Source organism: Fringilla coelebs (assembly GCF_963513975.1).
Source record: "Fringilla coelebs genome assembly, chromosome: 6".
NCBI lineage: Eukaryota > Metazoa > Chordata > Aves > Passeriformes > Fringillidae > Fringilla > Fringilla coelebs.
In genome coordinates this window covers 31161949-31234037 of record NC_140034.1, presented here as the reverse complement: position 1 = coordinate 31234037, position 72089 = coordinate 31161949, and the positions used below count along the sequence as shown (strand labels likewise).

Below are 72089 nucleotides of genomic sequence, written 5' to 3'. Positions count from 1 at the left end.
AGAAGCACCATGGTCTCCAAGTTTTTCTGAAAGGAGCTACGTGGTAGCAAGACAAACAGGTGAAGGAGTAAGTCTCTGAGGGACCCTCCCCATGGAAGCGTGGAAGAAGGCACCAGGAATGAGCAACTAATTGAAAAAAACCACTGTAAAACACTAAAATTGTGAAGAAGCACAGGCATTAAAAAGGAAAAGGACTGTGAAAAAAAATGCTGAGGAAGTAATTGTTTTCTACCTGCTTGGAGTGCTGCAGTTGTATCCCTCGTTTGACTTGCTTTATCAGTATGGAAAAAATGAGCATTTGAATTGAAGAGTCCTTCTTGTGTTACTACCCGAGGAACATGTGAAACCATGGGCACTGTCCTGGACGGCTCCATCCGCTCTGCCTGAGACCACACAACTAGGCAGGAAAGCAGCCAAATGCCAGCGCTGTGAGGGCCACCTAGAGACTCAGCAGAGGCTCAGGGTAAGTACTGTCTGCTGTAAAAAACAACTGCTAATTTCTCAGCTATTAGGCCTTTCCAATTACACTGAGAAAATAAATGTTACACTGTTCAAACAGCCTTTCTCATCAACTGGATCGGGAGAGGAATTCCTGAAGTGGGAAAGTGTCATAAGGGGGTTCTACTGCATTCAAGGAGTTGCTTGTGGATCTAATATTTTTTGTGTTTGTCAGCAGATTTTTAAAGCACCTGGAGTTCCTGATATATCATAGATGTATACATTCATTTCAGTAATCTGCCTACCAGCATGTCCTGTGTTTGGCAGTCAAGGAAGGGGTGTAAGAATGATACAACTGATGACTCCAACAGACAATTTGGAAGGACTGCTGTGAGTATCTAAATGAAAAATGGTATGGAACAGACAATTTTAATAACCTTAAGGCTTTGACATAGACAAAAATAAGTTGGGAATTCCAATTAAGGAATAATGCAGCATAATTTCAAGTATCAGCCTGGACTTCATATTTGCTGGTTTTTCCTCATCTCTATTACAACCTGAATATTATTTAAACATGTTTCATTTTAATTTTTTCTTAAAAATTAAGTTTTCAAAGAATTATTAACTATTGCTTATTCCCTCAAGAGATCAGAATGATTTCTTCCAAAACTATTCTTATTTCTCTGGTGACTGACTAGTCACCACTATTTTAACACTATTTTAATATGCACTTTATTTACTCAACATGGTGCCAGAGTCTTAAAAGTAAAAAAAAAAAAAGTGATTTCATGAAGTTGAAAATAAATTGCTAGGTTGTAAGCAGTGCCAGAAAACTTCAAGTGTTTATTTTATTTAGTGTCCCACAACTTGGATGAGGTTCCACCAACGTGAATATTCCTGGACTTTAATTTTTAAAACTGATTAGCTACACATGGTTTTCTTTCTCTTTTTTTCCACCATAGATGACATAGCAAGGTCTAGTCCTACAAAAATGAGGTGTATTCTGGGATGGGAATCTGGGGGAAGTTTCATAGTAATATATACTATTGTAAGGTCTGTGGCCCAGATTCACGCAACTTTATTAAGCACATGCTTATCCCTAAGGAAATGCAAGCATGTGTTTCAGTGTAATCCTAAACTGGGAGGAAGGTAATTTTTCACTGGGTTGGTTTCCAGCCTTAAAGGTGGAAGCTGCATTACATGATCATAAAAGAAATTGTAACTCAAATGAAAATTAGCCACTCAGCAGAAACTTTTATTATGGTCACTTCCAAAACACACATCTAAAAGTAATCCAGAAATTTAGGGATAAATACAGGTTAAAGTCAGAAGGGGCTGTGTGAACTTCAAGATCCCCACAGCAGGATCTTTTTTTTTTTTTTTGATAACTGATGAAAAATTTATTTTAAAATTAAGATCTTAATTTTTAAAATGAAAAATACAAAGGAAAATGAGGTGGTATGCCTCAGGAAGGAAAGCAGCCAGGGTGCAGTATGGGCACCCTGCAGCACCTCTGGTGCCAGGGCAATCAATGCTTTTGCTTATGAGAGAAGATGACACCTTGGCTTACATTAGAAAGTGAAGGGGTTCATCTATCTGAGTTAGCAGTTGTGAATGTTTCTTTAACAGGGTTTTTAATTACTGAAAGAAGTAGAACACAGGAGAGGACAGTAGAAGTAACTAAAATCAGCGCTACCATACCAAAAGTTTTACTGAGGAGAAATGTCTCCTGAAGAAAATGCTTTTTCTCCTCATTACAGTCATAATTCTGCAGAAGTTATAGCTCTGCAGCTGTGAGAATCAGGCTGTAAAACCTTATATTCCATGTTTCTGCAAAATTTTCATTACTTGATACCAACTGACTGTTACACTGGCATAACCAGAAATCCTTTGGACAATTCATTTGAGAATCCTTTGAACAAACAGATGACCATAACCAAAATTATCACTTCCCTCATTTCATTCAGATCCAGAGAGATATGACAGAATTAATATTTATTTTTTAAAAGTAACACAATACTCCAAAACTCTATTCTTTCCACATTTCACTGCTGAGTTCCACTTTTCATCATCTGTAAGCTCTTAGTCCTAAAGCCAAAAGAAGTTTTATTGCTGACTTCAAACAGGAGCAGAATTGGGCCCTAACATTCATATCACTTCATATGTGGTTTATCTAGAGCCTGAGATCTCATCATCTAAAACAGATTAAGAAATGTGTGGATTAATACTAGCAACTATTGAGAGATAAATGTAAATGCTTTCAGGTTTACTATTTCATACAATTAGGCTGTAATTTTTTTCATTTATACATTTTCTGCTATGAATTAAGGATCTCCACATGTCAGGTCATAGACAGAATTTCCCTATGAGTTCCTAGGCAGAGTCAGAAAGTTACTACTGACATGTTTAGCTCAACACAACTTGTTTAAAAGAGCTGGATGGAAACCTGGTTGAAATACCCAGCAAAACTGTCACAGATCTTAACAGGCCTGCAACTTCATCTATAAACCCCTTTTACTAGGAAAATATTATGAAGAGCCATGGACTCCTGTGCTTCACAAGAAACATGAAAAATAGTCTGATGAAGAACTAAAAAAAAACCTAACCAACAATTATTTGGTGGACTTCAAATACAAGCCAAAGAAAGACACAAAACACAATCCCTCTGACTACTGTGAAAATAGAAGTGGTTTTGTCCCGAAGGATCAGAATAATTTTATGCCTTGCATATTACATCTGAATTACAGAAACACTCTTATGTAATGTTTTCATAGTTCATAGATCTGTATTTTTAAATATTAAAAAAGCATAGTAATGGCAGTTCCCAGAAAACTGCATTTTTTTTTCCTGAAATCAAGACAGCAAAACTAACATCTGTGTTTCATAGAATTTGGATATATTTACATTTCAGAAAATTTCTTCTTGAGAGTCATAGAGATGGGGGGTTTTGAGACATATAAGGAGTGTAGGCAGCAATTTTAAAACAAACAAACCAACCAACCAACCCTTGAAACCTTGAGAATTCCCCGTCTAAGAAACTATTTTTCTGCAGGACATCCTATGGGACTCCCGGGAAGCAGAACATCATGGTGGCCATGGCTGGTACCAAACCCGAGTTTGCCTTGCCTGAAGACGCCCACGCAGCCTGACAGCTCCCAGCTTCCTAGCGCCGAACTCCCTCCAGACACATTTCCTCATGGAGCCCTAAAGCAACCGCGATAGCTTCGCTCCTCTCTCTGCACTGCCATGCGTGCTGAAAAGGAGAGTCTTCAGCAGAAGCCACGCATTTCTGGGTAGCACTGCCGAGACAAAAAGAATAAATGCTTTAGCACAGCTTGGCGCTGCACGCTGAAGAGGAGCGGAGGGCCACGGCCATCGGTGCCTTTTGTCACTTACACACGGAGCCAGCGCACGCTGGTTGGTTATTCTGGTTATTCCCGGTTTGCCGGGCTCAGAGGGGAATGGGGCAGGAGCAAAGCAAAGCTTCTGCAGCTCACGGGTCGCCGGGCTGGGCTCAGAGGCAGCTGAGGCTGGGGGGCCACCGGCACTGCACCCAGAAGTCGCCGCTCACAAAACGCCTGACGAAACCCGGCGTCCTGTCAGCAGCACGGAGAGCCAAAGGCGCGCCGGTGCCCCAGAGCCCCGTCTATGCAAAAGGAGGTTGCGTCTCAGCCCTGGTGACCGAAACGGGCTTCGCTTGCCATGCTTTCGCCGAGAGGAGCCACGAATGGGACACCAGGAGCGAGGCTGCAGCTGATGGCCGGGGAGGGACGCTGCGGCTCAGCGGGCCGGAGGGCCCCGCACGGCCGGAGGGCCCCGCCGCACCGCCCGAGCCGACGAGGTAACACGGGGGAGCCTGGCTGCCGTCAGGGCGGGGGGCAGACCGCAGGCTTGGTTTGGCTTGGCATGGCCGGGAGCGACTCGGCCCGGCTCCCCGAGGGCGGGGACGCTCCTGGCGGCGGCTGGCGACACCGACCGGCTCTTCCCACGGGGCACGGCCGCCGTCTAGGTTAACCCAACGGAGGACGAACTCGCTGAAGGGACTGCCAAGCCCCCGGGCGATCGTATTGAAACAGACGGGGCAAGCAAGCAGGCGTCCTCCAGAAGGGAAAAGCCCTGCTCCAAGCCGCGCCGCTGGCCCCGGGCCGGGAGGAGCGTGCTCCGTCCGCCCCCGCGGAGCCGCACGGGCGGCGCTCCTGCGGCCGGGCCGAGGGGCCCGTCACCGCGGTAAGGGGAGCCGACGCACGGAGCCGTCGGCTCGACAAAACTCCCGCGGCTGCGAGTCAGGTGGGAGGGCTAGGCGGAGAGGCGGCGGAGGAGCCGCGTTCCGTCCGCTGCGGTCCCGCCCGCCCCGGGAAGGACGCGCGGTGCTGCCTAGGGGCGCAGCCCACGGGCGTGCTGCCGGTGCGGAGCCTCCCTCCGCAGCACCCGACGCCGCTGGCACACACCGAGTCTCCCGGACGGCACGCACCCCGCCCCGGGAGCTCCGGAGGTACCAGGAGCACGCTCCTCCGAGGAGCGGAGGTTTGCAAAGGCGGGCCAGGACAGAGCCGGGGGCTTAGCGGCCTCGTAGAGGGCAGCTCGGCGGGACGAGATGGGATGGGGCTGGCACCTGGAGATCTGCCCCCGCCCCGCTCCGTGCAGAGGCCGGGCCGGGATTTTTCCGTGTCTCGGGTGGGCGCCGAATCCAATTTGTCGGGAGTGATGCTGTAGGCGGAGATGAGAGGCAGAGCTAACAGGGCTTTTGCGTCCCCGTGCTTGTGAGGGGAAAGAGATGTAACGGTGCCCTAATCGCCGGCGCTGCGGCGGAAAGGTCGGCGCACCTCACTCCCGCGGACGGGAGGGACGGGCGTCACCCCCTGCAAAACCGAGACGCTCCGGAGTTTTGCTAGACACCGGTGAACGCCTCCTTCCCTTGCCCCTCTCTGAAGGTAGGATAGAGAGCTTAAAATTTTGCCTCCCACAGACACTGGCCGAACTCGCGGCTGCCGGACCCGTTCGCGCCCCCGCTGTAAGTGCACGTCCCAGCTCACCTGCGCGGCGGCGGCTCCGCGGCGGGGCTCGGCTCGGTGGCGGTGGCTCCTCGGCGCAGCCTGGGGCTCTGCGGGGCTCTGAGCAGTGGGTCACTCGGTGGAGCGGGTGGCGTGGGAGCCCGAAGCTGCCCGGGAGTCCATAGAGAGAGAGAATGTCGGGTCCTGCCTACAAATTGCAGCAGCGCCGAGCTGTCTCCCATTTAAATGTCTGCCAGCTGAGATCTGCTCTCCAAGCCCCTCCAGATCATTGGACAAGCGCCTCCAAAGCCCGTGTTATCCGCCCCTTTTAACACTTCCATAAACTTCCACCAGGGAAAGCTTTCAGTCATCCAGATAAACACTCGACTACTTTCCTGTCTTCAGAGAATCGGTGCTAAAGGTCACCACCCCAAGGAATTGTTCCTGGAATGCACAGAAAATTCACATTTTCCATCCCCATTAAAGTATGACAGTTAAGAAGAATTAAATCCTACCCCCCCTCCCACCGCCTCCGCCGCTCTTCCGCGCACGCTGGGCGCTTCCCTGCCCATGAGCCGGCCGGGCGAGTGAGCCCGCTGCGGGGAGCCCCAGACCGGCCTGCCTTGGCCGGGGGGAGGCAGCCACCTTTGCGGCCCTCCCGCTAGCAAACTGGCTTTCTGAGGTTCTGCAGTATGCCGGGAATTTCGCAGCTTTGGAGGAAAAAGCCTCTGTGGCAATGTCTGTGTGCAGAGGGTGTTAAGCCGTGGCTCCTGATCCGCAGCCCCGCGCCCATGGCTGTATCATGAGGGTTTGGTTTTTTTGGGGGGAAGGGGGTTTGTCTTTTTTTTTTTCTTTTTTTTTTTTCTTTTTTTTTTTAATTTTGTCCCGTTACTGTGTCTCTCGGGGGGCTCCTCAAGCCTGCTGACAGGGGCAAGGACGGCGAAGGAGCGGCACGTCCCGCCGAGGCTGAGCGCGGAGCCGGCCGGAGCGGCCCCGCCGTCGGACCGGCCGCGGGGGCAGCGCAACCGCGCCGAGGCAGCCCCCGCGGGCTCCCGGGGGTCCCCCGAAAGTAGGCAGAAACCGGCGGGGGCTGAGCGTTTTGCGGACCCAGCCCGTCCCAGGCTGGGAACATCTCTCTGCGCTGCAGCTGCCCTTAGGCGTACCCCGAATCTGCAGCGTCGGGCCGGGGACATCGAGGGGCAGAGCTCTGGAGGGCGGACGGACCCCGCAGCGAAGCCTGCACTTCCTCCAGTGCTACCCGGACCCTGTCCTCCAAAAGCTCCAGTGCCGGCGCTCGTCTCTTGCGGGGCTACCCTACGGGCAGGAGCAGCCTGTGAACCACGGGCTGACTTTTGGGCTTGCTGGTTAGACAGAGACGTTTGTCAGCTGCCGCCTCCAGCTGCGGGCATCTCGCAGCAGAAAGCAGCGCTGGGAAAAGCTCTGCCACGGACACGAGCGCTGCAGGTGGTGCCGATAGGTCTGTGCTCTCCTGGCTGTTGGGCACAAGTTACTGCCCCTGAATCAAACCAGCCCTACTTCTCGGTCACCAGCAGTCAGCACCCAGCTTGGACCTCAGACAGGCCCGGATCTCACCTAAGAGGTAGTTTACTTGCAGAAGGGGAAGATGAATTAGAATGAAAGGATTTGCTACATTAGGGGTGCCAGAGATAGGTAAGATGCCAAGTTTCTGACTTTCACAGTACTTAGCGGTGGCTTGCTCTTTGCTGAGACCGATACTTGGCTTCTCTTAGAGCCTGAGTGCTTAGTAAGGTAGTGAAATAGGCCCATTACAATAATTCACACGCATAGAGCGACAACTTGTTAAAAAAACTTCAGTCACAGGGCAAGTCACCATAGCGCAGTGGTAGGTGGCAGCATGAGAGAGAAAATGAGTTGGTGTGCAGGATACACTGAAATTCAAAGACAATTAACGGGGAAGCATTACTGGCAAGGAATTACAGCAAATGACATCTATATGGGTAGAAGGAGAGGCCTAGGGAATTTGTATTATTTTGTTTGTTTTGGGTTTTTACTCATAAAAGTGCTATTGTTTGTATTTTATTTGTTTTGTTTTTAAGTAATTGGTGTCCTTCCTTCGCGATTCCAAAGGTCATGATTCCCACCTCTCAGTATGTTGGGACTTTGTGCTCTTTTCCATTTCCTTCTGTGAAGCAGTTGTATTGAATTGAAAGGGTCTATTCGCTCTCTTCTGCTCTGTCTCTCACGCTGCCCAGGGCCGCAGCCCAAGCACAGGAGTGCCTGCAGGAAGAGCTTCCTGCGCTTTGATCTGAGCTCCTCTTGGTGCCCACCATGGCACTGCCACTGCAGGCGCTTCCAGCCAGCCCCTGCTGCCTCTCTGCTCTCTTTTTCTGGTTTGTCATTTACATGCCACTCTGGCGTTGCCTTTCCTAGATGATATTTCTGGGCAGCAATTGCAGAGTAGGTATATCCACTTAATGCCTTATTGCATTCAGGGATCTAGCCAGAGTTGGTGATCTGGTGTAGCTCTCACTCTGACTTAAAGCACACTAGGAAACACTTTAGGAAGCAGGTCCTGGTATAGAAGTTGTGTTCCCTCCTCAAGATTCATCTTCCTTTTCTTGCAGCTGAATATCCTATATCATATCTTCTCATCTGGTTTCTTTCTTTTAGCTTAATCTGCAGTGTTCCAAGTGTGCACTAGCACCTTGGGCCAAGCAAGACAAGTGTTCAGATTTCTTTGAACACTTGGAAAGTAGAATTATTTCTGAGCAGTTGGAAAGTAGAATTATTTCTGCAAGCATATCCATGCTCATTCACAAAAATGCAAAAATTAAATTTGGATACCAACAAGATAAGTAATTGCAGTTGCATCTGGACTGAAGGAAGGTAGAAAATTTTTAAAAATATTTTTTAAAAGGATGTTAAAAAATGTTATGTCTCTTTTTATTTGTTTGAGATTGAGGGAGGCAGGGGGAAAGATGTCTTTTCCCCTCATCATTCTTTCAGGTATCCGGAATAACTTCCAGCTTGGAAGAATTCTTTATTTCTGCTGGAATCCTTAACATTCCATGGGTTTGCTCCAGAGCTTCAGCTGTGCTGGTTAGATCCCAAGCAAAGACTGGTTAAAAAAGTGCCCACTGCTGAAAGGGAAATACTTCTTCCTCCTACCATACCTAGACTTGAATTCTGTCAATTCTCATCAGGGCTTCTAATTGGAGCTGGAATACTTATGGGGAAATGTTGTTTAATTATTTAGTATTAAAGAGGCCTATGGAAATGTGCATGGTTTTGTGGTATAGGTATAGGTTTGAGATGAAGAGCTTTAATGTCATTGGATGGTAGTGGTGTGTACTGTGAACCTGACAACTACAACTACCTGCTTGCTCTTATTTTGCTTGGCTTTTTTTTTTAAATTTTTTATTTCCTCTCTCATTTCTTGCTGGTATTCACTGTGTGAGTTGTTCTTTGTTTCAATGGAACAGTAAGAATTATGTAAGCTTAAAAGAAGTGCTGTACTTAATTCTTGCCGAGAAAAATGTTATTGGGCTGAGCTCCTGTGTGCTACTGCTAGCTTTGAGTGCTGCTCAAAGTATCCTCACTGCCAGGACAGTTGGCACCTTATTAAAAGCCTTTGCAGAGAAGCCAAAACTCACGGGGGGCCAGAGCCTCTTCTTGAATAAATTGGAATAGCTTTTAATGACTCAGGGAGATGTAAGTGATCTATGACAGCTGAGAACCTGGCCCTAATACATCTAGAAAGCCAGTATCTCTCACTCCTAGACGTGTTCCTCCAGGTCAGAAGTAAGGCATGCTGTCCAACAGGGACAGGGCACATCTGAACTGCTTTGCTTGGTATTTTGAACTCCTCTGTTAAGGAGAGAAAGGACCTTGGTTTGTCTCACCAACACAGCAGTAACTTTTCTAGCTGAGCTGTAGCGAGTCTAGAACAAGCACTGACTCAACTCTTGCTGAGTTTCTGGTGGTGTACACTGCTGTCTTCCTGACTTGATGAATGAGATCAGCAGTGTCTCAGAAGGAACTCATGACTTGGGGCCAGAGCGAGATGCTGATAGTGTGCGTTGTGTGGGCCACGTGTGGAAGTGGCCATCATTCCATTCCTGCTGAGGTGTGCGAGCTTCTGTGCTATGTATGGGAAGAACACTCCTTGTTTTGTCTTAGAAAAGAACTGACACTCCAAGAATCCAGTTTCCTGTGGATTTTAGACGTATCTAAAAGTAATGGATAAAAACCTTCGTTGTAAACCAGCAAGTAAAATGGGGTTTTTTGCTTGTTATTTCAAACCTAAGTAGGCAAACAATAATAGCTGCTGAGGGAGAGAGGTGTGCATGTTGGTTTCAGGACAGTATACTGGCATACCAGGCCTGTTACTCTTGTGCAGGTACTCTCCTGTTTATTCTATTGCAGATGATTATATGAAAAAAACCCTCTAATTTAAGTAGCCTTGTAGCTTCATATTAAGCCTGAAAAAGTAGTTCCAGAAAAAAGCTGAGGTTATTCTGAGTTGAGTTAAATTTCTCTTAAAATGTCCTGGAAAATCAGCTTTAAGACTATGCTTCATGTTGGCAAATTCTGTTTAATTAAGGAATTTTAATCTCTCTCTTATCTGAGTTTTAGAATTAAGGTATATATGGTGGAGGTTGGAAAATATTGTACTTACTGAAAAAGCAATATTTTATATTTATGTTGACAGAACATCAGCTTTTTAACCTACAGATTTCCATCAGCTGAATGAGAGAAAATTAATTAGGGAAAAGTGCTTATTTTGGGGCTGGTTTTTTTTTTTAAATGAAGTATTTTAGGGGTTTTTACCTTCAAAATATTGCTTGATCTAGAAATAATTTGAAAATCCTCATAAATAGGACATTAGAAATCAAATTAATAAATGAGTTCAATAGAAAATCTTTAAGCATCTAAATAATTTATCTTGGGTTCTGCTCTGAAAAGTATGATGCCCTGTTGTGCTTGAAAAGCTTTCTTGTTTCGCATATACTGCCAGGTTGTGGGCTTGTAATGATGTCCACACCTAGGAGCCAGGTCACCCACCAGCATTCCACTTAGCTATGTGATGCAGACAGAGAACAAAAAATATATTTTCTGTCCCTAAAACACCTACATACATAATTCAATCCATATGTGACTATTTTTCAAAAGCTATTTAGAAAAGCTTATTTTATTAGGATGAAGTTTTGATTGCTGAACAAATACAAAATTTTATACCAAATGAAGAGATATCATATCTCAAGCTAAACTTTTTAAACTCTTTTTCACAATTTTTTGATGCATCTTATGTACTTGATGACTATAAAATAATTTGCCAAGAAAATGAAAGTCATGAAATTCCTCTGCCCTCGTGCATTTGCTCTTCTTTTTCTTTTGTCTCCTGAATCTGTAGGAGGTGTTTGCTGACATGCTTTGCTTTCAGGGCACTTCTGGAGCAACGTGATGTGAGAAGTGACTCAGCTAACCAAGCTGAGTTTGTATGAACATCAGAAGCCCTTACAGTATGAAGCTGCGACCGGGAAATATGAAAAGAGGCATCTAAGGAGCTCACTGTGTTACTTACATACATATTTCACTATATGACAGCTCTGAAATACAATTTCCAGTTATGCTGCAAAACTGAAAAACTCCTTTCCCGAACCTTGCTGCATCCCAACATCTTAGAGTTCATACACTTCTAACCCATGAGCAGTTATCTCGTGCACAGTTCTGCCAAAATAGCCCCTTTTACTTTTTTCTTGCTGTGTTGCAGGGCAGCTTGTCGTGTGACCACCTGTGTTTCAGGGTGTTACATGGGGGGGTTCTGTGCAACACCCGTGGAGCACGCAGTGTCAGTCTGCAGGGGGAGGTGGGTAGTGGGGAGGCAAGAGATCTATCTAGGCTTTTTTCCTGACTCTAGTCTGTAGTGAAACAAAAAAAGAGTAAGAGAGACAGGAAAGCTATTTTATTATGTAAGGAGATTTGCAAGGCGTTTATTTTGGTTTGTTTTGTTGTGGGTTGGTTCGGTTTTGGTTTTTTATTCCATTGCTCTCTTTTCAAAATTGAAATCATATCTGTTCTTTTTGCTTTTCCTGGCAATACACATGTAAAAACAGAATACCAGGAAAAAATGAAAATGTAGCTTTGCAGGAATGAAACAGCTGAAGCTTTTTTTTTTTTGTCTGATTTTTGTTTGAGACAACAACTTAGAATTTCTGCATTTTGTAGCTGAAATCCAGTGTCACAGAAAAAGGCTGCTCTATTACAGGAAGGAAAGAACTGTGTTAAACAGTTTACTGCTGCAGCATCAGTTGCTCCACTTCTCAGAGAGAATACTAATGGAGGTGGGAAGAAACAAAACTCTTCCTCACTGCCTTTTTTATTTAGATGCTCTCTCTGTCAAGAACAGGTAGGAGGGACAAGTTTACCTCCCATCTTCATTCTTTACTTTGTTTAAATCACACTAATTTTCTCTTGACTCCATTTCCCCACCTGTAAAACTGCAGTGGGGAACAGAGTTTTCAAAGGAATAATTTTGGCCTAAGTCCTTGAAGCTGATTGGGTACCAAACTTGTGAAATAAGCTATTTATAAGAGGAGTTGAGAGCTCAAAACAATCTGGAGAGATGAAACACACCTTTTTTAACTTTCACATACTTCGTGTCTATATGCTTGAATACCTCCATTTTGAAATTTCTAAATGCTTTTAATAGGAAAAAAGGCCTTTTAACTTCTGTAATTCTCTCCAATAAAAAAAAAAAAAGGATATTTCCAGTGAATATGCCAAGTTTTCACTGTCGTGGACATAAAAAAGTTTAAAGGCAGACAAAGAATTGTTTAACCAGTTGCCTTTTCCTAAAAGAATTTCTGGTTGACTTATATCATGTTTTTCCTATATACATAAATGCAAACTGATAGTCAAGTGTTTTGGTAAGAAAGGTGGATTTGTGCGCATAGTTCATTTTTCTTCTGAAATTAGATTCGGACCTGAATCCTGCAGGGGCTTGCCAGATGCTTGACTTTGTTTTCAGTGGAACTATTCAGAGTGTATTATGTGAAGCACATGCAACAATCCAAGAGACTGCAGTCAGGTGAGCCTTGCTTAAAGAAATAATTTATATATAGCTCTTTCCCCTCTTAAAGAACTTTCTAGTTAGGGTGCTTATTAAAATGCTAAACTTTATGGACTTCAGGATTAGAAATACAATAATAATAACACACAAAGATAGTCTATTTTTTCTAATCTGAATGGTTACCAAAAATTTACTCTTTCAAAAATTGCCAGAAAAAAAAAATCACTTCTGGGAAACTACACATACAAACCTAAGGCCAATTCTTTTTTTTTTTTCATATTTCCAACAACTGTTCTGTTTTGCTTCTTTTGTTTCCTTGTCAGAATGATCCTGTTTAGCTTGTTTGGCCAAGGCCAGTTGGATATTTATTAATTGATCTCTCATTTCTTGCATTATCTTGAATTCTAATTAGAGTATTTTTGAGTCCTATTACTTAACTCTCCAAACATAGCTCCAGCAGACATCTCTCTTCCTTTCTGTAGAGCTGTTCAGAACCATGAAAGATCTGTCATCTTACATTCTGGGACAAACCACACTGCCCAGCAGTTCTCCACTAGCTGCTTTCATTGGCAGTTTGATTGAATGATTTTTTCTCTCCCTCACAACATGTGATTCAAAGTGCCTGAAAAAGTGTTAAGTCACTTGATGTTAGGAGAGATTCTGTAAATAGGACTGGGAGCAGTCCTCTAGGTGTTTGTAATTAATCAGGCTCCAAACACTTGGAGCTTTTGGATGCACTTATAAAAATTCTAAAAATGTAAACAGTTTTCTTTCCCCTCCCCAGGAAGTCTTGATGCACTAAAGACGTAAGCAGAGAAGTTAAATTGCCAGTGATCAAATCAATTACACTTCAGATCAGACTGTGGCAGGGCTTTTTGGTCCTCAACCAGATGGAACTAGACCTCTTGTGAAGGAGGTATTATTTTTGCTTGTCAGGGTTTCAAAATGAACATAGGAATTCACTGTAAAAAAAAAAAAAAAAAAGACTTTTTTTTTTTTTAAATATACTGGAACACTGAGAGGAAAGACTCCTTGGGAGCTGATGTCACTAAAAGCTATCAGACACACTAAAAAAAAATCATCTTAGCCATTTCTTATTCTTCTGATCTGACAAAAGAGAGAACACAAATGAACAGGATATTCTCCTGTGCTGCAAGGCAAAGAAGAAACCCTCATTTTTAATACAGTAATTTATTGGATTCAGAGTTTATGGGTTCTTTTGCCTGTGCCTTTCTTATCGGCTGAAGTTTTTACATTACGAAAGCTATGATGTAAAAACTCACAAGAGACAAAGCAGGGTGGTTTTTATCTTGATGCAGTTAGCAATTGAGATAAATCCAGATGAGTGCACAGGCTGTCTGGAGGCAGAAAGCATATTTTTATCCTGTGGAGATCAGACAGCTTGTTTAGAAAGCCTCTGTGCATTCGGAGGGGAGATGACAGGTGTAACAAAACCACCTTCCCAGGTAAAAAAAAACCCACCATAACCAAATGTGATTTGTTTATTTCCAATTTAGAGAAGTACTTTGTAAAACCAAGTACTTCTATGGCTTAGTCTTTGCAATCAAATGATTTGTTTGATTTGGAGTCCAGATCCCTCTTGCTTTGAGTACACTGCCACCAGCATATGTAAAAGCTTTGAAAAACCCTTCAGTACTTGGACATGGGTACTTTAATAGGGCAAATTCCACCTGAAACCACCTTGAAGAGAATTATTAATGCTGGTGTGGATAAAAAGATTGTGCCTTAACTTCAGTGCTGAAAATGCTTCTAATAGGGCATGTCTTGCTGTAAGGAGATGTCATGTTAGGAACACTAACAGGATCCTCTGGGCTCACTGGAGCTCTTGGTCAGCAAATCCCACACATTACAATGATTGCAAGATGAAATTTGTCACTGGACTGCTAATAGTGAGTAAGGAAGTGGAGTTTTTAAATGTGTCCTTTTCAACAGATGCAAAATGATCTAAAGATATCTCTAAAGTTACTAGAATAAAGAATGCGCAGTCCAGCAAATGAACTCTTGCTAGTTTCCAAGTAAATGTAACATTCTTCCAAGAATTTGGGTAGCAGCTAAATACATCTTTCCCAAAGGAAAAAACCCAATACATAAAAAGTGAGTGAAAGGAGGCTGGTGGTGTTTCAGGAATCAGAAAAGAGAAGGTGTCTGTCTGCTCACTGGAGGTTTCCAAACCAGCACCTCCAGAGGTGCAGCCTCTTAGCCTGTTTGTGTGAGACCTGCACCTCCCCTGCTGAAGCTGTTCAACAATTCAGAAAACAATTAAATCAAGACAAGGAGCCAGAAATTAGCCATCTACTCAGGAGGGTGGGAGTGGGTGGTTGGCTCGGTTTTGTCATCTCTCAGACTACTCTTGTATTTTTGTCAGGTGTCTGCCTAGCTGCCCAAACACTCCTTGAGGACTAGGTAGAGCCCAGTTACCCTGTCCTTCCTTGTGTTCAGCCTGTGTCATATGAACCACTAGGGTGACAAATCTGTGTTCATTCTCAATTGCCTTCTCTGGTGTCATTAGAGCTTTGATTCTTCTGCCATAACTTTTACAGACACTTCTCAGTTTTTTTTTAATTAAACTGTCTATGTCTGCTGTGGTATTTTGTGCAATGCCTGGTCCTGTAGACATGTGTGAGATGAGCAGTTGCCAGGCTTGCTCCCTCAGGGAATATAGGGGAAGAATTGCCAAGTCTGTGGATTCAGGCTGGGTTTAGGACTGAGATAGGTGTAGAGCTGTGCAGGTTCACCGAGTCTCAAACAGTCCTAGGCATGTATACAAGTAGGAATTCAGGCACCTGAGGTACATGGTTACAGGAAAGCATAGCTGTGCATAGCCTTTAGCTGCCTGAGGAATCAGGAAAGAGAGGCAAGGTTTGAGCAGCATGTGCTTGGGCTTTGGTATTTGCATTGGACACAAGTCCAGCTGCGGGTACTTAGGCCTTTACTGGAGCCAGCGCTTAACTTCTTTGCAACTGTTCACCTGTCTTTTAATTGGAAATTATTCCCAGTTTGTAAACCTCCAGATCAAGAACCTCCAGATGCACAACAAAATAGACACAAATACAAGCAGCTGATACTTTAGGATAGGTTTATGAAGGCCTTACCTTCAACTTTGTGGATAGTTCTTGTTCTTTTAAAGGCTTAAAGGTTGCTGCCGAGAATATAAAAACACAGCAGAAAACAGTCAGTGTGGTTAGAAATTAGAAAAATAGCCTCAGCTAATAATTAATGTATTTTTAACTGAAAGAAATGTATATCATTATGGCACATATTGCTTGCCTGCTGGATAACTTTATACTCAAGACAGTCCCTGAAAAGAAGTCTTCCAAGACACCATAACTTCAGAGCAGTAGCCACCAGAAAGGTTGCAGCAAAGCTGAAGGCACTGTGAGATTAGCAGGATGAAGCTATAAACAATCAGAAGCAGGACATACATACTTTTCTCCTTTTTTAGTATGCACACATACATTACCCAGGCATGCACAGAGTCCTGTGTCAGCTCAGTCATGGGGTTTGGTGAAAAAGTCCCACAGTTTGGGAATTCAACCAATGGCCAGGGTCCGTGCATGAACTACAACAGCCGTGCTTATCTGTTATAACATTGACTTTTAAAGAATTTACTTAAATTCTTCTTTTTTTTTTTTTTAAATTTGATCAATGGTTTATGCAGCATTAAAAATAGGTTTCTTCAAGTACCATAACACAGCTTTCAAGTCCATAAATCTTATAGCCAGTGCATTACTCGTTAGAGTCAGTTTTGCAGTTCTCTTAGTCACTGTTTGCAGCGTTAAGAAAGGGAAAAATTAACCAATGGTGAATTATGAGTGCTTCTCTGGATGGCCTAACCTGCTCTTTCATGAGCCTGTTTTGTCCATTTAGAAATATAAAATGTCACAGTGTGGTATTTTATATTTCCAGTGTAGAAAGGTGTTCTCTATTGAGTTGAGGAATCAGAACTGCATTTCCCCATACAGGCTATCCCACTTCAACTTCAGCCACCTAGAGAACTTCGGGGCATTAGAATATAGATATTGCACTGAAATAGCTGCTAGGGTTTGGGGTTTTTTGTGTTTCTAAGAATAAAGAATTAGTTAAAAGGTGTCTGAATTCAGCATCAAAGCCATATGTGCCTTTTGTGATCTAGCAAAAATGCCCAGACCCAAAAATCACTGTCACCTGTAATGGAGATCTTCAGTTGTTCCCAGGAAAGTAACGCTGTCATTTGGTGGTTAGGCTCAGAACAAAGATCTGGCATAAAAGGAGTCAGTGTTTATACATTTAATGGTCTCTAGCTGTATGACACTGCTTAGGGAAGGAGGGAAAGTTTGAGACCAGTAACAAGTAGCACATTACTTTTTTTCTGTGCTTCCTCCTCTGCCTCACTCAGTTTACCATGAAATTGAGCCACTGACTCACACCACTGTTTTTCTTGGAAAACAGAGTAGGATGAAGAAACAGTGATTAAATGTAAAAGACAACCATGTATTGCATTAGGAGCTGCACTCTGTGTGTTTTGGTAACAGGAACTACAGAGGAAAATAAAAGAGGTGATTCAGGTCTACCTAATCTTTAAAGTCTGAAACTATTCTCAATTCCTACCATGTCTGCCTCTGCCCCACATACAAATTCAGACCTCATTCATAAAATGGGATTTTTTAAAGCTCTTTAAGTTCCATTTGATAATGCTACTGCTATGACACTCATATTTAATGTTTGTTATGCTCCCATGTGTTGAACACATGGTTAGCAGCTCTCCCAACCATCAGGACTCATGTAATCAGAGCAAAGCAGTCATCATCATAAATAAAGCAAACATGACAACTGAAACTACATAGTTACTTCTCATGGTAAACTAGGATGGTAAGCTGGAGCTCAATGCCATTCTTCACCTAACAGCAAAAGGCTTGAGCATGGTAGACCTAGACCATGAGTGTACTTGGAAAATGGCTCATTTGACCTTTTTATTTTCTTATATTTGAAAATCTTGGCTTAGTTCCCAATCCTATAGTAGTCAGCCGCATTCGTGAGTGAAAGGGATCTTCATGTTGGCAATTCCACATCCTTTGCCTACAATTATTTTTAGTTTTTATTTAGTTTGCATGTAAGCACATCGCTGTCAATGGCTGAGCCCTTCAAGGGAACTTGTTCTTTGCTTGGGGTTGGAATGTGCCATTGACCCCAGGCATGACAAACTGACAGACATTTTAAGTGATACAGAAATGTCTTTATTTAAAAAGTACACTTCTTCTTTGAGATAATTCCTGAATATTATTATTTTTAAAGAGTATTGAAGGTAATTGCATGCCTTTAAATAAAACTGAATTTTTAAGTGTATGTATATGTATTCGTATGGCAGTGGAGTCAGCGTTTTCTGTTGGGTTTTTGTTGTTGCTGTCTTCTCTTCAGGGCATATCGCATAGACATCCTAATTGTATCAAGCATGGCAGAAATATAATTCAGTCTAATTGTCAGTTCTGTTAGCCTGAAATGTTGGATTCAGGTGTCTCAAAATTGGAGATAATGTTCTCTTCCTGACAGCCTTGATAGCTTCTGGCTTAGATGGAGCGGTGCCTTAAATCCTACAGATAGTGACACTGGGCTAATAAAATAGGGAACATCCTCATCTTCTTTGTGGATCATGTGGAACTGTCCTTTCCTTGGACATCTTAAATTTTCATGGGATTGTGGTAGGATCCTCTGAACCTCTCTACCTTGCCCTTCTCTTTCTATAAATCTGAGTGTGTGATTTCAGAAAACTGAAAAGTTGTCTTGAAGTCTCTGTCCTACGGATCCAGGCATTGTCTATTTGCGTCAAAAAAGTAATTGTATAAAATTGTATAAAAATTGTATCACATTACAAGTTGAGGTGAGAACTGGTTTAGTGCGCTTACCAGCAAACAGGCCAGAAGATTCCAAGTTTTGGGTTAATGTTGTTATGGGCCTTCTCCAAAAAATTAGGGATTTTTTGTTAAAAAATTAGTTTTTTCAACAAAAAACCCATGAAAATAGAGCTACTGTTTAGAGGCCTGATTTGAAGGCAGGTCTCCTCTTCAAAAGCTACTGTCTGCTTCCCCAGCTACAGACATTTGGAAACAAAGGGGCTTGAGTGTTTCTCTGTTGACACCAAAGCCAACAACCTAAAGGACTTGGTAGTCATCTTTCTGCCTGTGCCCTTCCTCAGTTTAACAAATAAGATAGGCTTCATCACATTTTGATAAAATAAACTTTAGGTCAGCTTTACATGCCCTCCTGGAAGTGACTCTCAGAGCTCTGACATCAGAGAAGTAGTACCCAGCTTCTTTGGATTTCTCCTGAGCTGCTGCATTGATAGCAGAATGGTTTTATTGCATTTGGTGAATGCAAATATGCCAGTAATTAGAAGTATATCAGTATTTTCCCTCCTTAGCAATTCACTAAGCATATTTATATTACTTTCTTCTGTGGGTTAACATGATTATGTTCTTTACTAATGAATTTATTATCAGACTGTATTGTTTTGAAAAGTGTATAAATGTGTGTGTGTGTGTGTGTGTATGCACATACAACCCCAGTCTAAGTTTTGTGTCACAAATCAAATACTCTCATCAGTTAGGCAGTGTTTTTTTTTAAACTAGAGTAATAAATATTTCTTTACCAGACAAAGCCAAGGTTTCAGGGCAATACACTTTATTTTGTATAGCTTCCTTCAAGCACATTGTGTCTCTAATGCGTTAGAGGTAATTACCACACTTTCAAATTTTAAAATACTCTAAAAGGTTTTAATTTGATGAAAATTCTAAACAACAGTATCAATATACATGCTCTTTAATTCACATGCATCATAAAGGTAAAAGGGCAATTACACCTGTGCAGCTATTTAAATTCTTGTAGATATTGGTTTGGTGAAGTCTGAGTGAGGCGGGAGAGTTGGTATCTTTGTTCATTGATTCTGAAAGACAAGCAGTGTGATTATTCTGTTTAAAAAACTACATACATATGTTTGGGCTGTTGTTGGAACAGTAAAAGGGACAAGGATTTTTGCTTGTTTTTTCTTTGTTTTTTTTTTTTTAACCAATATGGGACTGGCCAGTCCCAGTACCAAAAGACGGCTCTGCCATGAAACTGAAATTAGAATAATGAAATTCATTATCATGGTGCAATAGCTATATTTTAATAAAATTTCACAATAGTACTTCTGAGTCTTCCTGGTGAAACACTCAAGCTGCCTGATGAACTCAGCAGACAGCTGCTCACCACCATGCACTTGACTTGCTCCAGCAGACAGTTCCTGTAAGACACATCATTGTTTTGTGCAGTGTAAAGATTTTTTTTTCTTTGCTTCCGTTTAAGGACAAAAGCAGGTCTGAATTGTGATATTTTTCCTTTGCCTGCACTGTGCAGAACTCTCATACACAGGAGGGCAGCTTCTCTTGGTGGCATGCAGGGAGCCTGCCAGGTATCCCTGTTCTGGGCCAGTTTGCAGGACTTCACATCCCCACACAGGGTTGGAGTGACCTCGAGTGCATCACAAAATTACATGTGGGATTACTGATACTATTAAGCAAGCAATGCTTCTTTGCCCTTCCCTTTTCAAGCCCCCTGTTTACTGTACACACTTCCTTTTATTATGCACTTGTCCTTAAAAAGAGCTTAAAACATGAAATAAATTGCCACCATGGTTGTTTCATTTTTGTGATTCAAATGGGTTTTACTGGAGCTGTAAGGACAGAATGTAACTCAGATTACTTCAGAAGTATCAACTGAACAGCCAAGGATGTGAAGAAACACCAATTTCTTAGGAAGGGCAGTCTGGCCTCCAAATGCCTGGAAGCCCTGTATCTCCAGCAGTGGCTGGCAGCAGGTTTAGATGGAATGACCATTTCACACACTCTGCTCCACTGGGCATCAATAAGTTTTAATGTCAGATTTATGCCATCATATATATAGACTCTTTGTTGGTTTTGGAGCAATCTTTGTAGCTTTGCAGTTTTCAACACCTGTGTGAAGACTAGGAGTGCAGGTAAAAAGAGTAAGCTTAAGACACAGAAAATACAAGTACTGTCACATGGACAGCTAGATTGCTCCCACCCTGTTCCAGACACTGGAAGCCAAAGGAGCTCTGTGACTCATCGAAATTCCTCATTCTTGTGTCTTGTGTGAGTATAAACCCCACTTTATGACATACTATTCATTTTTCTCTTCAAGAGTTTTTTTAAAAAGGAAATATGATGAAAGACATGATAGTCCGTTCCAAAATGTTAGAATTTTGCAATCTACCCATATATGGCGTGAAAGGCCCAATTCTCTACATACATAATTTATTACAAATAACTAAGTGGTGGGACAAAAAAAGCAAATGCCAACAACAGTCATACTTGAGCCATCCTGTTAACTTTAATTTTATATAGCTAGGAACATTAATTTCTTATTTGTTTTCTTTTTTCTAAGAGGTCATCATTATTTCCCTGTTATCTTTCTATAGGATGGGAAAGGAAACTACTTTTTTTTTCCTCACCATTTCCCTCATATTATTTGTAATATCAGCTGAAAGCTAATGCTGTTTTCCCTAATTCCAGTGCTCCATTCACATGGCTTGAAATAGTCAGGTGTGTTCTCATCTTTCAGAAAGGGAGAACTCTGGAATATAGAGTTCTTCAATCTCCTAGGGGCAAGAAGGCAATTTAAGCTTCCCAGAACAACTTCAAGAGAAATGATAGCTACAAGTGGTATCAGAGTAGCATATTTTTTCAGAAGATCAACTGTAATGACCTTCATATCCTGGATTTAGATTCAGAGGTTGTTGACACAACCTTATTAACACAGACAAATGTCTCCATCTTTACTTATAATTTAAGAACACTATAATGCACAAATGCTGCAGTTACTGAGACAAAAAACAGCAGGGGAGATCAATTTTCACATAACAGTTCCTTTGATAAGGAATGAAGATGTTCAAGTGTTCAGGAAAGCTGCGGGCATGGAATGATTAAAACAGAAAAATATTTCAGTGAATACAGTCAAAAAGCAGTTCTTTAATTCTTAAATTTGCACAGCAGTAACAGAGACAAACGAGCCTCTGAAATATTTTGGAAAATGTCACTTTGCAAACCTTGTAGATTGCTTAAATGTTTATTAAAATGGACCAAAAGCCAAAATTCCCTGCGTAAAATAAATACTTTGTCTTTGCTAAGTAACAATATTTGTGAACAAAACATAAAACTATAATTTTCATGTGTCAAACATAGTAACATTTAAGATTAAATGTTGGAGTCAGACTTGGCATTTTTTTTCATCTTCCTATTTACAAGTTTCTCATTAAGACCATTTACCTCACATTAGCTATCAAAAATGACTAACATTTTTAAAGTTTGCTCCATGACTAAAGTAAAAACAACAGAAATATCCTTTTACCATAACTTAACAAAAAGCAGAACCATACTTTTATCATCTAGGAGAACATGCTGTTATAAATACAGCTGGTTTTCATCTACAATTATATAAATAATAAGCATGCTGCCATTCACAAGGATTTTAATAGATGATTATATATAAGCAATATCATGATCTAGAGGAGGATGGCATGAGTTTTTATCTTTCATTTTTATTGTACTTATTTAGGACTTTTGTCTTCATCTGAGAATTGTGGAACAGACTTCTTTGCTACAACATTGTCCAGTCGCTGTCCTTGCAGATAGGGGTTCACACTCTGAAAAAGTTTAAAATTATTTAAACTTATTAGAAACAGGGAAACAGATAAAAGGTAACTAGAATTAGTGAACATATTTATGTATTTCTTATCTGTCAGACATTTATTGACTTGGGAAAAATGTGCTTCCATGGATTAAATCTAAAATCAACCAGTGTTTTGTTTCTGGGGTGGTTTTTTTTGGTTTTTGTTGTTGTTGTTGTTGTTTGTTTGGGTTTGTTTGTTTGGGGTTTTTTTGTGCAATAATTTAATTTGACCCACTGAAAGGAATACAAGTGAAGGAGGCCTTTCAGGAATATGGAACAATCTCAATTAAACACTGCCTTTTTGCTCCACTCCTCCTCTCCTCAGTTCAGCAGAGAAGCAGCAGCAGCTCTAACTCCCTGATTCTTGAGGCAGGACAGAACTTGTTGGAGAATACAGGTAAGCTTTAGCTTAAATCACTAGCCCCTGATGGCCATTGTGCTGGGATACAAATTAGAGACCACAATTCCAGTTTGACCAAAGCCTCTTGTTCAGCCTGCCTCCTCTGCAGGAAACCCCTCCTTGCTTCCTCTCTTGATGCAGAGATAAAAAACTGCTGGCAAAGAAGCAGAGCCAAACAAGGTTTTGGCATAGAAAATGGCTCTCGTAGCACTGCCAGAAGAAGGGAATGCTGGAAAGAAGATTCCTGGAGAGGGTTGAACTTCGCTTTGCACCATGCAAGCAGCACAACGTGAGGCTGAAGATGAACAGATCCTGTCTCAAAACTGCTTGGAGATATAGATGGAGTAACATAGAGAGCTTATGACTGAATTTTATCTATACCAGCGGAGTAGAATGTATTTACTGTATGTGCAAAGTAGCAAGCAGTTCAGTGGAGCTTTAGTATTATCATTTACACCTGCTTTCTGGCCTGTTACAGTGTCAGTGTAAGCAAAATTCAAGTGTGTATTGTCTTCTTCACACAGATACAGTCAAAAATTCTAGCATGAAGGCTTTTTGATGGTAATAAAAACTGTTTGCCTGAGGACAAATTTTAGAGGAATGCAAATTTTCCAGTATCTCCTGATTCTTGTCAGACTGCCTGTGTCACAGAAATTACTTTTCTTGAGACATTTCTGTGCTTCTTTCACCAAAATTTAAGAATTAAAAAAAAAAAGGAAAAAAAAGGCATTCATAATGGGCATGAAATATTTATTTTCAGCTATCTGAAGTATTTGTCAAATCTCTGGAAAATATTTGGGGTTTATCTACAGGTTTAAGCTCTTGGGTTTCTCCAGATTTGTGGATGCTATCATTAATACTTAGTCATAGCACAGAGTAGCCCTTTTGCTTACTTCTGTTAGGTTTTGGGTGGTTTGCCTGCTGCAAGTGAAAACATAAAAATATTAAGAACCAGAAATGAATGTGGAAAAATCTTTGAAAATAAACTTACTCCGATGCTTTAAATTGTTAGAAATAAGACATATGTAAACGATTTGTTTGTGTTTGTTTAAAGAAGTTCTGTTTAATGTTGATTTAGTGAAATTCAACTGTTGCATAAACTTCTAGGAATTATTTGAAGATTCCTAGGAAGATTAATTGGTCTTTTTTTTGGAATGGTACTTGCTTGCTACTTTTTGAAATAAAGTTGAAGAGAATGAGACTACATAAAATTTTGAATCCTTCTTAAACAACAAAAGAAAACACATAATATAATGCAAAATACTTTGGCTGATTTGACTAAAATATGTTTAATCCCATGCAGCTGTGCAGAATTCAAAGTAATGCAAGTTCCTAAGCACCTTTGTACACAGCTCTGAGCCCGCAGCGACTCAGTGATCACAGAAGTGGTCCTGACACTTCTGGACAGGGCTGTCTGCAGAAGTGTCATTTAAACTGACACTTAAAAAAGGGGAGACATTTAAAAATGGGGACATTTAGAAAAGGGGAGAGCTGCTGGTTAAAATGAGATGTCACTGTAAAGCTCCTTGTCTTGCAGTGGAAGTGCTGCAGAGGATGAGCACAGCAGCACGTGGTGAACACTGCTCTGTGTGCATGCTTGCACATGTGCCTGCAGAGGCACACAGAAATACATGAATGTACACACGTGCTCAGATGTGCTTTTCCAGACTGCAGTAGTGCCTCTGTGGCTGTTTCACTGCAGCCCTGGATAGACACAGCAGGGTCACTACACACACTGTTACACAGGACTTGTTTTAACCTCACATGGGGACATTCAGATGCAAAAAAATCAATCCGTTGCCAGATCCCAAAACTATGTCTGTGCAGAAAGGCATGGAGGAGTGGCAGGGAACACAAAAGGCAGGAGGGAAATCCAGTGGACTTCTTGATTTTTAGAAAAACACTCTGCTGCTGACAGTTCTAGGTTACTCTTCTGCTGGTGAAGTGGAGATTCTGAATTGTTCATTAAATCATTAGTAATCATTACAGTGTTACCCTAAAATAATTTAAATTCTATTGATTCTATTAAATTCTAATGAATTTAGCATTAAGTGACATGTTGATGCTAGGAAAACAAGTCTGCTTATTTTATAAGTCTGTAAAGCAATTCACTTTCAAGATTCTGGGCTACCCCTGGCCACGTAGCTGTCAAGTGTCTCCAGCTAGTATTTCTTTTCTATCCACTTATGTCAGTCTGCTCGCAAAAAGAAAATGTTCTTTTTTGTTTTCTTTGTTTTCCCTCCTGTATATGTTGCATGAATTCCACTTTAACATGCTGTTCTAGCTATTAATAAATACTCTGCTGAACTATTTCCAGAGTAAATTCTACTTACTTAAAAATTAAAGTCAGGTGACTATCTATTTTTACTTTTCAACTAACAAACTCAAACACCAAATGTAAGCATGAAGTAAGTACTAAGCTCAGGTCAGATCATTAACTTATGGTTGAAGTATACCAACTGCCAGTGATCTCTGAATCAGGAAAAAATCAACTCATCTTCTCTCTTTCTAGCAAAGACTTAAAGTTGGAGAGTTAATAAATAAATAAATGGTCTTTGCTTATGCTCGTTATTTTAAATTATATTTACTTAATTTACAATATAAACTGTGCTGTCATATTTTGAAAAGCTACCTTCTAGCAGAAAGCTTTTTCTTTTTGTAAAAGAGAGACTTTTTTCCTTTTTGTAAAAATAATACACAGCAGCAAAGCTGAATATGTCGACTCTTACTGAAAGTGATTTTTTTTTAATTAAAGAAAGGCTGACACTACCAAAAAAGAGAGGGTATGAGGCAGACTGTGCAGAATCTGTCTGTGTGGGTTGCCTTCCTTGTTACAGGAGCAGAACAGTGATAACCTTTTCATCTTTGTCTTTCAAGCAAGTGGGAAACAGAGATAGGAGTTTCATCTGAGGTAGCTCAGATAAATAACCACCTCTAGTGATATTTACACCCAAAAATATATTCACACACATAAATAGTGGTAATTAAATTTACTAATATTTTTAGTAGGAAATTTCAAATTCTGTTTTAGAGATATTTAAATAATTTAAATGGTTTTAAGCAAATAGGATCAATTTTAAAAGACAAACAATATGAGGTTTTATAATGTTCTACACTTAAGTGTATCTTCTGTCCTTGACACATAATCTAAAGTAAAATACAAATACATTGAACTATCTCTTCATTTCAACAATATGGTTTTAATTTTTATTAGATCTCTAGATTATATAGGGGCTATGAAATATTCCAATAGTTACCCTCTTTCTTCTTTTTGGACCACCATTGATTTTCTCAAAGAGTAAATTCTTGCTCTGGAAAGAAGAAAAAATGCAACACAGCCATCAAATCCATTACACTCTTCTTTTAAAATACTACTTCTGCTATTAAATATTATCAAGTCTAGAGGAGTGTGTAGTTTTATGGGAGAAATAAACCACAAATAAATATTTGTGTATTCTTACTAAGATTTGCAGTTCTTCAGGAACAGTCACAGCCTTATCAACAATTTAAAAGCCAGTAATTTTCCACTATTTTATGCCTCACGTTCAGGCAATAAGTATGTACTGTATAGTCTGGATGTTCCCCTGTTCCCCATCATGTGATACATCATGGTATATTTTTTTTTTAAAGAAAAGACAGAAAAAGAAAAATAAGAATGTGAGAGAGAAGAAACAGGAGTCCTGCCTCTGGTATATCTTTCTATACATTTGAGGTGGCACAGGAACAGGAGCAAAAAAAAAATTTCTTTACAAGGGATTTTCTAATTCCTTTTAAAAGCAGAACTAGGCGTCATTCCTACTGTTTTGTTGTCTTTGCTTATTCCCTTCCAGATATCAACACTTCCCAGTGCAGAGTTCTGCTGAAAGGAGTTCAGCGCCAACTCTTCCTTTGTTTAAGTAGTGCCCTCAATAAAGCTTCTAAAAACCATTTGGTCTATAACATTTTAATGGCAAACCTTTTAAAAACTGCCAGAAACATCTTGGCAGAAGAGAAAGTTATGATGATGAGAAAAGAAAATGAAAAAAAAAAACCAACACAAAAAACCCCCTCTGACCATAGTTTACATAAGTGCATCCACATATTGTTGTATTTCTTATAAGTAGTGAATTCTAATAAAATCTGGAATAACACACACATGTTCAACACATTTTGTTTCAATTCTGTGTTATGAAGAAAACCAAAACCAAACCCTAACCTGAAAATGGAAGGAGAGAAGAATTACATGTATAAAAGCAGAAGACTATATAAACAAGGCCATTAATTCTGCTATAAACAACTGACCTAACATTGATTATATAAATAGAAAGTGTAATTCTAGCACGAGACAAATTCACCAAACACGTCTAACTCTCTCTGCAGCCTTGATATGAGAAAAAACAAACATTTTCAAGTGTTACGATGAAATCTGCCAAAATTGTCTGTTTTGTACTTCTTGCGTTCATTAAACCTCAAATTCACATGGCCTATCTCTTCTCCAACCTCAGTTATTTTGTCTGAGCTGTTCCAAAAGGGAACAGAGATGAAGTTGGCCAAGGGGGACATTCTTGGCTAGTCATTTATGCGAGCTCACTTCAGGAAAACTTAAATTTAACATTTTAAAGAAACTCAAGGATGCATGAATTATTCTCCTTAGGAAACAAAGCACCATCAAAGCTTCTCTTTCTAAAGTATTTGACCTTGTACTTTCATGAGAGGAAAAAGGGTGTTTCTGAAACAAAAATAATTTCATGGACTACTGGAGCTAGCATTTCTGTCATCCTGAAAAATTTCTTACAATTGAACTATCCCTGCTCAAGGAAACCGTATTTTGTTTAGTCTGTTTCAGAAAATGTTTTAAGACCCTAACTACTGCTGTAGCATTATGTGGAGTACAAAGCAAATATGGTTGTGGAGCATGAGCTAAGAACATATTTGTATGATAATAGCAATCCTGAAAATATGTTCCACTGCGTAACATCCTGACCTCATCAGCCACTAAAATCCACCCATGAAGTGTTCATCCTTCACTGAGAGGTTGTTAAGGATGAAGGCACAGAGTTTCCTTCAGTTAAAGATACACCTCATGTAGAGACATACTGAATGTGATTTTCTACTTTTCCCTCACTCCTGGAGCTTTCTTTGCATCCTCTTGGTTACTTGGATTAGAGTACTACAGGCTGGGATTTGGATGGAAAAAAAATCAGAAGTTAAAATGCTTTAAACCAACAAAATATGTAAGAAGTTTTTATATTTGGTTGTAAATCATATATTGTAAATTATTTTTGTACAAGTGTTTCTGGATGCCAACAATACTTTTACAAACCATCCTTAGAGCCAATCTTTTGTGCAAGTGTTTCTGGATGCCAACAATACTTTTACAAACCATCCTTAGAGCCAATCTGCAAGATGCAAGAAAGGCACACTCAGAAAGTGTCTGTGTCCTATAAGGAAAAGTCTGAACTAGGGGAAAAAAACCTCAGAAATCTTAGAAACTATAGTTGTACACAGGGATAGAAAACTCCAAAAGTCACTCATCCTGCTATTTCCACTGTCCCCTCTATGTTTTCCCCATATGAGGAGAGGGGAGGAGAGTATAAGCCGTGGATCTCACTCTATAAACAGTCTGTTCCTGAGACTTCTCACAGGCCAGCATATTGATATATGGGGAGTTGTCCCAAAGACAGAAAAATTCTTTCCCTTTCTTCCCACTCCTAACCCAGTATATATTAATTATGATTTATATATTTGTGTCTGCAGATGTATTAGCAGTGTTTACACATAATATTTAGCATCTACATAACCATGTACTTTGCTGCATGAGACAGCTTGTAGACTTGCCTGACCCTTATGAAATGTGTGTTATTCACAGGATGCTGCAGAGGTCCCACAGCTTTGCAAGGATGACAGTCTGTCACCAGAACAAGCCAACCAACCTGTTTCTGTCCATTTTTTCTGACCTGCTAATGGAATCTGGGTTTTTCTGTGGTTGCACTAAGGAATGCATGCTGGCTTACTGGGAGCTGTAACACTTCCTCAATCACACAGTGGTGGGAAAAGGCTGGGGAGAAGCTCCCCCAAGAGCTGGGAGCACATGCCAACCTCCATGGGTCCAGCAGACACTGGCTGCAGGAGCTGCAGCTGGTGATGACAGCCTGGTGCCCACTCAGCTGGCAAGAGCTGGTGGAAACAGTCTGTGAGCACACAACCATCACTGCCCCTGGGCATCTGGTCCTAGGCTCTTCAACAGGAGAAGCAGGAACAAGCTGTTGTGGGCAGAGGGAATTTTAGGCGCTGGGGACAGTGGGAGGGTGAGGATGCACAGCTACCCACTAGGCAGCTCACAGCCAGCTGTGTTGGTCATTTACAACTTAATGCAGACAACAGTGAGTGCCCTAAAAGATCTGATCTACTTCAGCTCTGCTTTATAAGCAAACAGCTAATTCTTAGAGTGCTCACCTGATTTTTCCAGAGAATTAAAAATAAAAATTCCAGCCACAAAAAGATACCACTGTATTTATATTTTTACCATTTGGTAATATCTAATTAGGAGATGATCAGGCTTGTTCTTCTGGATCTCAGCAGAATACTTGCTCATGTACTTGACCAGCTGTTTCATCGCTAATTAAAAAGATCTGGACTTGGCTAAGCTGCAGCTAGATATGATTACTGTTTCGTACCCAGAAGTGTTTTAATCCATACATGAGCAGCTTTTTTTCCTGCATTAGTAGTGATGGATGAAGATACAAGAAAGCCCAGGATTCACTAATGATTTACTACCATTTATTAAGTATATATGTTGCTGATGACAATACAGTATGTATGTTTGATTCTGAAATATTGCTATAGGCCAAAGATTTACAGAAGTGCTTTTGTAGTCTTCAGAATGGTATTATGAAAGTAAAGTACTCATGAATAATGAGAAAACTAACAGCCTTATCTGGCATAAATAAGAACGTTCACCATCTGGTGTTTTTTAAATGAAAGCCTTTGATGGTAATTACTTAGAATGCAACAAGTTTCCAAAATTTGGATTTTTGGCATGATTCTCTCCAGAAATTTAGCACTCACATAAGTAATTAAGACTATAAATCTTACCCTGGTTTGATTATGAAAATGAATCATTGTCTCAAAATTACAGCAGGAGAAGAGACTGCCAAACATGTCCATTTATCGATATATGCTTACAGAGCGCTGGTTTAGTGCAATCTTAAGTGAAGTGTTATAACAATGTAAAATGAGATTTCATTATTTGCTCTACAAGCATAAATTATGATCATTGTTATTGTTTTCCTGGCGCCTGAAAATGGATTTGGGATTGGACATTTTAACTGATGTAATCCAAGATTAAGTGGCAGAGCTTTCTTTGGAGCCTCTAGCCTGCAGAAATAGTCTAGCTGCAGTTATTAAAGTCCTTGTATGCTCAGAGCAAGATTCTTGCCCTTAGTGTAGCTCACTGTGTTTATTACATGTGATGTGTCAAATAGGTTTTCAATATAGTACAGTGCATAACCTGACCAGAGGAAGAAGAGGCATCAAGTCCTCCAAAATCCTTAAGGCAAGGAGGATTCCTTAAGGCAAATTGTCATCCTAGATTTTTTAAGCTGTTTTAAGCTGCTGAACTCCATCTATCTGTATTTTCTTTATATTTTTATATATGTAGCTGAACAGTGAATGCTCACTGAACCTGGATATTCTTTCAGATGAGGGCCATTTTATGGTTTGAAATCTTAACATCTGCACTAATTTTGGCTACATGTTCACTGTGGTTTGAAATGTGCTTTTTTGCACTTATCAAGCTGTCATGCTTTGGGACAGGTAATAGAACAAGGATTCCTACTTTCTGTTTTTCTGGGATGTTTATCAATCACAAGCACTATTCTGTTTTTCAGGGCAAGTTCACCTCTTTTGAGAAGTTTCCCTAAGGGTGATAACTTCTCCAGCATTAAGGACGATATTCTCCTCATGGTTTCATAGTGTCCCACACAGCAGACAAGACCCAGTTTCACATGGAACAAAAAAAAGCAAGAAGCATGTACTCACCCACTTGCCCCTGTTGGGATAGTCATGCTCTGGATCAAAAAGGTGTTGGTGCAGCTGGTACTCCCTGCTGAACTCTGCTGTGTCTGGGGTGTTTTCTAGACACCCATCATCAACTGCAAAAGAAAGCACTGAGTGCTCAGTAGCTTTGAAACACACAATATGTGCCACATTAGTCAGCAAACATCTTAAATGCAATCATGCAATTAAAAAAACATAAAGAACTGGATGGCTAGAAAATACCAGTTTTTTTTTTTTCTTTTGAAACAAATTTTTCAGAATGCATTTATTTAAAAAAAACCTAAATCCTCACAATTTAATGAAAACTGAAGGAGTTTCTTTTCCAAGCTCTTTCCCTCCTTTATGTTTTTCTTTTTATTATTGCACTTGATTTTACCTAGAATTGCATCCTGTTCTGATTCAGAAGAGATATTCTTTTCTCTTTTAAACATTTTAGAAATTGGTAATGCAATACTTTTGAAGGTCGTGGTAAAACAGTGCTGTGAGAAAAGACAGAATTTCTTTCACTGAATAGCTATCTCTTCCTGGAGCTCCATTTCTGGTTTGCTACTTTGTTCAAACTCGCTGAAAATCATTTCTGCATCATAAGACCTCATAAAAGTGCTATGTAGGAGAAGTTTTATGATGAAAACATTTCTGTAGGTTGGTAACTAATCTGATTGGTCCAGAAACAACCTATAACCATAATGGATGGTTTTGTAGGCAGTGTCACATCAAGATAATATCCTTTTAAAAATCAACTTGGGGTCTTTTTACCAAAGTAAGTCATCTTTAGCTGACACAAAGGTTCAGTAACTTGAGGCCAGAGTAGCTTTTTGGATAGAGTCTGCTCCTGGAGCTCCCACTGCTTAGGTAGCATGGGGAGCTGGCAGTCCAAGTTCCTCTCAGACATACCCAAGGAGATCCTACCAGCCAGGGCATGATGCTGGGCATTCAAACAGCTGCATCTGCCAGAACTCCACTCCAGAGCACACACCTGTGGACTTTCCCTTCTGTCCCTGTGTGTCATCATGTAAAAAGATTTACAGATGGATTGTCTCTTTCCCTCAGATGTGGGTAAAGACTTGACTTAAGACTGAGTGGATTCAATGACCTGAGGAGGTTATTCTGAGTTCAACAGATCCAGCTTTCTCTCTTTTCTCGTTGGGACTGGTAAAAAATAAAATTGCCAATAGAAAACAGGGGAATACTCTTTATACTGGCTAAGTAACTCAGAAGCTATTAAAACATTTAGAAATCATTTCAGTCTCATCAGGAGCAAGGTTATATCAAGAGAGAAACAGGTGACAACAGAATTGTGGTAGACCTCAGAGCATTTGTGACTTCTGGTAGAAAACACAAAGGGCAGCTGGACACATGGGTGTCCTCTATGGCTGCTAATCCAAAAGTCTTCCACTCAGCTGCTCCAGGCTCTATGTATTCCTGCTGTGGAATGTGCATATGTAGACAGTGACTGGAAAAATTGTTTTCCATTAAGCAAATCCACAGACCTGATTGAGGAAAGCCTCTGGTAATTTGTATGCATAATACAGTCACCACTTGAATTTCCATTTAAGGCTCTGAAAAACATTTTACTCTAATCCTAGCAGATACTATCTTCACTCACAGCATACCTATCACAGAGCCATTTATCTGAGCAGGCAGCACTTCCCTGCAAATCCCCCTCGTTCAGATCTGACTGTATTAGCTTAGCTAACAACTTTTATTTCACCTAAGACAGAAAAATGGAAGGGATTTTCAAAAGCATTTCCCTGGACGCCATGGTTTTAATTTATTTATCTAATCATGAACAGAAGTCTAATGGGCAAACACGGAAGACAGAAAGTCCATGTGTGTGCTTGTGTGTGTGAGAAAATCTAAAATCATCATTTGCAACTTGTCAGACAACAGCTATAGTGAACAACTTGGAAGATGATGTATTATTCCAGAAGAGATGGCATCATCACAAAACGGGCTGTAATAGAAAACAGTAAGGGAGGACTATTTGAAATTTTGTCAATTTTTTGAATGAAATGCAAAAACACCTCACAGTGAAAAAACAGACATTATTTTCTTTCTATTAATTCTAAGATAGTTAGAACGTTTTAAATAAGAATACTGACAACTGTTCTGCATTATCCAAATATATAAAAGAAGACTAAATTTTGAAAGGATCTCTTAGCTGACAAATAAAAAATCAGAGAAAAATCGAGCGCTCATTCCCAGTTCCAGATCCCAAGGCAGCCAATGGGTGTTTTACTACTGCTCCCAGTCCTGGCAGTCGTTCCTTGGCTCAAGCTACAGGAAGGAGATCCATTCTCCCGGGGTGTGTATGCATCGTGCACACGCAGGGCTGTTCCAGCTGGGCCACCAGCCCCCAGGCTCGGGGCCGGCATGCGGGACGGACAGACGGACAGACAGACAGACACCCCGCATGTGCCGGCCCCGGGACAGACGGACAGACAGACAGACCCGAGGCTGCGCTGCCCGGCCAGCCTGCCCGCAGAGCCGCGGGCTCTGGTGCCCTGCCGCCGCTGCTGGCACAGATGCGCCCTGAGTGAGCTGTAAAGACGCGTGGACCGGAGCCAAGGTATCTTAAATATTGACTCATGGTCTGGGTTGGAGATCAGGGCAGACAGTTTCATTCCTCTTGGCACAGTGAAAGTCTCTAAAGTAAGGGTGAATCTCATCTGTACAGAATAGCTTTTCTCAGGGGCCAGCTTAAAAATGAATGCCCCCGGGAACATGATGCTCTCATAAATCTCAGTGTCTTCTACTCTGAGATCAAGATGATTTCTTCCACCTTCTCCAGCATCATACAGCAATACAGGATATGCACATATTCTTAAAAAAAAGATTAAAAAAGCAGCTCATCCGAAACACTAAAACACCTGATTTCCCAACAGCTCTGGTCCTGGAGCATAGAATGAAAAACGCTCATTTCTGATCACAGGTTGTGAAGCGCTGAAAGACAGGACGATGTACAGTGAAGACAGAGGTACAAAGGGTACGGCTGAATTACCTGTTTTTCCAATAGGGCAGGGATTTGGAGGGTCAGGATATCCTTGATCTTCACTGAAATCCTTTGGTACATTATCTCCCGTCAGCTCAGCCACGATGTTTGGGATATTGCCATAAGGACCCAAGTGCTGGAGACCCTCATGTGCACCACCTAGCAAAGACAATTTGTGCACAGTTGTTTCACGAGATTAAAGTGTAAGTACTTTAGCTGGTGCAAGTAATCTACACTTCAATTTAAAATATTATATTTCTCTCTCTATATACAATTGTTTTAGAGACAAATCCAAGTTTAGATCCAAGCATCTCTTTTAGAAACATAACCATTTGACCTAAATCCAATAACTTAGATAATTAAAAATGAAACTAGGAAACAAAATTGGCCACGTATTATTAGTCTTATGGTTGTTTTTTTCCTTAACTATGAAAATTTTAGGCAAAATGCAAAGAAATCGACACCATGAAACCTGATACATCTAAAGCACAATCATCTTCAGTCACTGATACTATTACTGTTCATCATGGCAACTAACGAGAGGAGATACAGCAAGACAGCATCATGGCAGGAGGACAATGTTAATGATGCTGTAGAAAGAAATACTACCTGCACAGCCTAGAAATACATTAATAAATTAGTCCCAAGAGGGCTTAAGATATTAAGGTCTTTAGGGACCCAGGGTATTCTAGCTAATTTGGTTGTGTACACCTAGAAAAAATATTTTTAAATGAAACCAATTCTTAAATGTAAATTTGTATTTTCTATTTTAACGATGAGAAGTGGTGGAGAGTCCATGTTGCTAATGGGAATTCTTGTTCACATATACCTCCACAGTAGTCAGTGTGGTCCAAAGCATCCCAGGCAGTGACTTCACACTTTTACACACAAGATTCCCTTTTCCCTGTGGGCCCCAGAGCAGCATCACTGCAGGGTTACAGCAGCAGAGTGCAGCAGGTTTTGCAACCCAGAGGACACAACGATGGGCCTGCTGTGCTGGGGCAGCTGCACCCAAAACTGCTGTGCTGTGGCCACCAGCTCCCCCACACCTCAGCTGGGTGCCCTGCCTTTGACAAGGAGGGTCCTCCACGAAAGATTTGGGAACCAAGCTCAGGCCACGCTCTCTCTCTATGGCTCTCTACAAATAATTATCTGTCCCAGATCTTTTCTGCATGCCTTACTGGCCAAATGCATCCACAGGCTAACCCCCAGCTGCTTGTGGAGTTTTTTTAAAATACTATTGTACACTATTCTTTTGAATTTCAGACATAATACGTTAGTTTCAAGCATGTTCTTTTTCCCTGAGAAAGACAGCCACCACACACACTGCAGCAATGGAGATGGTTGTGTGACAGCAAAGTAACATTTTTTTTAAGCCCTATATAATGAGGGATAACAACGTACAGTCAACATATAAATTCTACTAACAATGAATTGAGAGAAAAAGGAATTTGAACAATTGGAAAATATGAGTTAAAGAGTGAACGCAGACACAACAACTTGGGTAAATAGCAAAATCACCATAATATCGCCAAATAGTCTTATTTAAAATTTATTTATTTTTCATAGATCCAGAAGATGTGAATAAAGCCTCTGAACATGAAAGTTGCTCCAAAAGAATCATTCGAGTACTCCCCTCTCAAATTACAAATAAATATTACCAGCCTAAATCATCTTTTATACAGCCAAACATTGTGAGCTAACTTAATCACTTGCAAAAATTGGTAACAGAAGGCACTCAAATACAAAATTCAAATTTTGTATTCATTTCTACATTTAGAAGTGGCAGTTGAGGCAAATTTTGCAAATTGATTTTGCAAATGACCAGTTGGGTGTTGGCATTATGGTAAAGCAAATCAGTCTATAAGCACATATATTTCCATTTTGTTTGCACAATGGACTAAAATCTAATCAATGTGCTCATTTTCCCCCTCAAGTAAAACTATCTTATTCTGTAATGCAGCATTACAGAAAAGATTTACAGATATGTAACAAAACAGAAAACAACCCCTATAAAAAAACTGCATCTCTGTTATATGGGAATGTGGCTTGTAGCTGACCATGAGACCTGGGACTAAAACCAGAACAGCATTATCCCCTCTGTGAGCTTAATTATACCTTTACTCCATACAAAGATCACACTTGTAATGCAATAATGCTATGGTGATGAGGTTAAAAAGAAGTATAACATACATTCAATCTACTGTAATTTATTACCATGTCTAATATAGAGCATAAAATACTTCTTTTGTCCTGAGTTCCTTCACATGAAGACTGATTACATACAAGTACTTAAGAGCATCAGGTTGGTTGTGAATCTGCTGTAGACTATGGAACCACATAATCAATAGGTGTTTGAACACCCTGTACACAGAGGGGTTCACCATGGGGCAGTCCATCAGATAGAAGCCTATCTGTGCTTGCATGTGCTGCAGACCTCTTGGCACCAAAGCTCCATCCAAAAAGAAAACAGAGGTACTCAGCAGGCTCCAGTGTGCTATATATACATGTAAGTTTAAACCGACTGCCAAGAATTCTCTTGACTGAGTACAAACCAATCTTTTTATTTTAATATAAAGGATTGTTTCCTTTAGGTATAAATGTCCAGGATCATCTGAGGGTTTTTCCTTTCTTTCCAAAAGAGCTGCAGACAATAGCACCTGCTCTGGTGCCATAATTTAGCACACTTGAGTGATTTAATAGCATCAGCAAAGCTCATTCCTTATAAACTCAGATAAATAGTGCACTCAGCAAAGACTACAATATTAAAAATTAAATGCTATGAATATACAAAGTTAGGGTACTATGTACTGTAACTTTCATTAGTTGCATTAGTTTTTGTATTATAACATTACTGATTTAAAGAAACATATTAGGATTAAATACACTGCAGCTGCCAAGTCAAAATATTGGGATACAAACATATACAGTCAGCTACAAAAATAGCAGAAGATCAGTTTCTTGAATCTTGAGGCAGAGCCTGAAAGAAAAGGCAGGCAACTCAATACCAAGAAACTTTTCATAATCTCCTATCCTATCCAAAGGAATCATGAGAAACATCATTGTTAAATTATTCAAACTTGGACTACCAAAAGTCCAGAAATCCAGAGTAGTACAGACAATACCCTTGTACTGAGAAAGGATGAGCTAGATAAATCTATGCTTTTTTCCATGTGTCCTTACTAATATGAACAGGATTTTCTGTGCTGCATACTAGCAAAGAAAACACTCCAAAACAATCAGCTCCCTTTTATGTGCAGGGTTTTTGTGAGCATTTATTATTAGGTATTTTCACATTCCTACAGGATAAACTAGAGGTTTAGATCTCTTGGGCTAAGATCAGCATTGTCATAAGTAAGCTTTGAATTTCATTTAAAATATATGCATATATGTAGTCATCTAGCACTAGTCTTGAACTGCTGCAGGGTGGTAAACAAAAAAAAAGAACAATGCCTCTCACCATTACTGTAATTCTGGAAAAGTATTTTATCAGCTGATTTCAGTTAGAGGTCCTTGGAATGATTAAAAGTTTAAAGTGCATACATTTCAGCTCATTTCTTTGTAAGAGCAATACTGTCCCACCCATGCAGACAACAGAGCCACTCCATTCTTGGAGGACCAAAAAAAAAAAAAAAAAAGGAAAATAAACATGAAGAGCAACTAATTTCTTGCAGGTATTGAATATTTCCCTGATCAAACACATCCAATGGAAATGCTGTTAGTCCACTGAAGCTTTAGCTGCTGCTATCCATCTATTGGTAGTGCAAAGCACAGTGAGAACAAATTTGTGGAAAGCAATCCTCCATGTCAATACAAACAGACAGTGCTGTCCCCCAGAAGAGTCAGTTTAAGAAAGTCAATGAAAACGGATTTTCAAAAGTGAAAAATTTTTGCAGAACATTTCAAGAGAAACAAGAGGACAAATTTGCCTTTCAGTCTCATTGAAACCATTTCCCATGTCACAGTGAAGACAGAGTTTCCCTGGTCACAAATTCAGAAAAGAGGCAGTGTGGCCAATCTTAGCATGGAGATACAAAATAGGAAGGATCATGAATATGTGTTGTGAGCAAATAAATCCCAGATCCCAAGTTAAAGCCCTTCACTTAGCAAGTCATACTAGGGGCCTCAGTGTCCAAGCCCCTCACAGATTCACAGGGGGATCCACTCCCTGAGCAAAAATCACATCTCTTATCTCAACCTGTACAAACTCCAAGCACACACGAGCTGCAAGGGAAGCCTGATATAGCTTATCTCACCTGCCCAAGGTTCCCAAGGGAGAAAATACCTATCAATCAGAGATGTCATACCATACTTCCTACTTTGCAAAATCTTTTGTTAATCTGGACTATTTGTTATGACGAAAAAACCCAAAAAATCTTCAAGATTGTCCACAGTGTCTCCTCAACACATCAGAAATACATATTTTTCCTTTTTCCTATGGGAAGTGACAGCTTCCCATACTATCCTGCACTTTCATCCCCAGTCACCTTGCTGTATCTACATTTGCTGTCATTGTCACATTCAAGAGGAACATCTCCCCAGTGGAAGGCAGGTTTGACAGAATGCTTCCCAGTGCTCTTACGTGTTAAACTGGGACACCATCCACCAACTTGCTTTTTCTTTTATTATCTGCAGGACCATCCATCATGTAAACTCTCAAAGCATCCTGAATGCAGAAAATGCATTTACATTTTCCTTACCCTTTCTAACACTTCAAAGGGCTTTAATGTCCCAATGCTGTCATTATAATTCTGCTAGCTTCATCCTAGAGAGTCCTGTCCTGCTTGCTGAAATTGATTAAGCAAAGGAAGTGAGAAGAACTGAAAAAATTCTAAATGATCACATTTTGTCTATTCCACAGAAGCTGCTAAATAAGAGAATAGGGAGGGAGAAAAAGCATAGGAGAACAAAGAATGGAAAAATGCAAACCTAGCCAACTTCCTTAACCATTCCAGAGCATGCCTCGAGAAACACAAAAACACTGCAGCTATACATGCTCAGGCATTCCAGACTTGGCTTGTCTTCTCCTTAATGACACAAAGTTTCTTAAAACTATAAAGACTAATTTTCTATTTCTCTGCAGAGGGGCAATTTTTTCTAAAGCCTTAAGCACACACATCATACAATTACTGACCTTGCTTTCAGCAAAGAATTCAGTTTTATCCAATGCTTTAATTACAAACAGCACAAATATTTAAGATATTAAAGACTCTTATTGTGAAATAGTTAGGACCAAAATAATGCCCATGCCTCTCCCAATAAATTTATAACAGTAGCTTATATGTCATTATTATTCAAATTGTGTACACAACAAAAAAATCCACCAGCCACTTGCTGACAAAGCAAAAAACAAAAGAAACTTTTTCTATTTCTTTTATTCTAAGAGAAACTATTCCTGCCTTGGTTGAACAGCCCTCTGATGGAATATATTAACTTGTCCTTCTGTGAGCAGGGGCTTTTGCACCTCACCTCGGGAATAAGCTGACACACAGTGTCACACACAGAGTGTCACACACAGTGTCACACACACAGTGTCACACACACAGTGTCATACACAGTGTCACACACACATTGTCACACACAATGTCACACACACAGTGTCACAGTGTCACACACAGTGTCACACACACAGTGCCACACACACAGTGTCACACACACAGTGTCACACAGTGTCACACACAGTGTCACACAGTGTCACACTTACAGTGTCACACACAGTGTCACACGCACAGTGTCACACACACAGTGTCACACACAGTGTCACACACACAGTGCCACACACACAGTGTCACACACACAGTGTCACACAGTGTCACACACAGTGTCACACAGTGTCACACTTACAGTGTCACACACAGTGTCACACGCACAGTGTCACACACACAGTGTCACACACAGTGTCACACACACAGTGTCACACACAGTGTCACACACACAGTGTCACAAACACAGTGACACACACAGTGTCACACCCAGTGTCACACACAGTGTCACACACACAGTGTCACACACAGTGTCACACACACAGTGTCACACACACAGTGTCACACAGAGTGTCACACACACAGTGTCACACAGAGTGTCACACACACAGTGTCACACACAGTGTCACACACACAGTGCATCGTGCAGCACACAGACAGGGGCCCCTCTGCCCCCCTGCCTTGCAGCCACCACCCCCCAGCAGAGTGACAAAAAGGAACCCAAGCCCCCAAACTGCCCCCTCCTGTCACTGCCAGGGCACAGCCTGGCTGCTGACCCCGTGTGCAGGGCGTGGTTCTGGAAGCACAGCAGCAAAAGGAAAGCAGTGCCCTCCTTTATCCCGTGAGGGATGGGCCATTATTTCAGTCCTGTAAATGTCATGTGCCAGTGAAAGACTGTAACACTTTATTCACTGGCGCTTATTCACTTGACACCAGCTGCTCGAGAAGTCCAAATGCTCCATCAGTGTCATTCCGAGAAAAAGACTCTTTTCTGAAGCCTGGATGCACCAGAAACATCCAGAACATCCACGGTTTTGTCTCTTCACAACATTTTCCTGTTCATTTCCCCACTCCCATTCATTCCATTCCATTTCCCATGCAGGTGGCTCAAAGCCCCAGCTGGTTCAAGAGCAGGCTGAAACCCTTCCCATGCCAGCTGCTGCAAGGCAGATTTCCCAACTGCCCCAAACATCCTCCCTGTGAGCATCCCCACTGCAGAGCTGGAAGGCTCCAGCCTCTGCCTGGTGAGCCAGTTTAGCTCACAACTCCAAAAGCAGAGGCTTTGCCATGCAGAGCCACCCCAGGGGAGATGAGGCTGCTCCTGCACTTGGATAAAAGCACTGGCACACAACAAAGATGCAAGAGAGGGGGGAGATGAGGAGCCCTGGCAGGTGAGACAGGCGCAGTGCTGCTCCTTGGTGCTGCAGAAGGGGCTCAGATTAGCTCACCTGATGTGCTGAAGCAGCCCAAGGGGAAGAACCAGCCTCTGCAGCTGACAACATTCTTCTTCTCGTTCATCCCTGCAGCTGAGCGCTGCTGGGATTCTTCTTCTCATTCATCCCCACTGCTGAGCACACACTCCATGGCAAGCACAGGGAGAGGAGCTCTGGAAACCTTTGGAGAGTGCCAGAGATCCTATCTCCTGGCACAACACCAAAATCAAGAAGAGTAAGAGACTCCTCTTCTCTGGATTTCTAAAATATCTCTTCATAGAACCAAGTAAACGCAGAAGTATTTTCTTAGTGCTAGTTAATTTAAAATTCAGGTGGGAGCACGGGAAATGCAGCTGATTTTGAGAAAAAAATGAAGAAAGGTAAAAATCCTGGCCTGCTCACAGAATCACAGAATATGTAGAGTTGGAAGGGACCCACAGGGACCATCAAGTCCAGCTCCTCTCCCTGCACAGCATCATCCCCAGGAGTCACACCCTGTGCCCAAGTGCATTGTCCAGAAGCTTCTGGAACCCTGTCAGGTTTGGGGCTGTGACCACTTCCTTGGGGAGCCTGTTCCAGTGCCCAAACACCTTCTGGGTGAAGAACCTTTCCCTAAAATCCAACCTATTGACAATTACCATTACCCTGGGCCCTGTCTCTGGTCACCACAGAGGAAAAATCAGTGCCTGTCCCTCCTCTTCCCCTCATGAGGATGGTGTGACTGAAATGAGGTCTCCCCTCAGTCTGCTCAGAAGAGGCAAGCAGAGAAAAAAAATATTTAAAAACAAGAGCTCATCATAATTTGGCCAGCCTTCACTGATAGACTTTTTAAAATACTTTGGGACCAAATTCCAATGGTAGATGGAATTTGATAGATTCATATTAAATTTCTCTATACCTTTCTAGTAGAAAATACAGCTACTATAAAGCATCTGACAATACAGAAGCTATCATATTCCCTCTCCTTCCTCTTTAGGTTCCTTACCTCTCCTACTGGATTTTTCCCTCTACTAACATATACAAAAAAATAAATAAATAAATTGTGGCTACAAATCCCATTCTAGTTGATTAATTATCTTTAGGTAGATGACAAGCTACTTAACTCTAAATCCCTACAGACCTGACATCTTTCCTTCCCAGAGGCTGCTTGAGATGGGACTCATTGTCCTTTGGTGGCATCTTTTAAAGATGACTTTGTGAATGGCAGCAGCAGTCTGTACCACATAGCAGGGGTTAGTAGGAGGTGTTAAGAGTTGGAGTCACTTCCTCTCCTTGGTTCCTCAGCAGAGGTGTGTGATGCCTGCACACTCTCCTGCAATCACAAGAGGAGGATGTTGCAAGAAAAGCTTTCAAAGCCTCAAATCTAAATGGGTTCCTCAGTCAGATCCACCTGCAAATAACAGACCTAGAGAGGAATGGGCATTAATACTCTTCTCTTCTTTTGTTCTCCATTGACTGACTTCTCTGACAAGCACACCAGATTTGAGGATTTCCCCTGCACGCTCCCAGCCACCCTGAGAACACAGGAGTAGCACCTGCACCCCTCCTGCAGCCCTGAGGCATGGAGGAAGGGCAGCTCCCCAAGTTCCCTTGTGGCAGAGCCCACTGCCTTTGCTGGATCCTGCCCTTGCTCCTCAAGAGGGAAAGCTGGGAAGCACATTGAGGTGACCTGGTGTGACCTCCCTGCAGCAGCACAAGCACCAGCTTGGCTTTCTTACTCACTGCTGGTCATGGCTTATAAATTCATATGGAATCAAGGATATTAAGGCCAAATTTCAAAGATTTTTTGTTAGTAAAGTCACACTCCCTTGTAATTTTTCTGTTTGTGGAGTTAGAGGTTTGTGCACATTTTATGTGCAGTTTCCTCATAGACCTGTGCCATATTGCTCAGATAAAGAAAATTCACTGCAAGCCACTGCTGCCATTTGGCACCATCATTAGCTTTTAAATTCTGAAATTAGCATTCTAAGACACCTCTCTTATGACATGCATCACTGTCTGATACTCAAATTCTGGTTACACTTAACACTGCAATTTTTTGAAAAAAAATGCAAAGAAAATGGGTATTTTTAGTCAAATCTATGCAAATCTAGATATTTGCATATTGTTGTATAAAAAACTGTAAGTTTGCCACTTCCATTTTATCTTAAAAATTTGAGATGTCCATATAAAATTTTGAAATAATATTTTCTGGGTTATATAGATTAAAAAAAAATAAAAAAAAACCCAGAAAACCACACACAAACCAAAACCCACAACAACAAACAAATCAGCCTTTCTGGCCGTGGGAGGTCTGCCCCAGCTGGCCCCTCATCCCAGGACAGGACAGACAGCAAAGTAACACACTTATTTACTAATAAGAAAACCTTTACTCTTCTTATTAGTAAAATGCAAACAGAATAGACACTATTAACATGCATGAGTAATCTGCATAATTGTATGGCCAGCAGGCTTGCTGTAGAGTGATATTTGTACAGGGACCGTGCTGACAAGCCATTGATTACCAGTTGTTAGTAGGCATATTTGTGTAATGTTCCAGACTCTCTTGAATTTTATCATCTCAATCTGACAAACAGTAATTACATTTTTCTAAAACAATAAACGTACTCATTTCCTTCCAAAGTAATCAAACAAACCCCAGCCTATTTCCAGTAGCTATGAGGAGCCTCTGCAGGAGAATCAAAAGCCTCCCTGGGAGGCATTGTATTTTAAAAACTTCTTTATACCTGCAAACAATCACGGTTTAAGGGACATGATTTAATGCAGCCACTGAGGTTGACAGCATTATGCCTCTCCTGCAAACTGAAGACTTCAGGCTCTCATGTCACCTTTACCAACAATCATTTCGTTTGGGTGGTTTTAAGAAGTAAAAACAACTAAATCGAACAAACCACACAAGGGGCTCTCTGTTGTACTGAATTTATGGTGGGCAATGATATTTGCAAAAGGAAAACGGGATTCCCATTCCCAGTTATGAAGCCAAGTGCTGTGAACTGCTCAAGATGAGCTGCTGGTGCCCCCGTGTGTTTGAGTGAGATTTTTACTGCTGTCCTATGCAGGGTATAATAGGCCTGAAATTTACATTTTATGCTTATTCCCTTCCACTCCTCAGAAAAAGAAAAGCAACTGAAAACCAAACAATAACATAAAACAAAAACAGAAACAAATAAACGCTTAAATATTGGCACAAAATTGTAAGCATGCAAGGAAAGAAAAAAAAGTGTGGTCTCTTACTTCATAAATGCTGTACCAGACAGAAAATTAACCTCAATGTTTTTTTGAAATGCTGAATGAATTTCTTTCTTTTATTCTTTTGTTTTCTTTTAACATAGATGCTTCTTATCTTTGGAAAGCTTGAATATAGCCCAGTAAGGCTTGCATACTATTGTAGTGATAAGCTGAGCAATAAGTACAGAAACACAGCCATTCATTAAAAATTCCTATTTTGATTTTCTGTGTTTTCCAGTCTTTTTATAGATGCAGCTGAGTGACTCCAGTATAGCTTTCTGATGAGATGAATTGACAAGGAGAGTGAATATTATGAGAGAAATTAGACTAGGTAATATGGGTTTATTTCTTTTTGGAATAGGGGGATGTACAGAAAAAGAAACCTATGAAGTGGCCAGCAAAAAACAGCTGTTCCCAAGACACCCCTTTCAGGTACCAAAAACCTTTCCCCTTGTCTCTGATGGTGCAGGATCTGTTTGGCTCCTGCCACGCTGCTGTGCCCTGCACCATCTGCTGGCTGCAGTGCAGGAGCACCGGGATCAGCCAGCAGAGTCCCACTGCTGGCACACATTTGTCCTTTTCCACCTACCGAGCAGAGCCCGAGCAAAGGAAGAGAGCTCAGGCTGCCTCTGCACCCCCCTGAACTCCACAGGAATTCCCCAGGGCATTAAATTTTCTGTCAGGCATTTTCTAGACACTGCTCCTATTTTAACAGCCTGACCTGAAGTAACAGGAAATTGACAAATGCAAAGTTAAGGAGAAGATTAAAAAAAAAACAAACAAACAAAAACCCATGTGTTTATAGATTTCAACATAAGAAAAGGCAGAAATTTCTTTCAATGAATAAGCTGTATTTTTTTTATCTATCAACAAGAAAGCTGTAATTTCTTTTTTTAATCTATCAACAGGAAAACTATCTGATCACTTCAAAAAGAGAGCATATGCTACTAAATGTGTTTTCTGAAGAGGGTCCTTTTTCAGTTTTCTTTGGTATAGAACATGTCTGCAACTGCACTTTCTACAGCCAACTCAGCCCTAAACTTTTTCTGGGGGAAGGGATAGGGTGGGTGTGAAGGTAAGGATGGGAATGATCATGTATAGTTTCCTGCAGCACACCCACCCTCTGGTTTTTAGCATTTTAAAGTCAAAATAGAATTATTTACACAAGAAAAAAATTAGAAAGCTGAGATGAAAAATGAGCACGATCAGGAAATCTGCTTGTGAGCTAACAGCAATAATATTTTTGTTGTGTATTGAATTATTAAGCTCTTTTTCATGGAAATAATAATAACATGGGAAATGTTATTATAATAATCACTCAAATTTGCAAACATTTAATGATAATCAGGTTGCTAGAGTAAACTTATGACATGCATCATGTCACGTTTCTATTATGGCAGCCTAAATTTGTTTCCAAATTCCAAAGCCATAAAAATGAATTTTTCCTGACAGCATGTTGCTTGCAGGTGTACACATAAAATGGGTGAATTCTTGTCCTTTTGAAAGTCAGTGGTACCTCTGGAGCTGTGGCTCAGCTGAAGCTGATGGCAATGACAGTCATCAACACTCCTGCAGGTCTGGGCTGCTGGGGCTATTTTTGACAAAAACCTTTTGTTAAGTAAAACAATTTTCTGTAGGAACATACTAAATTTATTAAGGTCTAATGGATAGAGGGTTGTTTTTATGCTGAAATGCAGTATCTAGTCAAAATGAGAAACAAAAGCACCCCAGAGCAGTCAGGGCCTTAATGATGAGAATGAAGGCATGAAATGAATATGGTTTTAAAATTTTTACATTGGTCACTGAAACCTGCAGTCCGAAAAGTGGTTGGAAGTCAACTCTTCTGGCAGCTCAGAATTTCTGATTTCATACCCAGCTTTACTGTCCAGTACTTTCAGGCAAAAGATCCCAGTGAAGACAGAAGAGTAGTGCAGAAGAGCAGTTGGTGAGTTACCACTTTGCCATGATGGTATTGATAATGAAAAGCCTGTTTTGCTATGACACAATAATTCTAAAACCTCTTTCTTTCCTTCTGCCTTAGTTTCCCTTTCTATTATGGTGTTGAATTTTTTAGGCACTTGCCCATGGAATTATTAGCCAGTGATAACAGCGTGAATATGTCATGGCAAATGTCCATTTACCAGTCCATAGGTGAATTCTTCAGGATGTGAAACCTTGTCCTGACATATAGACTTATTTTTTCAGAATGAAATGCAAGTCTTGATGGATTAGCTATCCTATAATTCATGGTCTATATTCAAAAATAGACTCATGGGGAAATTCACAGAATTATATGGAATTTTTTAAAAAACCAGAATAAGAAAATATTGTATGCAATGATGTAAGACCACATTAACCTTGAAATGCAAACACTTTCTTAGGTAGAAATTTCTAATCAGATTGTTTTAGACAACTATCTATAGATAGATAGATTTTAGACAACTATCTATAGATAGACACATAGAAGAAAAGACAAGAAACCAAAGAAAGAGAAGGAGATTACTACCTGAAAAGCTCATCACAGAATACTCCATAGAAAGCAACATTTGATAAAAGGTCTAATTTGCTGGCCTATTTCTACACTGACTGATAATGTTTTCCCCACAAGACCATTTTGCTTTTGCTGAAATTTTTTTATTAAATGGTTAAATAGCCATGGTAGGCTTGGGAAAAAAAAAAAAAAAAGACAGGCATCCTCATCTGAGCAAGAGGGGAAAGTTAAATATGATAAAGCTACTGGATTTATCACCTTTCAGTTTTACTCTATAACATACACAGATGGATTTTTTCATTAAAAAAAAAAAAAAAGGAGAAACAGAAAACGTTTGTCCAACCTGCTGTTTGTGGAAGACTGTACAGACAACTGGAAAACCAGCATTACTTCAATCTCACAAACACTAGAAAACTTTTGATACTTATACAAAGAGATGCATTGTCTGATTTTGCTACCACTGTAATTAGAAAGTAACATCGAACAGCTGAGATTAAATATTTGCCAGAGATTCAGATTTGCTAATATTTTCTAGATTTCTCTTTTTAAAAAAATGTCTAGGGAAAAAAGGCAAATGGAGAGTAAAATTACTCACTTCTGCCATCAGTCCCAATTTCTCTATGTGTGAACATTCATAAAGGAGAGAAGGTACAGACCAAATTATGCTCTTTAAACTTAGTCTCTGTTATTTAAGTTTGCAGAAAAATGTGTGTCCATCAAAGTTTCTTTGAAAAATATATATATGCTTAGGTCTGCAATTATCTGGTAGAAATGCCTATTCAGCTTTAATCCTCTCCTCAGCCTCCATTGAAGCAATTGTATCTGTTTGGTTAGGACAGTCTGTGGATCAGAATGAGGATAAAATAGAGAACATAGACCTGTGAACTGTGGAGTCTTACTGCACTGTCAGACTGATTTAATTCTGAGAGGAAAGTTGAGGCGTTCTGCCCTGTTTTGATGTTCACACATAAACAATAATATTTGGAGTTTCATACCTTCAACCTCTTGCTGTCATGCCAAAATAAAAGCTGGTTTGGTCTGTTAAAATAGCAACACACTGAAACATTATCCCAATCTCCTAACATTTGGGCCAGATATTTCCAATTATTTTCACAGCCATAAAAGACTGATTCCAAGGAAAACTTACACAGTGTGAGATCAGAGGTACTGGCCAAAGAAAAAAAAATTAAGCTGAGCCCAGAGCATTCATCCCTGCAACATGGTTTTGAGGTGCTACTTGTGGACACAGGGAGAGGAGCATCCCCAGTGTAAGGTTTATCCCTTTATCTCACATGGCACCACAAACACTTGATCTCATCTGGTTAGCAAATGTTTCTAAAAATCCACAGAATTTGGACTCTACAGATAGTATTTGTTTCATGTGAAAAATATATGCAATATATGTATACATAATATTCAGGAATAATGTAGCAAACCCATTGTTTTGAGGCATTAGAGATCAGACAATGCCAAGACAACATAAATTTTTCTGCAAAGTCTGTACATTAAAAAATTCCACTACTTCTGCCAAAAACATTACATTAAGGAAGGTGAAAGATGAATGGTGATTTCAAAACAAAGATCAAGCAACAACATCGTGAAGACATCTGTGACTTTAAGCTCAGGATATTCTTTCTGTATCTATAAAAAAAATTATTACCAAAGCATACTAAAAAATTAATCTTAAAATAGAAATTAACTACCTTCAATGCTCTGTGGACCAACAAGATTCGTAGCCTGGTGTGCTGGATATTCTACCCGGGGCCTGGCAATGCCCAATTGCTCCATCACCCCATGGAGGAGCCTCTGAATATCTGCTTCAGTGACCCTGTCAGGTGTCCTAGGGCTGTGGCTAAAAGCTGAAGCCAATCCAAACGCCAGCAGAAATACCATGTTGCAAAGCAAGGTAGGTATCATAGCGGCAGCCACTTTCATCCTGTCAGAAAGAAAGGAATTTGATTATGAATTAGAGTGGGAGGGAGAAGGTCCTATACATGTGGTGGAAATAACACCTGGTCCTACTATTGGACTTCACTACCACAGGTTCTAGGGGCAGCTGGAACTCCAGCCTGCTGGAAACGGGGTGGGGGGAGCCAGGGTGGGAATAGGGTGGATATGTTATTCTCTTCTAAAAGAAATATTAAGCAGCAAACTGCAATATCAACTTGCTGATTTGCATTTTCCCATAGCATTAATTAACAGTCATTGCAAACACAATGAATCCACTTTTTCATTTGTCAGGAATACATAATCCACTCCACCATCCACCCCTCCGCCCCCTCCATGTTTATTATGCTATTTATAAAGCTCTGGTCTAAAAGCCAAGAACTCTTCATCCAGGAACTGTGTTTTCCAGGCTCTATTTTTGCATTGCCTGGAAAATCAATAATAAGAGACTGCCGAACAACCGGGATGTATTTTGTTTGCACGTTAAGACAAAAGGCTTCTGATCTCACATGCACGGTCTTTCCCACCTGAAGCAAACAGGTTTCATTTGTTTCCTTGAATCCCTTTCACTAAACGGCAGCACGGTGTAGTTTAATTCGGAAAAAAAAAAAAAACCAAAACAAAACCAATAACAAAAGAAACCCACAACAAGCAAGTACCGCTTACTGTCCTCTGATAGGCTGAATTTTAATCGGAACGCTTGTTTTCTGAAAGCTCCTTTCCCCGTCACATCAGAGCCTAACTAAAATGCATTACTTCCAGTCCTCTGGATAAACAAATCCCCCGAGTTCCCCTTTTATTCCTTAACACACGCACAGCTGCCTGATTTCTTCTCTCCAGACGTTTAAAGATGCTCCAGCGCTCCAGCCTCCGGCGCAAGGCACCTGGAAACGTTTTGGAGGCAAAAATGGCTGAAAACCCCAAGGCTGGGAATGTTCCCCGCTACGCCTGTGCGCGGCTCCCCCGCCGCACCACGCTCCTCCCGCAGCCCTCCCGCTCCATCGGCCGCTGCAGCCTCCGCTTCGGGGGGAAAATCCGCTTTTCACAGAGCATCCCCGCTGCCCCTCCGCCCGCCCCGCCGCGCCCCGGACAGCCGGGCCGCGATGCCCTCCTTTCTGCCGGCCCCCCGGGCGGCTCGGTAGCAGCGCGGAGCCGCCGGACCGGAGCGCCCCGCTCACCTCCGGCTCCCAGCGCGGCTCTGCGGGGGCGGCGGCTCCGCGGCCGCGCATCCTCCGTGCGCAGCCACGGCCGGGAGGGAGCTGCCCGCGGGTACCCGCCGCGACCGAGCGCCCCTGCGGGCTTTGTCCCACTGAGACACAAAGCTCGGGGAGATATTAAAAACCTCCCTTTTGAACTTAACAGTCTAAAAATGAAACGGAAGGGGTTTGATGCATTAATGGTGACAGAAATAAGATATTACATATTCCCGGGAGAGTATCCATCTTCCTGCTGTGATTTCTGTCTCTAGAATAATGTGATCAGTGGTTTACTTCTGGGATGATATGTTACCTAACTGCCGGTTTGCAGGGTAGCAACACAGCAACCATCTCCAAGGACCTGGAGGTAAAAGGCTCCAGATTAAGCAAACGTAGACACATCCAGAGCAGAGGTTACCAAGCAAGATACAAAAGTATCTTGCTAAATGAAGTCTCTCACCTAACACAGCACTTAGCAAAACGGTAGCTTCTAAAGGTTATTTTATGTATCACACTTTCACTGTTACTGAGGGGAATGCATCACATCCCAGTTTAGTATAGCTATCCACAGAAAACTCTGAGATTATACCCCATAAACTACAACAGCTCCATGAACTTGCACATGCAGATGTTTTGGGGGTTTTTTGGCTGGTCTCTGGTACATTATGTAAGGTGTAACTTGCAGGATTTAGCACTAGGGACTTCCACTTGGCATCTAGTTTCTTTCTGTACAACATAACCAACTTTATATAAAAGGGCTGTATGTCCAAACTGTTCTGCAAAACCTCTAAAAACAGAACCTAAACTTTAAGATTTTTTTTTTTCCTGCTACAAGTTTCTTTGTCAGGGCCCTACCAAATTCCCCCTAAGAAGCCAAGTTAAGATGTTTCAAGACTAGCTTGCATGGATAATCAAAAGTAGCTTACTGCACCACATAGGAAAGACACATTTTTAATATGTACCAAATATTTTGAATGCTAATGCAGCTTTGACACAAGTCTCAGTCTTCTAAACAAAAATCAGTGTGACACCTCACTATTCCAGGAGTCAGACCTCATTTTCTTCCTAACATTGCCTTTATCTCCTTCTGTCCTATTTCCAGCTCCTACCTCCTTGCATCAGCCACGAGAGCTGGAAGTTGTTTTGCTGATCCTTACTCACCTCACTGAGATGATCCAAAACATGGTGCTCCGGTGCCTGCTCAGCCTATTGAGGGATCTGCCAGCACCAGCTAAAGGCAGGGGGTAGGGGCATGTTGCCAAGAGAAGCAGCCTCCTCTTTGGATGGGGGTGAGCTGCTCCTTATTCATTCCTTTCCTTCATGAAACTGAAGCTTCCCATTCTTAACCACATCTCCAGGCAATCTGGTTAAGATCTTTGCATGGCTGGCTACCTGGTACTAGATTTAACAGCAATGTAGCAAGAGTGAGGCAGGAGTTTTCCACAGATCAACGAGCTGAACCAATTCAACTTGCAAGTTGGTGGATACATGGGGAAGGAGACAGAGAAAAGAACTATTCTTTTGACTAACATATCCTTTTAAGAAGTTCAGAAGACTACTGCTGATAAACTATGCTGCATCGTGCCTTTTGCCAGTTGTGAGAATTACCAATACGTAGCTAAGATGAACAAAAAGGACAGCCAGAACAGATTTACTTCTGGCTTCAGTATTTTCAGACTTACTAATTTTGGTGTCTACAGTCTGCATAGAACAGCATAATCTAACTTTCCAAATCATTATAGAAGAACAAGCTCAGAAACAGGAAAAAACAATGGTTTTATTAAAACCAAAAGTATCCAGTGCTTCAGCTCTAACATTCTGCCAATAAGCAATTCACACATATAAAAAGCTAATAAACAGTTTCAAGTGTTTACTCAAATAATTTTACAACTGATGACAGACAAACAGTTTTCATTCCAAAAGATGTAAACATTTGCTTGTGCAAATCAACCTTTAACACGCTATGGCTTCTTACATTCGTCTCTTGCAACACTTTCAGCATCTAAGCTCAGCTTCTGCACCACTTAGTTAACATAATTCTACAGCTCTAAAAATAAGTTAAAACTCCCCTCTCATATTAAAATAAAACATTTTATTATTCATAACTGAAAATACTTGGTACCTACTGCAGAACACAACACTGGATGAAGTTTTAAGACTTTTCAATTCTTGAATAAACTGCACATTTATTTTCCATGTGTTCTAGTAATTCTCCAGTGTGTGTGCCCACATGGATTGTATTTTGACATTTACCTACTAAATAAGTAAAATATGGTCTCAATTTACTCAAAAAAAACCAAACAAAAACAAACCAAAACAACATTGTCTCAAAAGAAATAGAGCTCATATGAGGTCCAACTTAGTAGTATCAAGGGGTGCTACAATACAGTTAAAACTAAAAAAGTACATAAATTTAACTACTAATACTCAGCATCAAAACACTTCCCTTTATATGTCTGTTTAATTTGTTTTAAATATTTGAGAAATTGTTTTTGAACTTGATAAATACTGTCAAAAAGTTTTGGAAGATGCAGCATGTTTTTAGACACTGAGATAATCAAAACCTGAGATCTAACACAAACATTTGTGTTAGATTATTTACAGATTAACAGATTATTTTTGTTTTATAAGTCAAATTCATTTAGTTGAACTGACTAGCATTTGCAGAAGTTTCAGTAAATGAAGAAAACCTCAACATGAAACAAATTTATATTTGTACATCTTAACAACTCATTCATTTAAAACAAATGAAATATTACAAATAAAAAGAACTAGAAAAAAATCATACAGATTTAGATTCTTCCAAATATTGACTAAGTTACAAAGAACCCATTTAGCCATCACATTTGATCTTATAAGTCTACTGGCTTTGCAGTTGGTAGCAGTTTTACTTCCGATATTGGATTCTTTGGAGAGCCTCTGTAACGAACTCTTTCTTTTCCTGAAGCACTTCTTGTAATCATAGATTTTTCTGGGGCAGCACCTGGAACACTTATATTTGCATTAACTTTCAAACTGGATTTAACCATTTCATGATTGGTTAGATCTTCTAGAACAGACTTTGATGGATGAACAGTTGCTTTTTCTTCATGGATTCCAACAGTTCTGACAGAAGCATCAGGCTTGTCTGATGGATTTAATGGCCTGTAACATGATTTGGATGCTAAATCAGGCAGCTTACGAGCTACAGAAACTTGGTCACGTGTGCTTTCACTCCTGCGTGGCAAAAGCATGGAATTCTTTGAGGGCTTTTCTGTGCAGGGGAATAGGGCAGAATCATAGCTCAAAGATTTAACAAGTGGTGAACCAATACCACTTGATTTAACCATCTGAGAGCTTACAGATTGTCTGTTAGCCTCCAAAAGGGAATTAATTCTTCTTACAGACTGTCTAACTGGAGTACGTTGAAACTTCAGGGGCGGTTTCATTTTGCTTGCAGAATTTGGATCATTTAATGAAAGCTGGTTGAACCACTGTATGTGGTCAGAAACCTTCCCATGGTCAGAAACAGTCGATGTTTTAGTTAAAACTTTATCTGAATTTTCAGCTTTCAAGTACTGGTTGCTCATTTCATTTTGTGATTTGGGCAACTGTGAAGTAGGCAGCTGTCCTACCAAAGAAGGTTTAGCAGTACCCTCTCCCAAATTACAGCACTCTACCATACAGTTTTCGGCTGCTTGTGAGTGCATTAATTCCATTTCCTCTTTTCTTCCAGAGAAATCTGATTTATGCAAGTCATCTTTTGTTGAACTGTTCTCAACAGTAAACTTATCTTCCTTGCCTAGTACTTGAGGTGTAGGATGTTCTTTTACTTTTTTTATATCTGGTTTTGGGGCCTGAAGTTCAATCTCAATAGAAGTTTTGAAGTTTCTTTTCTCCAAAATGTCAACTCCCTCTTTTTTTGATTGCTGTTTATCAGCAGCAGAAGAGGGATTAAATTGGTGCAACAGCTCTCTGGATTTTACATTTGCTAGATTTTCAGAAACTTCTTCCACTAACAATTCTTTTGCTGAACTGAGCCCTGAGGGACACAGAGTTTTATTTAATATTTCACTTGCTACAACTGAGAGGGATGATTTCTTATCACCTATCAAATTGTGAAGAATACTCCCAGATGCAGAGAAGGCTTGCTTAACTTTCAGTAATGTTTCTGTAGTTGAATTACTTTCATCTTCACACAGCACAAGTTCCAAGTTGTTGTCTTGTTTGCTTACAGTTGCAGATTTCAATTCATCTGGATGAACTGGCGACTTTCCAAATACCAAAACAGATTCTGAAGAGCTGGCTCCCATTTCAGAGTGTCCAGGCAGAATTTGCTCATTCTTGCTGATCACCTGAGAATCCGTAAGAGCAGGACTATTCCATGACATTCGCTGAACTACTTTATTGTGACATTTTGGAGTTAGCAAGTTTTCTTCTGACTTGCTTACATTCCTTGAACCTTAAAATAAATACCACAGTGTTTAGGAATAATTTATTGTTATTTTAATAGCTATAGATAAAATTCTTACTAAAAAATAATTATCAAAGCAGCACTGAATTTTAAGATGTCATTATGCTGTTAAACTTCAGAAATGTAAAAAAAGGTTATATTATTAAGTGAAATTGTGCATCTCCTCTTGTTTAACTAAGAGAGCTACTAAAATACATTAGAAACACAAGCTTGTTCTAAATCAATTCTTTTCCCCAAGAAGCCAATAACATACAAGTGACTTCTGACTTAGCTAGAAGCATACTTTTAATCCAATTGCTTTTATACTTTTATCCATAAAGTGCTTTTGCAAAGTAAAAATAGTTTTCCCATCTAATATATTTGGTTAGGCAATCACCTTTCTTAGGGAATTTTTCATTGACATATGGGCTGAAGAGTACATCTCTTCTTGCACATTCAGTTCTGCTTTCCAAACCTTGCTGACTTGCAAGACGCCTTCCAATATTTTCTGATCTATTGCCAGCTGCACATCCTGATACAATATTCTTGAACAAAAAAAAAGTGTTAATTGCTTTTATATAAACTTGTAATCTCATTTACAGAGGAAGCTTCAGGAAACTGCTACATAAAGCGGCCAAGGCAGCCTGTTCTTGGCCATACTTCCTCTCTGCAGACTTGGGGGGGAACAGTCTGCCTACAGTCAGGCAGACTCAAACACACTGTGAACAGAGTGAATGAGCACAGGCCCTGCCAGGTCAGACACTCAGGAACTCTGAGACCCACTGATCACAAATGTGGTGGGTTGATCCCAACAAGCAGGCAAGCTCCCATCCAGCCACATGCTCACTTTCCCAATTCCCCAACAGGATGAGGGAGAGAATTGGAAAGATGAAAAGGAAAAGGGACACACAAACACCCCAGACCAAAAAACCCAAACTCACACAGGATGCAAAGGTCATCACTTACAACAGTCAGGCCAGATCTCAGCAAGCCTCTGAGCAGTGGCTACTTTACACAAATTTACCATTTTTGGTGAGCTTAACATTACATGGCACGGCATTGCTCCTAAGTCAATTCAGGTCAGCTGCTCCCTCCCCTCTTGCCCCATGCCAGCCAAACACAGTACAAGCTGATCTGTTACTGCTACACAAATAAACCTCAAGCTTCTTGTACTTGACAGCAAGCAGGTTCAATTAACACTGGGATCCCTCCATTACTAAATACATCCTTCCTGCTCCTGAAAAGCAATGCTCCAAACTGTGAATTAAAATGAGAGGACTGCGTGCTTACCATTTCTCTGTTGCTTTTCCCCAAACCAAATTTCAAGCGTAAAGACCTACGAACCATTTCTTTTCGGCTTATCTTTGGAGAAAAACAACCCGTCTTTCCTGATTCAGCCCTGGAAGGACACAAGGAAAGAAGGGACACAAACTCTTCAGGTATACAATGAAAACATCCTGACATTTATTTACAGTTATTTCCTTCAGTTTTACTTATTTTATTGCGTTCTTGCTCACCTTTCTTTAATAGGCACAGAAAGCTACGATACCAGATCTTATTTTGAGCTCAATTTCACAACATCAGAAGATCTGGTAGTTTTAAGATTACTATAAAACGTACTAAAGCCAATAATTTTAGAGATAGATTGAGGTCATTATTCAAGGGGTCTAGACACACCTTTCCAATTTATCTTTAGGTTTTGAGAGTTAATTACCTGTATAGTTTTTTGCTTGCAAGTCTTTTACTTCTTCTATTCCCTGTACTGGACACATGATTTTCACCCATGGTTGAAGGAGATAGTGAGGTTTGTGATGACTCAAGACACACACAAGGACTCGCTTCAAACTGAACTACAGGGATGAAATTGTATTTATATGAAATAAAAATAGTCACTTTTTTTCAGATAAAGACTTAAAGACTTAAAAGCTAACACAATAAAGAACAGGTTTTTAAACAGCACAATTTTTTTTACTTATTTATTTATTTTGTAGAGTGCTGGCTTGAAATTACTTTGATTTCCACCTTAAAATTAAACAAAGCTGTTGCCTGTAGCATCCATAAACATGGCTAGAATGCAATTAATTACATGCTACAGATATCGCTACCTCAAATAAGTTTCATCAGATCAGTTCCTCAAATTTAAGAGCTCAAGAAGAAAAATTAGACATATTATTTGCAGTATGCTTTTCTTATACACCTAGCCAGAACAGATAAAGCAACAATGAAGAGCTGGATTTTTCTACTACTGGACATTTTATGAAACACATGCATCACTGCTATCTTTATAAAAAGTGTCACTGCTTTTATTTGCTTATCCATAGAAACAAGAATTTCATGGACAACATGAAATGGTTTAATAAGGAAAGCACTAAGTTTTATAACACTTATTTGGTGGGGGGGGAATCAAGCAAAACAGCCAATCTAGAAATATCCTTCTACTGTAACTTCAGTTGGCAGGACATTAAAGAATGAAATAAAAATAAAACCAGATTCTCAGAATAGCCTGATTGTTGGAAGCACTCTAGTAGAATAAAACGGTATTAAAGCATTGTCAAACAAAAGTAAATTTTTTCCTAGAGTTTTGAGATGTAGCATCTAGAGGAAAAACAAGAGGTGATAGGACACAAGAAAGAAGCTTTACAAAAGCAGCAGTTACATTTTTCATAGAGCTAGGATCAGCTATTTAATCATTTAGGAGACAGAAGGCTACAACTTTCAAAAGGTTGGAAGCATAAGCAGTCTTCAGGGATTTGTGTGCCAAGAAAAAAAACAGAAATATAACCTGAGTGATCATAGAGAGTAAATAAGGTAAGAGGACATCAGGACTGCAAGCATGAGAAATTAACAGAACAAAAAAAACAAGCAAGAGAATTTTGCTTTACTCAATCCATGTAACATGAGTCACCAATGAACATAAGCATACACTATTTACCAAGATGGAGAAGTAGTGCAAGGAACACTTCAGCAATGAGCATCAATGACTGTCTAACAAGAACAAACAGCTCCACTCTTAAATTAAGAGCCACCAACAATCACTTCAAACAGCAAAGAAAAAGTAATGGCACTGTACCTGATGCTGGTGTTGAGCTGCTGTTAAATATGCTACTTGGTAAAAACTCAAAGGCAAAATTGTGCTTAAAAGAGCGTCTCTTCTTGCTGGACAAGCCCTGAGAGCAATCAGTTGGAAGTTTCCGCTTGGTACTTGGAGTAAGAACCACTGGAGTCACTGATGAAAGGACTGAAATTAAGAAGATCAAACTTGCAGTAATATCTTAACAGTTGGAGAGTTTAGTAAATGGTTGTTTTGTTGTTTTTTTTTAACTCTTAAAAAAATTTGTTGCAAAAGCTTAGCCAAAGTGCATGCATTTTGAACGTGCAAAGCAATCAGTATAGCTTAGGGTTTGATTTTTTATTTTGTTGGGTTTTTTGCAAGTTTAGAGTACCAGAAAGGAAAATCCAAACCCACAGATCAATAAAACAATATAGGTATTAGGAAGAAGTAAATGTATAGTCATCTGCCCAAAGTTTTAGAGACAGTAAGTGTGAAAGAATTTTAGTCCTGGCAGAATCATTCCAAGGATGATGAAATGTTGCACTACTGCACTGAAGCCTTAGTGGTTTATTAGCTATAAAGCACAAGTTTGGTTGGGTAATCCCCACAGAGCTAAACCACACAGCCCACTACTGCAGTGATTGTAGCTGCTCCAAGAATTAAAGTAAATGCAGTATCCTTTATAAATATATATCTATATTCCATTTTAAACAATTTAATCACCTGCCTTCAACTAAGTTCAAATTCTTTAGTTAAAAATATCATTGAATATAGTTAACAAATCCAGAAGATACTGCATGGGCTTTATCCAGTACAAATACACCAGTACCTACCGCTTCTGTCTTGTTGAGGGGTAGTGGAGGGTGTTCTGTTAGATTTAAATTTATTCAATGCTCCACTAACAATATCTGAAATGCAAGACACACCGAGCAATCAAATTTAAATGTGAAGCCTGTCTTGCTCTATTTTCAACTCACACTTAATTTGTATATTTTTTTCAGGAAGAAAGAGAGTAAATTAGTTTAAATGTTGTTTTATGTACAGAATATCATAACCCAGATCTTCCCACCGACATAGTTTTTATTGCTTTCCCAATAGCTGAAAAATCTATTTTCCTTAAAATAAAAACTATTTTAAAAAACCAAACAAAAAACCCAACAAACAAACAGAGCAGAGAAGTACAATACACAAAAAACCCATGCCATGGCATGGCATAACATACAGTCATACAGTCTCAATTTCAACTACTGTCAGGTTACATGAGCTAAATAAATACCTATGTTTTTACAGCAATACATAAAAGATCTCTTTGCAGTGGATTTGAATGAAGTCAAGCATACATGTTCCATAGTATTTCTCCTGAGAGTGCAGAACTGAGAATGGACCATTTGATTGCCCATATCTAGCAAAAAACCCAATTCAACCCTGTCAAAAGCTGAAAAAAACCTCACCCAAAATCCCAGATCCATGATACCAGAGTACACAGTATCCAATACCCAATTCAGATTTACACTTCAAAACACAAATTAGCTACTCCAATTCAAAACACACTTGCCATTTGCATCCCTGCTTTCTTATGACCTGACATCTCTAAGTATGTATTAAAGTACCATTTCAAAATTAGCACAAACAAACCCTTTAGCCTTCTGAAACAGGATCTGAAGTTGACTCAACAAAAAGCCAAAATATTAATTTGGCTACACAAATCCAAAATAGCTTATTTAGTGGACAACAGACTAGAAAACTAAGTAAATATACAATAATGTGATTACTGAAGTCTTATATAGATTTTTCAAATCAAACCCAACCAGTTTTGAAGACATCTGTTCTGCTTGTGGAAGAAACAAGTGCTTAGGGTCAGACTACCTGAAGTCTCAATTTTGTTTTTGGTTTTGAAAGTTTCACAAAACATACCTACCCCCAACACTTCGGTGCCTCCTCCTCTTACATTCACTGGGAGATTCATTTTCACTGTCTTCATGGCCCCACAGTGAGGGAGTAGATTGAAAGACATCAACCCCCAACATTGAAGGAATCTTTTCCAAGATAAATTCTGGTACTTGTCCTGAAATAGGTAGGAATTATTTTTTTAATAATTCTTAAAAGTTGAAAAGAAAAGCCACACACAGGTTGGTGCATTGGGACACGTTGATAAGGGTTTATCATCTTACCGATTTCTGCCGCATGGTCAATAAGTGTTTCCACAACAGCAGCTTGCAAGCGAATTTTTTTTTCTGTACTAGTGGACATCTTCTCATTTTCATTCGAGTGCAAGAGGTTGGGAGCAAAAATCACTGCCAGATTACTGCTATCCATTCTGTTTTCATTGGATCTTAACAAGAAAAGGCTTTTTAAATTCAAATTATCAGATAATATAAACAGTGGAGAAAGAAAAGACCAAATCAGTCAAATGCAGTTAAAAAAATAAAAATGGACTCATTCACTGGAGCGCTTATACAACAAGATTAATGTATAGATTTACGCATTCCAAGCCAGATAATTGCACAACTATGTTACTGAAATCAAGAAGGTATAGATCTCCCTCAATTTTAGGGAATGCAAAGTATCAAATTATGGTAATTCTGCTAAACAAAGTTTAAATAAAGTCAAGTCTCCAGTTAATTAAGTTTTCATAAAGAAAACCTTGAATTTATGAAATAAAAGACTATGACTGAATTTAGTGAATATGTGCAGATATGAAGTTTAAACTGGAAAACCACTCACAGAAAGTTATAGCATCTGCCTGGACAGAGAAGCAGTTAAGGCCACTCAGAACTGTTCACAAGCACACCCTTTACACTGACCTCAAGGACACAGTTCTCAGAAAGTTGAAAAAGTATCTCAAAGCTGCAATTGTTCTGTCAGCCATCAAACAGGACAGCAACACAGTTGCAGTTTTCTTCTCATTTCCAAGCTGCTGAGCTTTGAATAGGCCTTCCTGCAGGTGAGGTGGAAGGATGGGTTCTGGCAGCTCTCTAAAGAACTGTTTGAGAAGCCCTGCAACATCACATGGCAGTGCAGCTGAGAGGCAGTTTTCACCTTGATCCAGTTTGCTCTGAAATTTTTCATAAGAAACACGATTTAAAGTCCTCAACATATTGTCAGATTTCTAAATTTAGGTAGTAATGCTCTAGCCCATGTCACAACAGTCATATCTTCCTGTTAGTTTCAGCCATGCTTTACTCAACTACATTATCGACAACGAGACACAGGCAAGGTTGTCAGACCATGTGTATTAATTTAGAGGTTTCCCATCTTCCCTTCACCAGGAGAACATTGCTAAACAAATATCCTCATAGCATCCAGTGTGCACAATTGATAATGAGTTGGTTTGGTCCCAAACTATTCTCATCACCTGGAAGGCAAAATATTCAAAATAAAAAGAATAAAAAAAAGGGGGGGAAGCCTGTCAGCTTCTGGGCTAGATCTCCTATCATTTCTAAAGCAGGCAATGTTACCAATCTACTTCCAGTATTAAAGCCTGAATATGACTCAAAAGAGTCCAAAAATTAAAACATGTCCAAGTGAAAATGCAGCTTCTTAAGAAAAAAAAGCAGCTTTAGAGAATACCTTTAAAGCTTTTAAGCGAACAAGAGATCCAGACTTTCTGAAGAGTCCCTCAGTATGAACATGTTCTTCCAAATATTCACATGTATCAACGAGAAAACTGAGAAAAGAACAGAAACAGTTCTGATGCTCAGAATAAAGCCTGGGTTTTTTCCACAAAAACTATTTCATCATTTTTTGTAAACCTTAGTATATAGAATAATTTCCCCAAATGACAAGAGTATAAAGAAATACAACTGAGTAAGAGCTCTGAATTCCCTGTCTAACTTCTGCATCCCTCCTTTTCCACCTGGAACTATTCTTATAGCCCCCAGAAGCTCTAGCAGGCATGGAACAAATATTACATTCCTTCTTCTGACAAGGGTTCAATACCATAAAGAAAGCAAAGTAAGCACAAAATCTAAAAACACATTTGTTAATTTACCTTGGAATATAACCGTATTCTGGCACAAGTGATTGTGGCAACGCATGAAAAGATATTCCAAAGATTTTACCCTGAAATACAAAATTCAAATCATGTCATTCGAAAGTTGATATAATTATCAACCACATGTTACAAAGAAGCACACATTCCACAAGTAGACATAAGGGTAGTTAAGACAAAACACAAAGTCTTTCAGATAAGACAGATAAGAGGTATTGTCTGGAAAAGCACTGTCATCTCCAGAGATCTAAAACTGATTCTATTGGCAGGTAACACCCTAGATGATTGTGAAAGAGTAGAAAGCTTTTCTGCAGTTTTTTACACTTCTTATTTCACAGTAAGTTAATTTTCTTTTAAGACTCACAAATCAGTAAGGATATCAACCAGATTGTTTGGGGATCTCACCTTAGTTTTTCAAATTGACTATATCCTATTTTTCTTAAAAATCAACACAAGATAACTGAAATAACTTTTTTTTTTAATAAATTTTTCTTCATCTCAGACTCTTAAAGAATGCTCTTTTAGGAAGGATTAAACTCAACAGAAAAATCTAGACAACTGTTCTGAACCTCACATTTAGCATTTGTTCTTAAAAAAACGAACTCTACTGCCTTATAGCAAGACATTAAAGGATGTTACACATTAGAAAATAAGTAAATCTCATCAGTCATTACTTCTGATGTTCACCCACTGCATCAACAAGTTCTACATCCTAAAACTTCTACTTTATTTGTTTATACTCATGTTTACAGAACATGCAAGCCAGTCCCTCTCCCAACCAGAAGAGGACTGGGATTTTGCCCAACTTGTTCTTAGAGCTGAATGCACACTGTTAGTCATTCATAGCTGAAATTCAACGTGCTGTCCATGTTAGGAAAACAGTTAATCAGTAACTAACCCATTGGAACCAATCTAATCTGTCCTACAGAAAACAAACATAACAGAGTCAAGAAAGAGAAGTAACACACCTGTCATTGTGTTCCAGGTTGCTACTAAAGCTACAAAAAGAAAATTAACTCCAAGAGAACGTTTTTTCTTCTGTACAAGATTACATACTAGAAAATTCCAGTGGTTTGGAATTCAGCATTTAGAATTCCTAACTGATATACTCACTACTTCACTAGGTTGTGTTTGAAGTATCAAAAGTTGTGATTTAATTTTTTCTTAATAAATAATAAAGCTAATAAAATTATGGCTGTTCCTTTCTAACAGAAATAAGACATCCCTTGGCAAAACAAATGTTATTCTGTAGCTTTTCCTACCTGGCTCAGCAGTTAAGTACACATTTTCTTCCTTGCACACAATTTAAGCACTACAGACAATATCAAAGACAACTTTTATCAAGACACACATATATTGATCACAGTTCTTATTATCTCCCTTTCAAATGGAAAAGGAAAGAAAAGTCTAGAACCATGTTTGATACTGACAAGCGGAAGAAAACTAATTCTAACTTTACCCTTGCATTTTCCCTTTCCAAACAACCCAACTCAAGCACATCTTCCAAACTTCTTTAGTTTATATTGACCAAGCATTACTGCAGCATTGTGTAATGTCTTCTCAGCCTTACAGAAAGCTCAGTCTGAGGATGTTCAGCTCTGTGTCATACCAGTTGCACAGAGATCTTGTTTAGGACTTGACCATTGTCCACATTTTATAAACTAGAGAGTCTACCAGAAGATCAATAATATCTAATGGAGCTCAGTGCTGGCATCCATTGTAATATGTCAGTTTTAAATAACAGTCCCGAGACAGAAAACACTTCTGTCCTTTATCAAATGAAAACCTGATACTTAAGGTAACGGGAGAGATTTCATTCCAGGACCACTGGCAAATCAAGGCAAGAGCCGTCTGTGCCAAAATACTTAGTCATGCCTTATACTAAGAAACCATACAAATAAAGCCCTGCGAAAAAAACCAAAAATCTAAGAAATCAAGTAAAAGACACACAGCTTTTAGAAACAACATCGTAGCTATATTCCAAGAAACAGCACAATTACTAAGATTTGAATTCTGTGGTGCGTGACATCAATGACAGTGAGGCACAAAAAGCTCCCGCACGGATCAGAGGCGACCGTGCGTGTTTCGGTGGCCAGCAAGCCCACGGACAAAAAAAAAAAGAACATTTCGCCATCTGGTGTGCCAAACTGCGGGGCGGGGCACCCCGCGCACTGAGCCATCGCCTTCCTCAATCACAACACGGCTATATAATGGCGCCCTGGAGCACCCACACGCTGCAGGAAAGGGGCAAAAAAGCTAATAAAAAGCTAATAAAAAGCTATTTTCTCCATCACGGGAGGTGATGCCCTATTGGGGGCTGGCAGGAGCCGCCGCATTACGGGAACGGCACTGCTGCCGGAACCAGCGCTCCCGGCGACAGGACCAGCCCCTGGACCCGTGTGAGCTTTGGCTCTGCCCGGCCCGGGGAGCGGAGCCCTCCGAGCTCCCCCGCCCCGCTCACCTCCGCCGCTGCAGCTCCCGGCGCCTTGGCCGCCGCCAGGCAGCTCCCGCTCTTCACCTTGATCCCGTACGAAGCCCGGAGCTCCTCCAGCACCGCCAGCCGCACCAGCCTCCGCCTCTGCTCCGCCATCCCTGCGCCCCCCACCCTCTGTCTCCCCGGCCCAGCCCGGCCCCGCCGCCCCTCAGACCCCGCCGGGCGCCATGGCGGCCGCGCTCACCGCCCGGCTCAAACCCAGCGCGCGGCCCCGCCCGCGCCTCTCATTGGGCCGCTCGCCGTTCGAAATCAGGCCCCGGCCGCCCAACGGCCACGCAGGGCTGCCCGCCGCGCCTGCCTCCGAGCGCCGCCTCCCAGCCCGCCCAGCCAAGACCTGCGCGCCGCTCGCCGGCGGTCGCGCCGGCTGCCTAAGGGCCAGGAGGGGCGGGGCGGCGGATCGCCCTCAGCGCCCGGTGCCACAGCGGGCTCTGCCCTCCGTGCCCACATCGCCGCGTCCCGGACGTGTGCCCGCCCCTTGCCCCCGCAAGTCTCCGGCCGTGCCGACTTTGGGGATCGTTCATGTTATAAATAAGAAGCTTGACTAGGCCAATATTCAAGCTGCGATCAATTTATTAATTAATATGGTAAAGTAAGAGCAACACAGCGCTGGGTACAGTGGAGGCAGTTTTCCCTCCAACTGCACGCCGGTATTTGGGGCTTGCAGGTACTCGTAAGCTTTCTCAGCAGTTCTATTCCAATTTTTTTACTCATCAGCAGTTTCTATTTCAAGTTTTTCCAATATTTCCAATTTTTACATCACAATTCTATACACCATTGTGATTTAGTTGTTCTTCAGGATATGTCCCAAAAAGGAGGATCCCCAGATGGTGTTGGTAGTTTCCGAGATGTTGGTCCAGTTTCTGCAAGAATGAAGATGAATCCCATCTGATGAAGTCCAGCTCCCCAGATGTGGGTCCATCTTTTTAATTACAATGACTCTAAATCTCATAACAGTGATGTCCAGCTTCCCTTGGTCGAAATTATGAATCCTTGAGATGATGTTCATCTTCCTTTCTCAAGCTGTTTTTCTCGGTTTTGTTAAGGCGTGAGATAAGCATATTTCCTTTATATATATTCCAAAGCTATAGTTTCAAGGATATAAGCAATATTCTAAAATTATACTTCAAAAGGTTATTATTGCAGCACTCTTTAAGGCCTGACTACAAGCAAAAAGCAACATCCTTAATGCTTTAATTCAAATGCTCCTAAATCAGTCAAGGTTAACTGCAAACAAAAGATAGGTTCAGAGGCCTTCTTCCATGCTTTACTTTCCTCAGTTATTATTAGAATTCGCAGCTGTCCCGTGGTTGGTTCCCACACATACCGCAATCACAAATATACACATTGCCTGTCTGTACCTGACACGAAACACAGCTTTGTATTTCACAGTTCAGCTGCTTGGTCGCTTGGAAACAAGTGTCTCTTTCTCCAAAAATGAGCTTCAAATAAAAACAGCTGCCCGCCGCAGTTTTGGGGGTAAACTGGACTCTTCCACCGTGCAGGGATGTCCAGGGAATGTCAGGTATCATCAGCACAGAGAAAATGTCAACGTTCTTCCCATCTGCTCCCGTCACTGTCATTGCTTTCCCCTGCATTATGTGGGCTCTGCAGGTCTGCCTGAGGTGATCCATTACTTCCATCATTTTCTGCTGACAAAGCCAAGTTTGGCTTGTACTTTCTAAATTTGGGTTTCCTTGCCCGTTCCGTGCAGTGAACTCAGACACCTCCTGCAGCAGAGTCATTCTGGGATTTGCACCCTGTTATTATAGGAAGAACTGCTTCCTTTTTCTTGGTGTTTTTTGGTTTGGTTTTTCTGGGTTTTGTTTGTTAGTTTTTTGGGTTTTTTTTTTCCTATTCCAAAGTAACTCTTCAAGTGCCAACAGCACTACAGTTAACCAAATGCAGTCTTTCTGTGTAGTCAGAAAAAAGCACTGTACCAAGAATGAGCTTTCCAGCTCTTCCTTTACAAGTGTTCTGTTACTAGTTCTGAAGTGAGTCTTACTTCACTGAGAGACTAAGATTGCCACGAAGCTTAGACACAGAATGATAACAAGCTCTTTATAGTGCTCTGAGCACTTAGGGACACAAAAGTAAGAGAATCAAAAGAGAATAGCTAGAATTTTTCCAAATGTCATCGAAATGTAAACCCTCTTACAAATTGTATAGAAGAAAAACTTAGCAATGGTAATAAAAAGCAGATTGGATACAAATTTTCATAAGTAAACCCCCATGATTTTGATTATGGATGTCAAAATCATGTCATTGTACAAAAACAATATTCCTCTAAATGTGGTTTTAGTGTAACCTTACTGTAAGTATTATTGTTTGTCCTGGCATTGAAACGTCCTGGCATTGAAATGGCATGAAAATACAAAATTTCAACCCTAAAATAAATTTCTCTAAATACAAGAAAAATAAAACTAAAGGAATCAAGTAAGTAGCTACCATACAATTTAATTTAAACAATCTCTATTCCAACTTAGTATTTTGCAGTAATGATGAATTACACAAGGGGGAGCTGTGACTGGATAAATATATCAGAACTTTTCATATTGAGTATTTTCTGTTCAGTATTCACTTAAGAAGAAACAGGTTATGATAGTATGCACGGCATTATTTTTACTAAAAAAAAGTGATGTGGGGAATTTTTTTACCTTTTACAGGAGATATTTAAAGGGACAGTGTTATCCAAATTTTGTCAACACCATTTGTCAAATATTGTAATATTCTTTTCGTGACTATTTTGGCATGTTTCTGTTTTATTTGCAGGTAGAGACTAGAGCAGGAAAAATTACTTTGCAAATAAGAACTATAGTTTTGCAACCAGTTGTAACATCCAAATTCAAATCTACGACAGCCGTTTGAAATCAAGTTAGGGAAAATAAACAGCTATTTGGCATTCTCCTGGGGTGACTGTATGGTGCTCGTATCCCCAATTGTCTCTTCTGCTTATGCTGGATGTTGAGTTCTGTGCTTCTAAAGTAGATCTGAGAGTGAAGTGGGGAGAAGGAGAAGCAGTGGAATGTCTGAGGTGGCTGTATTCAGAAACATAAAAACAGGAGCTTTAGCTCTCTCTCTCTCAGTGTGTGTTGTCTGCAGCATGGACAGTTGAGAGAGAAACAGGAAGTTTTTCTTTGTTTCTTCGCTGGTTATCCTCATTAGTTGTGGCAAGGAAAGTTTTCCCAAGACTTTGTCTTTTTTTCCTGGAGCTGTTCAAGCCTGCTCTGGACCGAAACCCCACAAAAACACCAGGAGCTCACGCCTGTGGCCCATGGGGGCCTGGGATGTGGCACTTCCCAGCACAGGAGGGACTGATAACAGACTGGGTGAGCAGAGCCCACAACAAGGACTTTCTGAATTTGCCATCTCTTCGGAACAAGGAAAGATTCCATTGTTTAATGTTATTAATTTTTCCATGTTTGTGAGTACTTTGCTTGTTAAATAAATAGTTTTTTCCACTTTTCTGCAAGGAAATCTTTCCCAAACTGCTTGGGGGAGGGGCCGCTTGAATTTGCTTTCTAGGAGAGACCGCTTCAGAAATTTCCTCCCAAAAATTTGCCCTAAACCAGGAGAGATATCTTCCCTTCGTCCTCCCCCTGCCACAAATTGTCTCAGAATCGACATGCCAAGCTTCTGGAATTTTAAATAGTTCTAATTTTATGTAGCAATTGGTGAAATCCTGTCCTGAGTGAAGTAAATTACATAATTCTCTTTCATCATCGGGTGGGCCAGGCTTACACTCCTTTTTGCTTGTTATGCATAAATGTCTGCATCCACACACAGACACTTTTTCTATTATTCATATATAGGTAGGTATTTGTTTACATTTTGGAAAAAAAACCCAAAACAGGAGCGCCCACGTTTAGTGTGGTATTTTGTGAATTTTGGAAGTTACTACAGAAATGACAGCTTTGAAAGAGAAGTTAAATACATACTAATAATCTCATTTTAGTAACTACTCAGAACAGTTAGTGGTCAAATCAAACAGAAAATCAGCCAGAGGAAGCAAAACCAAAGAGCAGGGTAACATGAGGAGTATGAAAAACAGACCTTACTCTGAAGCACCCCCTCCCTGAACAAACTCAGAACTCAGTGGGAGGAAGTGTAAGTATCCCACGTTCTAGCAGTACAAGGACTTCTTTTGTCATCAACAGACAAGCTGAGGGAAGAAAAACCATAAGGGCAGATTAAGAAAAGTAAAGACCGTGTGAGGAGAAAGCCAGGCTGTACCATTCAGGAGAAACTCTGAGAAGTAGCTGCACAAAGGAGGTTCAATCACTGATGTCCTCAGAGTCTGACTGCTAGTACACTTCATTCTGAACAACCTTACTCGTTCTTGTCTCTTCCTGGCTTTCTCTCTTAATAAGGAATTATTTACTCCAGTTCCCAGTTGTCATCTTTTCTTGTTGTTCAGCCTGCGCTTATGTGAGCATTCCTTGGAAAAGTCTGTAAAACTGTTATTAAATTTTATAAAGGATGGATTTATACCTCTCCTCCAGCTGATAATAAAGCAAGAATTTGAAACTCCATTTTATAGTTTACCTAGTCTTAAAGACTTTCAGAAATAAGTAACTTATCAGATGATTATTGGAGCAAGGTTTGGAATAAGGAAATAATTTCTAGTCTTTCTAGTTTCCTTCCTAGTTTCAGACAACCTTCAATTTGAGGGAAAATAGAAAGAAAAATGCCTCTTCTTCTGGCATATCATTTGGCTAGGTTCATATTTTAGATGCCTCAAGAACACAAAAATAAAAGAATGGGAAGTTTAGATATTCTAGTCCTGGGTGGAAGGTGAGTGGCCATTTAAAGTTGCTCTGTTGGACTTGTGTCTGCAGTGGGATCTCAGGTGGAATGCAGCTGCCCAAGTCTTCTAAGAAACACCCAGCATTTTAGTCAGATACATCATAGCATGTCTCAAGCAGGAGCTGTGCTGAAGCCTTTAGAAGTTTAACTCCAGGCCCAAACTTGATGTTTTTTCTTTTCTGACTTTTGATCTCTCCCTTTTAATCGGTGTGGGAAGGAGAGATGGTAAAGCAAGCAGTGCATGGGAAATTAAAATGAGAACAAAAGTCTGTCCAAATTATGCAACAAGGATCATTATGCTATAAAATTGCTCTTCAAATGTGGCTGTCATTGAGAGGTATTAAGATTTCAAGAGTTATTTTCTCGATGAAGACTTAATTTCTTGCATAAAAAGGTTTTTAAGCTTAAAGTAATGCCTACACAATTAATGTCCTTTGGTTTTTTGAATGTTTGAAGAGTGCTAAAGGATTTAAATGTTACAAGAGTATTGTTCATCACTACACATCAGTACTATCAAAGTACTGTCACAATAGCCTTAGAATTTTAACAAATTACAAATGTAATGCATTGCTAGGTAGAATGATCACTAGATCATTTTGCAATGGAATGTGTGTAGTTTTAGGAATCTGTGCAGGCTTGAGGGTCGTGCTGCTTTATCTAGGGCTAGAGATGGGTTAGGCAAAACAAGCAGTAACTAAGTTTCTTCTGCCAGCTCAGAAGAGAACTTTACTGAAAAACAGCAGAGAACAGAAGCTGCAGATTCCCTTTCTTTAATTCTGTTCTCTGTTACTCTTATGCAATGGAATTTTCATGTGTGCAGTGAGACAGAAATAAGCTGTTTAAATATTCCAACAGGGAGAGTATTTGAAGAAATAAAATTCGTACATAAAATTTTAAGTTTTACAGACTGTACAGTGGGGTACATGTCACTGGAGGGCTCTTCTGTGCATGTTTAAGTATATTCCTTGGCTAGGAACAGCAACCTGGTGTGGGGTTTTGAGCTAATTTACCTTGAAGAGCACACACACTGTTTCCTTTCTTAGTTTTCCCCCTAGTCATACTATACTCATCAGTTACACAATTATTCATTGTAGGGTTGTTATGATATCCCAGCGCCCATCTTTGGAGTTGCTTTCATCTAACGTCTTTATATAAGTTCACTTGTTTTTCTTTCCTGCAGTAGAAAAGATAATTGCATAGGAGAAGGAATTTTCACTGTTATGTTTTTACATCTTTTTTCCCCTTCCCTTTCTTTTAACACATTTATATTACAAATGTGCCTGCTGGACTTGGCATTTTAGTTTCCCTATGATAGGTGCTAAGTGAATCCAATAAGAAATGGGTTCTATTAGGAAAAGCTTGGAATCCAAGCAAGAAAGACAGTGGGGGTATTATTAGGTAGAAGAGGCATAGGCCAATGATCTAGCTTGTCTAGGAAGATCAATTGCTAAACTAAATATCGAATCCAGATCTCCTGGAATTTAGTCCCATTAACCACATACTGACCTCTTTTTTCCTAAAGCATCAGTAATTGTAACTGAGTAGAAGTGATACCGTGCGACTTAGACATACATTACTCCTATAAGGCCTGATCCTGTTACCTTTATATTAAGTACAAAGACCTCTAGTGGCTATGGAATCCAAATCAGCAAAGAGAGCATATCTTCAAATACACTCACACAAACTATTCAGCCCACGCACCACGAACATTTTCAGGGGCAGAGGTTGGTTAGTAAATATAGAGTAAAACCAGATATCAGTTTATACAGTGGCACCTTTATACAGTGGCAACTTATTGTGGTTTAAGGGACCACAATATAACTTCTTTACCATCCATTTTTGGATCTGAATTAGTCTACTGACACACTTTTAGAGAAAACCAGACACAAACATGCAGTATTAGTGTGGCTGGCAGTAGCATGGTCACATTTATTACTCCCAATTTCATTACAGTTACTTTTACAAAAAGCACTGACATCTCACTGTCATGAGGGATGTATGTAAACATAGTTTTGAAACAGTCATGCTACTTACAGAGTCACAATTCTGAAAACTCTCACACATATAGATACCTTTCTATTATTTGTGGGTGGATCTTTATCTGTTTTACAGGCGCGGCATGTTTTGAGTGCAGAGAAGCTCAGGCCAGCTTTCTGTGTGGGACTGAGTGAACTGAAAAAGACTAAATATACTAAGAATGAGAAGGCAACAACTCAGAAGAAAAAAGAACAGAAAAGCTTAATGAGATAGCTAATGAAACATGCAAATAGGACCTACTGGTGTATACTTAAATTTCTTCCATTCTTTGTGATCTCTGGAATTTTACACTGTTTTTATCATGACATTTCCAAATATTTCAAATTTTCAAATTGCTATGCTGGACTTTTTCCACTCTTTACTCTACTAGGAAAAGCAGTTCTAATTATATATATAGGTATTTTTATGCATGTTATTTTAATTTTTTTTTTTATTTTTAGCTACTTACTTTCTCTCTAAAAATATACGTAAGATCAGCACTCATCTAGGAAATACAGAAACTCTTCTTTTTTTTTTTTTTGTCTCATGACTACTGATCAGTTTAGATTCTTACTGCATTGAAAACAATTACCTGCCTTCCACTTGAAGGCATTCATGCTGATGTCAAGATGTGTCAAGATCTTTTGCTGTGCCACCTCCAGTGAAAGGCTGTCAAGGTGAAAACACTACGTGTCATCCTAGCTTCCCACGCTACATCCAATTTTAATTTACTCTTAAGTTGCCACAGTATCTTGTGAGTCCTGTATTCTGTCAAGTAAATGGTTATAATCCATATTTCCTTCAAAAATTATTAAGAAATAATAAAAAAGGAATACAACAAAATAACGAAATATTGCACTTTTTGTATTGTGGTATTTGTTTTTGGCAGAAGGAGGTAGAGAAAAGGACAGTGAGACATTTCCAACAGAAATAGGCTATAATTACAAATGCTCTTGGAAATAATTTTGTCAGGAATGTAAGACTGGCATCCACCATCTCCAGTGTCACAGCTGTAGGACTGATGTAGGAATGTTTCTTTTACCAGTCAGATACTTATTTAAATAACCTACATTATGTAATCCTCAGTGAAGCAAAACTTCCCCTGTTCATGTTCGTGGTTTAGCCCCAGTTGGCAACAAGCACCACACAGCCACTCTCTCACTTCCCCTTCTCCCCACTGATGGGATGGGGAGGTGAATCGGGAAAGAAAAGAGAATAGAACTCAGGCGTTAATATAAGAACAGTTTATTAATTGAAACAGAGGAATAATAATGATAATAATGATAATAATGATGATAATTTTTGTATGTATATATATATATGTAAAATTATTATTATTAGTAGTAATAGTAGTAGTAGTAGTAAATGAAAGGGAGAGAGGGAGATAAAACACAAGAAAGACAAGTGCTGACAATACAATCTCTCACCACATGTTGACCAATGCCAATGCCCAGCCCATTCCTGAATCACAACTGGCCCCTTTCCAGGTAACTCCCTCCAGTTTATATATTGGGCATAGCTTTTTACATTACAGAATATCTCTTTGGGCAGCTGTCCCAGCTATGCTTCCTCCCAGCTTTCGTGTGCTTCCTCACTGGCAGAGGATGAGACACTGAAAAGTCCAGAATCACAGAATATCCTGAGGTGGGAGGGACCCCCAGGGATCATCATCGAGTCCAACTGCTGTCCCTGCACAGCACCATCCCCAGGAGTCACTCCATGTGCCTGAGAGCATTGCACAAAAGTTTCTTGAGCTCTGTCAGGCTCAGTGCTGTGACCACTTCCCTGGGAAGCCCGTTCCAGTGACCAGCCACCCTGTGGGGAAAGGTTTCCCTAATATCCAAGATTAACTTCCCCTGACACAACTTCAGGCCATTCCCTTGGGTCCTGT

General features: G+C 40.3%; 2 protein-coding genes across 2 annotated transcripts; both read right to left on the bottom strand.

Annotated features, from left to right (window-relative positions):
• Positions 1–21635: 21635 nt before the first annotated feature.
• Positions 21636–49094, bottom strand: LOC311154975 (neuroendocrine protein 7B2-like). The gene is made up of 6 exons (XM_084207847.1): positions 49031–49094; positions 47971–48203; positions 33642–33791; positions 30623–30735; positions 25861–25914; positions 21636–22177 (listed from the first exon to the last, which is right to left on the bottom strand). The coding sequence occupies exons 2-6, from the start codon at positions 48200–48202 to the stop codon at positions 22082–22084; spliced, it is 645 nt and encodes a 214-aa protein (XP_084063973.1). The 5' UTR covers position 48203; positions 49031–49094; the 3' UTR covers positions 21636–22081.
• Positions 49095–52138: 3044 nt separating this feature from the next.
• On the bottom strand, positions 52139–63475 carry ARHGAP11A (Rho GTPase activating protein 11A; the record flags this gene model as incomplete). The annotated part of the gene is made up of 11 exons (XM_084207846.1): positions 52139–53851; positions 54240–54387; positions 55133–55241; positions 55557–55692; positions 56913–57080; positions 58813–58959; positions 59066–59226; positions 59693–59949; positions 60465–60561; positions 60886–60956; positions 63347–63475. 11 exons carry the CDS (start codon positions 63473–63475, stop codon positions 52263–52265), a joined length of 3012 nt encoding a protein of 1003 aa, XP_084063972.1. The 3' UTR covers positions 52139–52262.
• Between the last annotated feature and the right edge of the window lie 8614 nt (positions 63476–72089).

What these genes read in the sequence shown, in the direction of transcription:
- LOC311154975 (XM_084207847.1), bottom strand. Translation starts at nt 48,202, where the DNA reads ATGAAAGTGGCTGCCGCTATGATACCTACCTTGCTTTGCAACATGGTA. An exon ending in CTGCCCTATTGGAAAAACAG is followed by an intron (nt 30,736 to 33,641) that starts GTAATTCAGCCG and finishes TTTCTTTTGCAG; the next exon opens with TTGATGATGGGTGTCTAGAA. An exon ending in ATCCCAACAGGGGCAAGTGG is followed by an intron (nt 25,915 to 30,622) that starts GTGAGTACATGC and finishes TCTTCTTTCCAG; the next exon opens with AGCAAGAATTTACTCTTTGA.